Raw genomic sequence first — 72,089 nt, 5'->3', positions numbered from 1 at the left:
TTCTGTGTAAACGAAGAGCACACACATGCTACTGCCCTCCTTACTATTCAACCTTTTGTTCATGCACGACGGCACCACTACACCAAACTTCACTCTTCAATATAAGTGAGTAGCTAACTTAAAGTTCAAATAAAAACAACAGCTGAAATGATGTGGCTCCTTTATATAGAGTGTTTACTGTAGTATAGTCAAGTTTAATACGAGTTGCAAGATGGCGCCTGTGGTCGAAGGGTCTGCACAGCAGCATTGATGTGTAAAAAGTTAGTTTGATAAATATGAGCTACAAAAGCGGTCTTTAGTCCTCCAATTTTTCTAAAGACAGCGCTACCAGGCAGTGCAGTCTCATGGGCCCTTTGCCCATGCATGGGCTTCATGCAGAAACACTGCTGCATGTTCGAGATGAAGCATGACCCTGAATTAATACTTGAGACTTACTTACCTTGGTCATGTTTATGGAGAGCTGTTGGTGAAGGAAATTCAGCAGCAGCTGATAAAGCTTGTGTCCTGTAGGAACCATGAATCGCTACTTTTTCCATCAAAAATGCTTTTGTAAATCCTCTTTCGAACCTGAGAAGATGACAAGCAAAGCAAAAAACTTCCTAGAGAGGTTGTAAAAGGCAGCAAGAAATGAAAAACACCTGTTATTTATAAAGCTCTGCTGCAGCCCCCTTGCATTTCACCTCCTATTGGAATGCAGTCACAGTGGTGATCGAAGCTGCAACCTTGAGTTCAGCAGTGCAATGGAATAGCCACTGGGCTACGGGTTGCAGTTTGAACTCAATTGTCAGAGTAGTTCAAACTGAAGGACAAGGACAAATTTCTTTTTAACTTCAAAGTTCTCTTTCCGAGCCTTCTTTTTTAATTACCTGCATTGCTACATGCTACAAATTAAAGCATGCAGCATCGACTGTGTAGCTTGCTTCAGTTCAGGCTTTTGCTTTTAAGTAGAGCTGTGCGGATAGCAAAATTTTGGGTGCGAAGCGAATTCGGATATTGAAGTGTGAGTGCGAATCGAATCGAATATTTTTCGAATATTTCTGGAATATTTCTAGAATATTTTTCAAATACTTCGAAGTGAAATTGCAGAAAAAAAAGTTAGTGAGGATTCCTAAGCATATTCTTATAAAATAGCAACATGAAAGTGTTTCTTTTCGCTAGGCTGATGAAGCACTGGCGGGGTGGTGTTTCATAGTTGTCTTACCAAGAATGAGGCAATGTAAAGGCCGAATTGTATTTATGTACATGATTTTGTGTAACCAAAGTGTTGCCGACAACACTTAACACGAGATAGGCAAAGATGCCAGTAATGCAACGAAAGGGGCTAGTTGGTTCATGTTGGCTTGGTGATGTGCTTACTGTAGGGAGACGTTACAAAGTACACAGGACACAGTGTTAACAGGACGAGCGCAAACTTCAACTGGTTTTTATTATTCATGCACAGACATATAAATAGAAGTTCACAAAAACCTGTGTACTTTGTAACGTCTCCCTACTGTAAGCGCATCACCAAGGCAAAGATGCCATTTCCTCAGCGTCTCTTCCTCATTGAACTTCTGTGGAAGCCCAACTGATGTGGCGGACAAGGGTATGCTCCCTTCAAGCCCGGAGTTTCGAATCTGCCTCGTAGACGTCGATATATAAGAACATCTGAAATTTTGGATGCTAAAAAGCTTCGGTTTCCTATTTTTTGGACTTCCTGCCCAAATTTCAGGTCCAAAACAGCATTAATTGAGCCCCCACCTCTGCCAGATCTTTCATCTCCATGTTGGAAGCAGCGTTTTCTTTAGTTATATTTGCGACCGTAGTAGAGCTTGAAAGGCAGCTTTGCCGCAATACCAGGGTGTGATGAAGTGAAGCGTATTGAAAATCTAGGGACCACTTCCAATCGGACGTTGACTGTGTCTTGGCAAAGTTCGACAGTAACGGAGCTTGAAACGCAGCTTTGCCGCAATACCGGGGTGTGATGAAGTGAAGCGTATTGAAAATCTAGGGACCACTTCCAATCGGACGTTGACTGTGTCTTGGCAAAGTTCGACAGTAACGGAGCTTGAAACGCAGCTTTGCCGCAGTACCGGGGTGTGACGAGGTGAAGCATATTGAAAATCTAGGGACCACTTTCAATCGGACGTTGACTGTATCTTGGCAAAGTTCGACCGCAACGGAGCTTGAAAGGCAGCTTTGCCGGAATACCGGGGTGTGACGAAGTGAAACATATTGAAAATCTAGGGACCACTTCCAATCGGACGTTGACTGTCTCTTGGTAAAGTTCGACCGTAACGGAGCTTGAAAGGCAACTTCGCCGCAATACCGGGGTGTGAGGAGGTGAGGCATATTGAAAATCTAGGGACCACTTCTAATTTCACGTTGTCTTGGCAAAATTCGACCGTAACGGAGCTTGAAAGGCAGCTTTGCCGCAGTACGAGAGTGTAATAAGGTGAAGCATATTGAAAATCTGAAGGGGTCACTTTCAATTGGGCGTTGACTGTATTTGTTTTACAGCGAAAGCTGTTATGAGATCACAACAAGGGCCGTTTTTTGGCGCCGTAGTTGTCCGCCGCCGCTGCCGCCGCCGCCGGTGTCCGTAACAACTATCGCTCGAAATAAGAAAAAAAAATTAATAAGAAAAAATTTCCAGGATGGAACGAGGTTCGAACCTGGGCCCTCTGCGTGTGAGCCCAGTATTCATAATAAAGTGGCTGACTGAGCTAGTTGGTTGTGCATACTTAGAGTTAACAGCACAATAATAACACACGGCGGACAGGAAAAAAGAGCAGCGCTTGTCTCGTCTTTTTCCTGTCTGCTGTGTGTTATTATTGCGCTGTTAACCCCAGTATTCAACCTCAGCGCCATGCCGGTGCTTGAAACTGCTTTGCAAAATGACCCTATACAGGCTTCATGTCGGGAAGGAACCACATTAACATATGCAATGTAGCGTGGTAGAAGAGTAAAATAACAATTAAGTCTCACACAACGCAAGTTCTGTAAGCAGGCGTCACACAATGTGAATTGCGCAACGAGTTGGTTGTTGAATGCTTCCAACTCATTACAAAGGGTTCTGCCATAATTCTTCATCGTCATCAGCCACAGCATCGACAAAGTGCACATAATGCTTTACAGGTGTTTAGCAGGTACTACGGTTCTGTGTAGAATGAAGAAAAATTGCATAGTGGCTGCTTCCCTACTTCACAAAAATTATGATGATTTATAACGTAGTGGGTTCCTCGCAAGTGCGCTTCTATTGGTTGCCAAGGAAGCCCATAAGGCTCCCATGGTCCATTTGCTCAGGGTCTCAACAAGGTTTTAATTCCCTCTCTCTATCTCTTTCTCACGTTAGCGTATGTTATAAAGCGTGGTGGGAAATGAAATAACGACCGGCATCACATAATGCGAATTACGTAACTAGTGGGTGTTTTAAAGCTTCCAACCCATTACAAAGGGATCAGCCGTAACTGTTCATCGTCATCAACCATCGCACCAACGAAGTGCACATAATGCCTTACAGATGGTACCTCGCTTTCTCTGCAGAATGACGAGTAATGTCGTGGTGGGTGCTTCCCAACTTCACAAAAATTATGATTTGTACGTTCCTAGTGTACTTGTATCAGTGCCACAAGAGTTTATAACGGGCTCTAGAAATGCCGCTCTTCGCGCTTTCGCTGTGACTGTGCTGCGCTTTCCGCGCAGGCCTGGCGTTTTTTTGGGTAGTTCGAATAGTTCGAATAGTAAAATTCCAGTGCGAATCGAATAGAATAGCAAACACTATTCGAAAGATATTCGAAATTTTGAATATTCACACACCCCTACTTTTAGGTGTTTACGTACAGCACAGCACGGTAAACACCTTAAAGGAGAGGGTGCTTCACAGTGAAAGTGGCTCTCTTGGATAATCAAAAGGACCCAATGCCTTGGGGGAAAATATTGCATGAACTAGCAGGCAGTCTTAACGACTAACATCATTAGGCACTGAATATTTTTGGTGTTTATGCAGTAACAGACTCACATGCTAGAAATATATAGTTTTGTTCTGTTGTTAGGCATCATCTAGTCATCTTTGACTCCAAGTGACAACACGTGTAGATAACTAAGACACTAAGACTGATACCTGCTCAGCACTGAGAAGTCAGAGAATGGGGTATGTTGCTTAAGCCAACTCTCTTCGTCGAACTGTTGGATCTAGCAACACCCCTTGTTCGATGAATTTTCATCACCTCAAGCCTCGACCTTTTCCTGAGCTACCATCTTAAATGTATTACTGCCCTGCACTAGTTCCGGCTTGCTACTTATATACAGAATGCTATATAAAATGTGTAAGAACGAAAGAAGGGAATTTCAAGGGCTCGTGTCTTTGTTGATGCAACCTTAATGAAAACCAACAGATAACGAAGCCAAGGAAGGTATAGAGAACATTAATGCGCTATTGAACTGTTTTGTAGCAGTTACAATATAAATGTGAAGAAAGTAAAGTGGACGAAAAGACAACTCACCGCCGGCAGGGACTGAACCTGCAACCTTCGGATAACATGCCCAATGCTCCACCACTTGAGCTATAGCGACAGTCATCCTCTTGTTCATGTTATTAGTATTTACGTGCATGCAAACCTGGGAGTGTTAGCCAGCACCACTCATAGCCATGACGGGAGTTTGGAACACTCTTTTTGCCAGATGGCGTCATGTAGCAGGTGAACCTTTAGTGAACGGACAGCTTACCAGTAAGCCCTCATATACTGCCTCAAGGCATCAAGTCCGCCGGAGAGAGACCCTGGCTATGAATGAATGAAAGAAGGAATTTCAAGGGCTCGTTTCTTTGTTGATGAGTAGTCTTTTAGTTCACTTTACTTTCTTCACATTTATATCGTAACTACTACAACACAGTTAAACAGTACAATTAACGTCCCCTATACTTTCCTTGGCTTCATTATTTGTTGGTTTGCATATAAAGCATGTAGCAGGTTATGCCCAGGTTACATAGCAATACAATAAACTGGTACTATCATTTCTCAGTGCTTGTTTTCCCTTTATTCTGTCATTTGTTTCATCGAACAAGAAGCAATGATGACTTCTGTCCAGTGCATAGCACTGGTACATTTATTGCTGTTGCTATCCATCGCAGAATGTTAACAGCAGGACCTCTTTGTTGCTACTGTAGCCAAAGGAAGCCGATGACCATAGGCTTGCGCACAGGGGGGCAGGGGGGGGGGGGGGGCGGCCACCCCCTCTAATCCCTAAGAGGGGGGTGGTGCAAAATCTGCCCCATACATTGACCCTTCTAGTCACCTAAGAGGGGGCAGGGCGCAAAATCTGCCCTATACATTGACTTAGTAGGGTGGGGGGCGCTGCGATGAACCTTTGCCCCCCCTGATGGGGAACCCTGCGCACACCTATACCGATGACACAGCATTTTGCGATAGCAATTATATGGACACTTTCGACTGATTTTTGCCGTCGCCGTCTGTCGACACCGTCATGTCCCGGATATGTATATGTATGTATATATATAAAAAAAGGCACCAGAAAAATAAAGCAGAAGAAAAAATTCTGAAGTACCCGACCGCGGATTCGAACCAGCAACCCCTTGCACCCCAGCATGCTGCGTTAGAGAACTGAGCCACACGCCATGTATGCGCCGGCGAAATAATGGCGAGCTATTTATATACACCATGTACCGCTGGTAGTAAGCAAATCTCAGAGGAGCGTGAGCATGTTTTCTATCACGCAACGCTCCTAATTTTCTTTCAATTTGAAAACTGCCCTTAAAGGGGTACTGACACAAAATTTCGCGGCCGAGATAGCCTGCTGGATCGATTCCCGTGTACGTGCGTGTACCATCTGCAAAATATTGGCAGCAAATAAAGCTTGGACGGTATTTTATATGAATTTTGAAGTTCACGAGCGCGATCCAGCATTATAGGCCGCACCTAGTGCGTTGACACCCTCGGAGGTGATCCGAGGTGACCCCCCTACTTCCCCTACGTAACCGTTACAGCCGGTACAAGTTACGATGATGTCGTAGCCGCCATTTCTGTTTTGACGCGCTTCCCGACGAATCGCTCCTCGCCAGCGGGTCAAACATGAAGTGATTCACCACGTCGAAAATTCCTTCGATCCCCGCCGCAAGAAAATCGTCGCCATCAGACGACGATGAGCCCGACGACGACAGACCGTGCGGAAATGCGTCACTGTTCTGTGTGCTCACGTGACCGAGCGTTTCACTCACTAGGTGGTGATAGTTGCACACGGCGGCTTGCCGTTTTTGGAGCTCTGTCAAACCGAAACTGAGGCTGTGTCGGTAATGAGGAGCTTGTAATTAATTATCTGTCGCGCGCTGCAGCAAACGATGTGCCGTGTTATGACTAACAAGCCCCCAAACACATTGAAGCAAAAAAACGCGGGGCGAAAATTTTTGTGTCAGGACTCCTTTAAGTCGCGCACGACAAAGTGGCCCTTTTCTGTACCCACTTGTGATGTGGAAGGAAAAAAAAAATCACGCCATATCCACGGAATAAATGATGATAAGTGGGCGAAGCTCGAGAGGGGGAGATAATCGGTAAAACTGTAACCCTCCCGTGAAAGTTCGCCCATTACATCATTAAGAAAGACGTGAGACTGTGTGCGTATATACAAATCAACTTTTATTTTGTTCTTTTATTTGTTCGTCTACTGTCTACAGCCACCTGCTCCATCCGGTGACTCGCTGCGAAAGAAGAAGCGCATCAAGAGCGATTGCCTTTTATTGCTTCAGTCACATGCTCACACTAGCGCCACCTGCTGAGTGAGTCATACAACTAGTGGTTACGAACCGGTCACAGAGGAAGGACAGACCCATGACGTAGTAAGAAGAAAGAACACCACACAGGCGAACACACACGGAGTGTCACTCGTCAATGTCGTCTTCTTCTTCTACTGCATACCAGAACGCACGCAGTAAAGAAGAAAGAATGCCACACAGGCGAACACGCACAAGAGTCACTTGTCAATGTCGTCTTCTTCTGCTACTGCATACCAGAACTGCATACTAGCTCGTGAGAAGCGCACGTTCTGGTATGCAGTAGAAGAAGATGACGTTGACGAGTGGTTACAAACCGGTCACAGAGGAAGGACAGACCCACGGCTTAAGGCTTCGCCCCTAAAAAAACACCAGGAACACCTTGCATCAGACGGCCCGTGTGCTGGAGACGCAGGGGTAACTCCGCGTGCCACAGTTTAAAAGAAAAGAAATATCTAAGAGCGTCTCATTTTCCATTTCGACACTTGCAGACGCAGCGCTCCTAATTTCTTTCATTTCGAATACTGCCTTGAGATGTTGCACGACAATCTGGCCATTTTCTGTACTCAGCTCGGGATGTGAAAGGAAAAAAAAGACAAAACACCGGGCACATCTTGCATCCACGCCCCCTGTGGTAGGAGACGTAGAGATCATTCTACGCGCCGCAGTTTAAAGAAGAAATTCTAAGAGCGTCTAAATTCTAAATTTCCCCACTGATATTAACCGCCGGTTTCATGGCCAATCCCCCGTAGCGGTAGAGCCAAGAATTAAGGGTCAAGCGAGCAAACAAACAAGCGTCTGATTCTCCATTGTCGACACTTGCCGCGTGTTGCTCAAGCCATAGGCGTAACAACTGTGACAGTTGTTAGTTCAACGCTTGCCCTTGCATGCCTGTGCGTTCATTTAGGGCATCCTTCTTTATGCTTCAGCGGCACATGCAAGTATCGAGCTGCTTCTGGTTCTTTGTGTTGACATTTCGATTTCTTGCTATCGCATTCATTGCTTTGCCCTTGTGGCGAAACTGTGACTTTATTTTGGGCATAAGCACTGTTTTTTTGGTGTGCCGTGGTGTGCTAACTAAAATTATTTCAAATGACTGACAATTAAGAAGCACAAGCAAAGCACAAAGCTACCCAGTTAGGTTGACTTAGAGCAGTGACACGGTGCAGTTGATTCCTGCAGCAAGTCAACTTCTCTTACGTGTTATGCAGAAGTTTCATGACCAATAAAGTACTCAAGAACTACGCTTACATTCATAACACCACATATCACTCTTAATATGCTCATTTTGATTCCTACAAATTCTGATTAAGCATAATGAAATGTATTACAAAGTCTATACCTAAGGCTTTTTTTGTTGGATAACCTAGTACAGTAAAAGCTCGTTAATTCGACTCTCGTTAATTCGGAAAATCGGTTAATTCGGACACGTCATCTGGTCCCTGTAAATATACGCATCACTCTATGAGACTGGGCGCTCGTTATTTCGGACAGATCTGACCGCAAATCGGATAATTCGGCGACTTTCGGGCCGCTGGTGAGGCTCGAAAACGAAAAAAGAACAATTCGGAACAAAAAATGAAGCTCCAACGCAGCATGCCATGGACATCAATTATCGACTTGGCTTGGTTGAGACTGGTTGAACGCCTTTTTTTCGCGTGTGGGTTTTGTTTGCTTTGTTTCCCTTGGTGTGCTCATCGTTGATCGCCGATTTATCGAGGAACGTTTCGTACGGCTTCCTTAGCTTGATCGTTGCTGGTGCTTTTGTGCTGGACTCCTTCTCGTGCGGACCCACTCGCTCTCGCGATGGCAACGCCGGCGAAGCGGCCCAGGAGTACGAGGCCAAGGACTTCACTACCAAAGTAGAAATTTTGCGTGCTCTGAATAACGGGCTCTCCACACGAAGTGATGAAGAGTGATGGAAGGGATCCTGAATCGGCGGCAAGAAGCAAGGAACGAGTAACCGTACTTTATCCCCACGTGACGGGAACAGAGCGCTTGCCGCTTCTCGTTATCGGAAGTTCAAAAGCCACGCTGCTCTAAGAGCATCAACAATCTTCCCGTGGATTACATTGCCAACCGAAACGCGTGATGATTGGTGAAAACTTTTGCGGTACTGCAGACATCATGCGAGCTGCTGAGCACCTTGAAGGGTCAGAAAAAATTGTGTCCGCGCGAATTTCTGCTCGAAAACAGACAAGCATCGCGATTACTTTTGTTAAGTAAGGTGTTGAAAAAAACGTGCATTTATTGTGTTTATTTCGACCATTCGATAATTCGGACATTCGGTTAATTCGGGCATTTTTTCCGGTCCCTAGAAATCCGAATTAACGAGCTTTTACTGTATATGAGTCTTCACTCATGAGTCGTTTACACAACTAATGATCAATTAATTGCTATATTAATTTACTAACACAATTAACACCTCATTGTTATTGCACAAATGTAGAAATAAAGTGTTTATAATGACGAATCATATTTGTTGCATCTTTCCTTGACGTGCAATGGTGTTTGAATGTTCAGGGTTAGATGGTATTTCAGATGCCAGGAAATATTAAGTGCTGTCTTCCCAAGAAAATTTGTCAACTACCAGCTGGCATAATGTTTACAAGAGCGCTGAATGCTACTATTACCAGCATGCTTAATTTATTGCATAGTTGTAGGATTGTTTTTCTCTGACTCAGCACAAGAATTATACTGAAAACAGCAGAGGAACATAGCAGAGCGGAAGAAACATTACATTTTGCTCACTACTTTGACAGCTCTGGGCACAATTGACATCAAGAGTGACCCACCTCAGGTGTGCATGCTTGCTTCCTTATGTCAGCGAGCCAGCTATCCTTATCTTCGGCATGCAAAGCACATGCAGTATGTGACCTGAACAGAAGGAAAAGCAAGATACTTATATTAGAAAGAAAGCAGAAAACACTTTAAAGGGCCCCTCGCCAGCTTTGGGCATTGAAAAAAGCATGATGCATGTATCACTTGGTAGCGATCATGTCTGCAAATATGAAGCGGCGTGAAAATGGTCAAAACTTGAAATACAACACCACAAACCCTTCTTTTCATGCATCAAGAGAGACTGATAGCTAACATGCATTTATTTACATTAGCCACACTTGCTGGATAGTTTGTCGGAGTCATGAATAAATTCGACCAGATTGGTTGTGAACGTTACTAGGACATCACTTCATCCAATGCGAAGCGTGCTGCAACTGTGATGAGAAGCAAAATAGAAAGAGAAGGGAAAAAAGACGAAGACAACGATGGGGTTGCCACGTCAACATGCAATTGCTTCATCATCTCAGGTAGTTGGAAGTGTGCAGCGCATGTGAACGCTAGCTGAAGCAAAAGGAGAAAGCGTTCATTTGGCAGCATAGATTACGTATTAGAGGCATGGTAACCGACAGCTCAATCCTTCTAACATGTCGATTAATGTACCAATCTGAAAAATTCTTCTTGTAAAAAGCTCCCCAAATGGCTGCTTATAATTTTCAGTGATCAAACAAAGCTTGCAATGGGGTCTGGCCCTTTAAGGGAGCAAGAAAGACATAGGTAAGGAGAAAAATTGTCACGGTGCTGTTTTTTTGGTAATTGTATACAAAGAGTAGATGTTTTTGATATCTCAAACACCCCTTTTCCATTCATTATTAGAGAGATTTACAACAGACAAAAAAATTACACAACATAGTTTAACCCTTTCAGGGTCAATGACGTACATGTATGTCATCGCTTGTACGTTAATAAAGCATGCCTGTTCGATCATTATCTTACTTGGCATGTGCTGCCACTTACGGGAATACATGAATCTTTTTCTTGTACAGATGACTCTCCGTTCTAATTTATGCTTACTACAGTGGTGCGCCGGCTAGCTTCGGTTTCGTCCTTTGGGTCATTCCCGTTTCTCATGCCTGCAAAATTGATGGCTGTCTGGTTTAGAATCTCTCAAAGGTGACCATATTGTTACTCTCTTATTTATGCTCACCGGGGCACAATTTCGCCTGTTTCCGTGCAGGCACTGACTGACACACAGATGCGACTGTGGTTGAGATTCTGTTTTGGTGAGTCGCAAAAAATGCTTCTGTCTCATGGCAACAAGGCAAAGGATTATTATAGGTTTCTGACTTGTTCTTGCTTTCCAGACAAGCGCAAAACCATGCAATTTTCTTCAGTGCACTCACCACCGCGCAGCTCGCTTGCGCTATGGAAGTGCGCCGGTTTCTCCGCTGCGAGTGCGTCTAGCGGCGATTCCCTTGAATCGCCGCTCGACTGCCAAATGTAACTCCCCGTCATACGAGGAGTTACTAATGAGTTCAGACTGAAATGTTGATGAGCTAGCAACATCTCAAAAACATGCACGGCGAGAAGATGCTGACTTGATCAAAGGTGGCTTTTTCTTCCTCTGTGTTTCCACTTTGACGGCACTCGTGCACTTATTTTTGTGCACTGTGAATACACAGAACGTTATTGCAACGGTGAAGTTTTTTAAGGTCATATAAGCTTTTTTAGAATTTATTTTGCTGTTACTCATTGATAAACCATGTTTATGTGACAACACAAATGATTCTTTTTTGTCATTTTATGGTCACCCTAAAAAAATTACAATTCTTTTCTGAAATCGATTCACCTGAAGAATTTAAATCAGCAATGAAAAAAACAAACAAATGCGACCCTCGCCAGGGTCACATTCATCAAAAAAATTCAGCCCTCAAAGGGTTAAGCAGTACCACCTGGCTTAAGGCACATATTTTAAAACTGAGCCAAAATGACTACATTTGTGAACAAGTGCACATACCTGAATACAATGACTAATACAATGCGTATAGGGCATTAAAATAAGCTTGGTCTTTAGTCTCATATGGTGATAAAACTACTGAAAAGGCAGGCTTTTTGATGAGATGAGTGAAAGAGATTAACTGATTTGTGGTGTTTAGTGTTCCAAAGCAATGCAAGAGGAAAGTCCAAGGGAATTGGTCTCAATTCATTTTGATCTCCTGGGATTATCGGTTGAAAATCGAACTTGACACCTTCTGCTCAGCATTAGGATGCCATGGTCACTGAGCCACCATGGCAGATGAGAGCATGAGTATATAAACTGACAAGGCAGTAATACAACTGTGCACTAAACTATGCAGGATGATTTAGCATTGGTACACAAGTGTTGCATGGCACAGTAAGCAGAAGTGGCCACTGAGTGGTATTAGTGTAGAATTTGAACACACGCAAAGCTAACAGCCAAAAGACATTTCAATCACATCCACAAAACACGATAGTCAATTTCTGCACAAAGCGTTTCACCACAAAGAGGCACACGTACTCTGCTAGCTGTGACTAGAAGCACAGAGTTTTCTAGAAAAACCAACCCACTAAATTGTGAAGGCTGCATTTGCAGCTTATTGTGTGTGTTACACCATTCTCGGCAGCCAGTGCCTGTTCCATGTCAAACAGCAGTATGGTATGAGATTGTTTAACGCTGAGCGGTTTATCCAGAATTTTGATTTGGGGGGGGGGGGGGGGGTTGCATTACCAGGACGCAGCTGGGGTGGGGAAGAGGAATGCGTGCCTGTCTGCACAAGGAGAGGGAGGATGGGTTGGCCTGGAATAATATCCTCCTGGGGGGGGGGGGGGGGGGGGCGGCCTGTTAGGAGGATTTTGAGGTGTATGTGTATAAATACTAGAATATACCTGACAATTTATTTCACTGCAATTATGATTTTTTTATAGCTCAAAATTACCAGTTTTTAAGTGCTACCAATTCCACACTTGATGCCTGCACCGACAAGGGCTGCGATTCAATGCGGGAAGCGCCAGTTAATAACTTATGTGAAGGAACGTGCAATCATATGGCTATCTAAGTACAGACAAAGGGAGAGAGGTACAGCAGAATTCTGGATGATATGATCCCGGTTCGTACCTATTTCAGGGTGATACAATTTTTTCTGTCGTCCCGGCCAAGGCTAATTAGCAGGGGTGTGCGAATATTCGAAATTTAGAATATTTTTCTAATAGTGTTTGCTATTCGATTCGATTCGCACTGGAATTTTACTATTCGAACTATTCGAACTTCCCAAAGACAAAAAAATTCAGCAGATCTCACGTACCGTGGGAGTCGTTGTTATGCGAAGCATGCGGCGGGAAGGTGACTATGGCGTAATTTTTTTTACTGAGCGATACGTTACAAAATGACGCTAAGGATTTCTATAAATTTTATACGCACAAATATATGTTGAAGAGCTGCATATGTGTTATATAACCAGTTGTTTACAGTTGGGTTACGCAGCCACGGTAAACGAGGCTATTACCAACACCAGAAGCGGTAAGCTGAAGTGCTTATACTTGTCCCTTATGATGGAGAATGCACGCACGTTTCACGAAACCCGGGTGCATGTGTGGAATAGGTTCTTGACAGTTCTTGAACAAGGTCATCATCATCGTGATCAGTGAGCACCACCAGCTGGTCATGACAATTGTTATCGGATCTGGTCGTGATCGCGGCGACGAGGGGTCCATGTGCAGTGATGTATGAGGTATAGTACAGCTGTTGGAATTCGTGGATGCCTCGGTCATTTCTTCGACAAATGTCTGTCGATCGAGCCAGCGACATGTCGGAACCTGAAGTCACCCTTCGCGTTGGTGAGGTATAGGCTGTCGAGGCGATAGGCGTGGATAGTGCTACGTTGGACCAACATCAGTGGATAGTGCTTGTCGTATTCGTAGACTACCTGGGCATATGTGGCCTACGTAGCCAAGTCTACAATGCGGCTGTCAATCAATCTGTCATCATTCTCGGTCAGCATGAGGCAATCGCCCAGCCTCGTAAGAAATGAAGAGGACAATGCATCGTTCTGGCGGACTAAGTGCACTTTACGATGTGATCATGTGAATATCACACGTAACTTTCGTTAATATATTCCTCCGGGGTCGAGTAATGCTTCAATATAGCTTTCTGAATCATCGGAATACAAATGTAATGTGTATTAGACTGCTGTAAATGTGGAGCCAACCCTAGAACCACATACGTTAATCTGATATGACACCTGTATCGTAGGAGTACATATGTAGTGTTTATTGCTTTTGTATAAAATTAGATAGTCAGCGCCACAACCACAATTGACGTTGCACTGGCATTACATATGCACAGGCTGTTTATAGCCAGTTTATAGCCAAACCAGTTTACAGACCTGGCGTGGCTCTGTGGTAGAATACCTGGTTGCTACGCAGAATGCTTGGGTTCAATTCCTGCTGAGATCCTAATATTCATTATTTCTGTTTTCTTAACGCTCTCGCATTTAAATGACCAATGTCTGTTCTCGCCGTTCCTGGGTAGATGTAAACTGTTAAATCACCTGTAACGCATACCCGTACACCCTTACCCGTGCTAAATGGGTATGTGCCACATGTGTCTGGAGGAAAGGGTTTGACGACGTACGCGACAGGACGTTCACGTTATTCATGTCATGACCCAACAGTAACATTCGTCAAATCCTCTTACCCTCCCATGCCAATTTTGGTCTACACAAAGTTAAGGAGGTGCTCATGAGAACACCATGACGTAGGCGGGCGGGCGGGCGGGCGGGCGGGCGGGAGGACGGACGGACGGACGGACGGACAGACGGACGGACGGACGGACGGACGGACGGATAGATAGATAGATAGATAGATAGATAGATAGATAGATAGATAGTGTCCGTCCGGACGGACGGACGGACGGACGGACGGACGGATGGATAGATAGATAGATAGATAGATAGATAGATAGATAGATAGATAGATAGATAGATAGATAGATAGATAGATAGATACGTAGATAGAAACGCTCAAAGTGCCAAAGGTTCGCTAAGAAATCCTTTGCATTTAATACAGTCAACGTCCGATTGAAAATGACCCCTTCAGATTTTTAATATGCTTCATCTCATTACACTCTCGTATTGCGGCAAAACTGCCTTTCAGGCTCCGTTACGGTCGAACAGAGCAAAGGCACAGTCAACGTCCGATTAGAAATGGTCCCTAGAGTTTCAATATGCTTCACCTCATTACACCTCGGTATTGCGGCAAAGCTGTCTTTCAAGCTCCGTTACGGTCGAACTTTGCCAAGACACTCAATGTTCGATTGAAAGTGGTCCCTAGATTTTCAATACGCTTCACCTCATCACATTCTCGCACTGCGGCAAAGCTGCCTTTCAAGCTCCGCTACGGTCGCAAGTGTATTAACAAAGAAAACGCTGGTTCCAACATGGAGATGAAAGATGTGGCAGAGGTGGGGCTCAATTAATGCTGTTTGGGATCTGAAATTTGGGCAGGAAGTCCAAAAAAAGCTTCCACAGAAGTTGAAAGAGGAGGAGAGGCTGAGGAAATGGCATCTTTGCCTACCACGTGTAAAGTGTTGTCGGCAACACTTTGGTTGTACCAAATTGTGTACACAAATACAATTCGGCCTCTACATTGCATTTCAACCTAGTGAAAAGGTACACTTTCGTGTTGCTATCTCATAACAATATGCTTAGGAACCCTCTCCAACTTTTTTTTCTGCAATTTCACTTCGAATTATTCGAAAAATATTCCAGAAATATTCGAGAAATATTTGAAAAATATTCGATACTCACACTTCAATATTCGAATTCGCTTCGCACCCAAAATTTTGCTATTCGCACAGCTCTACTAATTAGCCTACAATGCGCTAAAGTATGGTAGCTGCAAAGTGATTTTCACCCCGCAACATTCGATACAAACATATGCTGCTCCACAGATATGAAGAGGTGCTGCCCCCATGGCCAAAGAAGTTGTGGCAATCACATGCAGGCGTGATAGATTCTACTGCAGGCATGCGTGCTACGCCGCTGGCTGGTTGTTAGCATCGTCAACCTGTGTGTCGTAACCTCAGAGATGGTGCGCGCTAATCTTGGAGGCACTTATGCACCTTTGTGTGCCTTTGCTTTTAGATTACAGATTGTGCTGACTTCCCTTTTTCTCTTCTTTTAATTCTTTTCGGCAAGGCATCTGTGTATGTTGTTGTGCGCAAGGCCACATTGTTGCTGCGTATTTACACCCTGATTGTCACTTCAAAGCAGGCCATGTCTCACAATTTGGATGTCCTGCAAAAGGTGGTCAGGGACCCAGAGGGGAAGCAGACGAACTTGGCAAAGGAGCCAGACCTCGCAGCGTCAACATGAATGATTATTGGGGAGACGCATACCAATTTGCTCGGGAGAATCCCAAATTTTGAGCAATCCTCTAAGTTTTATAGGCTTGGTCATAAATCTCCCAAAAGACAGCCTAAACCCCACCACGAAAAGAAAATAACAAGGAAAAGACAGCAGTTGTAAAATTTCCTGGCTTTGATCTATTGTGCAGAAAGCTTAAGTCATTTTCGCCACAGTACACTGCTGTCATGCAGAAAACCAGAGTAGAATTGGGAAGGGGCCACGAGATGTCACGGGACACAGCACATTTTGTACCATAAATACACACACACGTTCCCGCCGTATAATTACAATTACCACTGCCAGTATGATTGCTGACATCTAAAAACTTAACTGGTAATCATTCAGAACTGTCTATGACGTTGCTGTGGCTCTGAGAAACAAACAAAAGCATACGCCGTCTTCTTTTTTTTTTGGTCACATCTTTAGCATACTAGCACACTGATTTGGCATACTAGTTTTCCATGTTTTTCTGTAATACAAATTTCAACTGATATGAATATCATTTTGTAAAACTGCGAGGTTCGTACCCCGAAGATTCCGCTGCACACAGGACACCCATTTATCTATCTGTAGCGACATGATGACAATGGACAAACATGAATTAAAACTGGGAAGCGGGCTAGTTGGACTGCATTCATGGTTGTCAACTTGGCATCCAGAGAAAGGATGAGCAAAGAAGTACACAACACAGAACTTGTGTCATGCACCATGTTTTTCCTGCCCCTCATCTGAGCACCGACTTTTGTTTGTAACCACGAGAAGTTAAAATGCAGACTAACTGGGTCACAGAAACCAATGCACATGAAGCAACACATTGGCAAGCTTTTTCAGCCACTTGGAGAATAAAGTCACAGATATTTTGGTGAATCTAACACTTCAGTCCTTTAATTACTAGGATATTTCAAAAAGTTAGCGATCAATGATTATGTTTGCTGCCACAAAGTTCAACTGCGCCCTGGAATGTAATAGTTCCCTGAAACATTCACCTGAAACAGAGAGCCGGTGATGTGCTCGTAGAAAGGCGTCTTGGTAAAGGTTCCGTTTCTCTGAATCCAATGCTAGGAACCAGTCCTCCTGAGACAGGGCACATGGAGGATGTGCACTATAAGCACGCAGTAGCAAGTATGCAGCCCAGCACTGTGCCTCTTGCCAGTCGCAGCTCACCTACAGATTCAACCAAACACAGAGAGGTGTGTCTACATCATGCATTTCCAATTCGTGCACAAATGTTACCAGCTATTTATGAAATGGTGCTCACAAGTGGACTGGCCACTGCACTTGAGAATGCTTCGCATAACATCGATTCCCATGGTACGTGGGATCTGCTGAATTTTTTATGAAAATAGTGCTCACAAGCGGACTGGCCACTGTACTTGAGAAATACCAGAAGAGACACTTTGCATGTATATAGATTACAAACATGGATTATCCTCTTTGTACACAGGAGTAATAGCATCAGTTGAGTGGGGAGGCCCCCACATCTCAGGTTTTATATTTCACAGTTCTACGAGCACTGGAGTCAATCCAGGCTTGGTTTTCATGCAAAAACAAAAACCTGAACGAATCCAAAGACAGGCTATCCGGTTTGTTTACAACAAATTTTCTACATTGGACCATGCAATATGAATGAATGATGTCTAATAACTTTCGACACACGAACTGCGTCGAAAAAAATTACGGCTAGAATTTTCGTTTCAGTTACTTAATAACGAACTAGCACTCAAAACCTGGTAATGTATGTAAGCCCACTAATGATGAGATTTACCCGCTAACATCACAAAAAAAATGCTGTTTGTTTTCAGCAGTGCACATGCAACTGCACATACACAACAGGCACACTGTATGACTGTATAACCAAGTGCTTTGTGTATCCCATACCCACTTTCTTTGTCCATGTCACCTAGCACGAAACTTTTCTGCTCTGCATAGATTCTTCACCCCGGGCCCAGCAAAGTAAATGATTATTGATGCTGATTGAAGGTGCAGTAGCCAACCAAAGACTAAGTAAAAGTACAACGAAGGCAACTTCTGACCGTCAGGCAATGCAATATATTCTTCACACCACTCTCTCTGTTGTTGCTATCACTATCTTTCAGTAAGAAAACCAGAGCCATGTAGCTACATGAGTGGCTAAGCTTCAACATTATCAGAATGGATGCATGCGCATATGCCGAAAGTTGTACTATAGTTTCTAAGGTTGCCTTGTGATAATAGACGGCGCTCCAAGCAAAAAGTTTGGAAACAGCTGGTTTATATACCAGAAACAACTATGGTAATCGACAAGCTTAACACACTACATTGACCAATGATGCCACAAAAACACTGCTGCAGGTTTAGGCTTTATGCAATAATATTACAGGTAGGCTCTCGATAGTTCAAACTCGAGGGGACCACAGGATTTTGTTTGAACTATCAGAAGTTTTCAGCGTGGCAAGTTATCATAAATATGACCCGGGCAACATACCAAGGTGTGTTGTAATGAAACATTCACAAATACCTATTGCGAGTATACTGTGTGTGTGTGTGTGTGTGTGTGTGTGTGTGTGTGTGTCACTACCTTAGACATTATTAGCACATATTTCTTGCTCTTCAGCAATACAGAGGAAGATGCTTGCATTAAAAACAATCAAGAACAGCAACAAATGTGCAGCAATATGCATAAGCAAAATATATCATGCCTCTGATTATGTACACACAATCATGATGCCAACTCTTAAGTAGCCCGTGAAATACAAAACCTCTATAAAGCATTTTATAGAGATTTTAAATGTTGTAAAGACATTTTATAGAGGTTTCGTGTTTCGTGGGAGGTAGTTTTTTTTAGGTCCACACAAGCAACAAGCAGCACTCTGCAATCAGCTGCCTTTTATAAAATAGCATACTCGGGGCACTGATATATGAATCACACGACTGACCGACTTCTGCTGCACACTGTCAACCAGGGTGTCGGAACGGAACGAAAACCGAAAACGAAAAACGAAAAAAAACGATATTTTGGGCCGGAACGAAAACGTAACCGAAACTTTATCTATTATTTCGTTCCGGAGTGAAAACGAAATTTTTTCAATCGTTTTTCGGTTCACGAGAAAACTTCGCAATCCGGAGCAGCTGAGCTCGTGCAATGTGAGCATATCTCAGGGTACGGTATTAGCGCGTACCTCAGGCAGGAATTCCAAAGCAAAGATATGTTGAAATTGTGCAAAAAACGAAAACAGTGGCAACCAGAGATATTTATATTAACGCAAGTGGATTTTTGCGCGCCTGTCACGCAGGCCAGCGCAGAGAGGGCATTGTCGGTGCTGAAGTTTGTTACAGCGAAAGCTGATATGAGATCACAACGGCTGATTTTGGCGCCATAGTTGTCCGCCGCCGCCGGTGTCCGTGACCGCTATCGCGTGATATAAAAAAAAATAAATGAGAAACAAATTTCTAGAATCGGATGGCATTTCAACCCGCGCCCTCTGCGTGGCAGTCGGGTCTTCCACCACAGTGCCACGCTAGTGCTTCTATGCTTGCGAGGAGCGCTTGACAAGCGTGAGTGCTGACGAGCAATGCGGCCCAGTGTTCCGTATTCGATATAAAGGCACAAGGTGCCCGAGCGGTGTACTGTTCGAACTAATACCAGCAGATCTAGAGGGTCTTATTCCTCATTAACCAAATCTTATTTTTCTCCATATTCATAACCGCTCCAGACGCGTGGCAAAGCTGCTTAGTCTTCTTGAATACTACTTTTGTCAGCATAAAAATACGCTACGTTGTCATTTTAGCATTAACACATTTAAGCATAAACAATATTAAAACACCACCATTCGTTCAAACATGCTGACCATGCAAATACTATAGGTAGCGGGATAACTGCCCCTATGGGAATTAGTAGGCTGGTTGTTCTGCACAAGATATGTAACCAAGCTACTATCCCTCGACCTTGGTAACCTGTTTTGCGTACTCTTTCAGTTCTTAATGCATCTGATGACATCAGCTTTATGGGGCGTTCATTCTTAACTCAATAAAACTATTAAGATGCCTTTCTTACGTGGCGGAATTACATTGATGGAATTGAACTGCCCGGCCATTCCCGGAGTGCGAATGGGCTAAGTTTTCTCATTCCGAGGAATTGAAAGGAATGGAATTGCGGCAAGTTCTAATTCCCCGCAATGGAATTGAAATGGAATGGAGGCGCCCATTCCGTCACACTGCTTCCCACGCGCTGCAAAGTGCTCAGCCATAATTCTTTATCATCATCAGTCACAGCACAAAGTGCACATAATGTCTTACAGATGTGTCGCGTGTACCACGAGACTCCGAAGAATGACGAAAAATGGCATAGTGGGAACTCCTCTACTTCAGAAGAATTGGGATGATTTATGGCGTAATGGGTACCTTGCATGTGTACTTGTATTGATGCCCCAGGAGACTCCCCAGCGGGCTCTACAAAGTCCGCTCTTCCAGCTTTCGTTGTGACTGTACTGCGTGTGTCGCGCAGGCCTGGCGATCTCTTTATCAGAACAGCGGTCTCGCACATCAGAGAGTACACTCAATGGCGTGCTGCTTCTGAGATCGTGCTCACTCCCTTGACACAAAGCATTGAGCCCACTAAAAAATTCGTATTTGTCTTTTGAGAAAATAAATACTATGACTTTGAAATTAATACTGGTTTGTACTAGTTGGTAGAAATTCGTGGTACAGTTACTTCCGCTCCTCTGAAGAACGTATTTTACCCTTGTTCCACTTTCCTAAGAGCAGGGCAAGTAACTACATCACAAATCCAATGTTCGTTATGATTACCTTAACTTCAAATTTTTCCATTAAAAATACCGTTACGAACCGTTACGGAACATTTTTTTTTTCGTTCCGGAACAGAAACGGAACGGAACTTTTTGCGGTGGAACGAAACTAAAACCGAAATGAAAAACATTTCGTTCCGACACCCTGCTGTCAACCAAATGGCATTCACACATTCCAGGAGACATGTCCTTATATTCTCTCTAATACAGTGTCTGTATGCACATATCATGCGTTTTCACATCAATATATGTGCTTTAGATATAAAGTGCCTAGAAAGGCTGGCAGAGCATCCATTTCCAAATGTGACTGTAGACTGATGTCAGCAGTGATTCTAGAGAAGTGGTAGATCACAATATGCCAAGTTAACTGATCAGATCCATATAAATCGTGTCCCTGCTGGAACTGAAGTGACAAAAGTTGGCTGAAACAGGTATTTTATGTTAGACTGTTCAGTCGAAGACAAAAAAGACAAAAGAGCAAAGGATGAGAGTGCACCTTCACAGGCATCTTCAGCACTAGGGTGGCTACGTGGAGGTAGAGCTGGGCAGTAACATGCTGCAGCACGAAGTTCCAGGCACTGCTTGAAAAGTGCTGATTGTGCATCTCCTTGAGTAGAATGTCCAAGCTAGCAGTCAGAAGAAATTTCAACAGCGACTTTTACTTGCATGAGACATCAGGATAACAACGTATGAAAAGATTTTTAGTAGCAATCAACTTCACACAGCTTTCTAGAAAGACAAAAAAGAAAAAAATTCCTAAATTTGTTCTTTGCTAACTTTTGTCATAACACTATGACACGTGTGTTAAATATCTACCATCGTAATTCACTATAGAGCAAGCTAGCATTTACCAAGCCTAAAAAAAATAATAATAAAAAAATTGGCTGCTAAACTACACGGTTATGAAACCTGTATAAGGCATTCAGTCATCTGTTGTCTTTCACCACCAAGACAATTAGTGTACACAAATATCTTGACTAATTGGGAAATAAATACGTAAAAGTTAAATCACAACTAGGCTAATGTCAATTGGAGCACCCTATATATATATATAGAGTCGATAGAAGTAAATGCGAAGCTACAATTTCGTGGTCTGACAAAATTTTAGATTATCGCTGCACGGCCATAAGGCTGCCACGTATCACAGCACCTGATGAAACATGTGGTCATCATCAGTGCAACTTGCATGTCCCTGCTGTTAGAACAAACCATGGAACTCTCTGCCTCAGAACATAAGCAGACAATTTTTCATTTCTTTAAATCAGAATTAGGAGAGCACCTTGCAGTCTTTCAGCACCTTTCGGCTACCCTATTACCAATTAATTTTGTATTTGTTTAATCTGTACATTGAAGTTGAAATAACAAAACATATTGCTACGTGGCGCCACAGATAACTCGAAACTCGATAGGGAAGAAGACGATGTCTGAGCTCTCGTGCAGACTAGGTTCCATCTTGTATGCCTGCCTGTTTGATCGATAGTAAACATATTTCTCAGACGCCTTTTCCCCGTAACATTTTGGTGGAGAGTGCGGGTCCTCCCAGAATCAACATCCACGACGATTCTACGCAGCGGACGTTCCTTGGCTGCCTCTACGATGGCTGATCACGACGAGAACGAGGATTCGTCGGTACCTTCCCCAAGCGTGCCTCGTCCAACCGCGCAGCGTCCGACAGCGTCGCATCCAGCCGTCACGAACCGCACCGTCGTTCTGACGACGCCACATGACCCAGGCATTTTTTCCGGCAACGACGACAAAGATGTCGAAAAATGGCTTCAGCTATACGAACGGGTGAGCGCACTATACAACTGGGACCCGACGCTCATGTTGGCCAATATTCTGTTTTACCTTGAGGGCACGGCCAAAGTCTGGTTTTCCAACCACGAGGAAGAAATCACGAGTTGGGATATTTGCAAACACAAACTCATCGACCTCTTTCGCAAGCCCATTGGACGTCGTCGTTCGGCACAGAAAGAACTCGCGTGCCGACTGCAGTCCTGCACCGAGTCATATGTGACATACATTCAGGATGTGCTCGCCCTCTGCCGCACGGTTGACGACAAAATGCCAGAATCCAAAAAGGACGCGCACATCCTCAAAGAAATCGCGGATGATGCCTTCACTCTCCTCGTGTTCCGCAACTCTTCGACAGTGGACGACGTCATTAACGAATGCCGACGCTTTGAAGCGAAAAGTCGTCGTATTACTCCCCAATTTTCGCGTCTTCCCAACACGGCTGCCACATCTACCTGCGAAGACGCCCGTCTCCCTTCAGCCACTGCTACTTCTGACAATATTGTGCGCATCGTCCGCCGTGAAATCGAGGCAGCATCTCCTATTGTTGATCATGCCCGTGCCACTGACGATTCTCGTGCAACGATTTCTTTAATACAGACCGTTGTGCGCCCGGAACTGGCCAACGCCGGACTACAGACGCTCTGACCAATTAACAGACCCGACCAATTACCCAGTGTACCTGATATGTCCGGCGGTCCGTACAACCGTCCACGTTACCGGAACTCGGCTGAATGGCGAACCTCCGATGACAGACCTATCTGCTTCTGCTGCGAACGAGTCGGCCACATTTCACGTCATTGCCGTAATTCCTGGAATTGGCAGCCATGGCCGCACTACGCCAACACCCGGCGACCACCTAATGGTTCCCGCATGCCAATACACGTTGACCACGACAATGCTTCGCTACCCATGCCCGCTCGACCAAACTGCTCGCCGTCGCCATCCGGACGCCTGCCCCGCTCACCTAACCGTCGCCACTCTCCCTCTCCCTCCTACCACCACCAGTCCTCGGAAAACTAATGGGCGCAGCTCCTAGAGGTGAGCCTGCCTTGACGACCCGACCCGAAATTCCTCTGCGCACGCTACCCGGACACAAGAACTTGATCAACGTAAATGTAGACAGCACACCTGCAATAGCACTCATTGACACTGGCGCTCACATATCAGTAATGAACTCTAGTCTTCGTGCTCGTCTAAAGAAAGTGCTTACACCTGCTCCTATCACTGTGGTCCGAGTAGCCGATGGAGCAACATCAGCTGTCACTGGGATGTGTGCCGCCCACGTCACTGTGGCTGGATGTCATACTTCTGTTCTGCTTTACGTCCTGGACCACTGCCCACATGACATCATTCTGGGATTAGATTTTCTGTCGGTATTTATAGAACTTCTCTTGCTGCAATAACAATGTGCCCTACATTTCACTTCCCTTCATACTGTTTTTTTTGTGTATTAATTACTATACGAGTCCCTCTCATGGCTCTTCAATGCAGTGAGTATTTACTTGCATTAAACATGTAACATTCCATTTGTATGCACCAAGTACACTGACTGTGATTAATTATAGAGTTGTTTTTATGTATCACTACCATTAACGTCTCTGCCACATGGTTTGTTCATGTCATTGTTGGTCAATCTGTTGAGCCAAATTTTCTTTGAAACCTGGCAACCTGCCTTGCTATGGCACGCTTCTCGATAACATCAACAAATCATAAGTGGTCATCCCTACATGATGGCTTCTTCAACAGTCACGCTGGAGCAGTAAGTATGCCAAAACCCTCGCACAGGCTCAGCCAAGTTCTATTTTCTTGTACGTGCTTCGTCACAGAAGCAAAATTCTATATAATTTTCATTCGAATGAGGCCTCCAATTGTCAGCCTTGAAAAATTTGTTCCATCAACTACATCCTAAAATGATAATGACACACCCTGACCACTGCCCTTCTCTGCCTAAGCTATAAAAAAGAAAATTAACTACTAGACGTGTACAACTTTAGTAGGTGGCGGCATTTCCATGTCAAAAGCCTGCACCAATGGGTGCACGCTCTAGACTGACAGTATAAGCCGGACGAACGATGACCCCGTGGTCAGAGACCATTGCCAAGTACAGGACTATTTCTTTAGTCGCAAAGGCAAATGGCTACTGTGCTTCGGTCATCTAGGGGGGCCTCTCTTGCCTTAAGTTGTATCTGACTAAACAGCAGTATTCTTAAAGCACCCTTTAACAATGTCAAAAAAGAAAGGGGGGGGGGCACTCCTACCATAGGAGACTTAATAAGCCATAAAACATGCAAAAATGAAATTATGGTTGCGCTGCTGCATCGTAGCTTCAGTACCGACTTGCCGTGGCATTGCAATCTGTTACGGCACCTCCTTAGACTTTGCGAATTTTCTATCCTTGAAGATATGGCCTACACTGTATCCTAAATTATTCAAAGGCAGGTATTGGCAATTTTCAAGAACATTTACCACCCCAGCATGGTCCCAAATACAGGAAAGTTCACATAAATCCATGGCATCACGCTGCCATATTGACCCAGAAATGTTATACAAAATAATAATTTAAAAAATGGACACTTGAATTTTATTTTATAGTAATCAAGCAAACTCCTACGGCACAAGTGATAAAAATAAGAGTTCTAAAAGGTTACCTTATCAGTCTTAACTGATTCGGTGTTGCTCTTTAGCATCCCCTAAAGCCCTTATTACAATCACGAGTTGAGAAAACCATTTGATCATTTGAAAAAGTCAAGTAGCACCACTGCATGCCTCAATGGCACAAAATCTTTGAGATGTCACAAATGCCCAGCATATTTCCACTAGAATACCCAATTTCGCACTAATATTTTACAACCTTAGCCACCTAAAGGGGTGATGCCACCAAATTTTTTGTGGCTTGCGCGTTCTTTGCTGTAAGCGTTTCCTATATCTCCAAGAAGCATGATGCGCACACCAAGATTCATGTATTCTCGCTAAATAATTTAATATCGCCTTTTGATGGGAACAACTTTCGGTCTCGGTTTCTGGGCGCTGAGGTTGGGCAGTGACGTAGAATTGTAGGGGGCTTGGTCACGTGACCACACAAAACTGTGACGCACTTAGCCAGAAAGCGATCGAAACTCGGCGAGTGATGTAGCAACTGTTACGACCGTCCCCAGCAATGGGGTTCTTTCAACGTTTGCGAACCCGTCAAGGAGATCGTCGACGCATTCCAGGGGCAGCATGCACTTGAGACGACCTCGCAGGCAAGCGAGAACAAAGGTCAACATACCGGTCTTGAGCCCAGAGGACCGAGTAGTCGTCGACCCCTCCCCATCTCCCCATTCAGGCTCTTCCCCCTCGCCGGGAGAATTCTGGAATCTGCCGCGTGCAAGGTCTTGGTGTTGTGAGCTCGTGACCATATTTGGGCATCGTTTGAGGTTTTGTGACCATATTTGAGCATCGTGTTAGTTTGTGCCCTCTCCATGTGTGGTGCCTTTCCCCTCCCTCGTGGGCAAGGCGCCGAGACGACCGTATTGGCTGAAGACGCGGACAATGCGCCCAGGGTTGGCAACGCGGCGCTATAAAAGGCCGAAGACGTTCTGTATGTGTCCCTTGTTACCCTTGTTACTTGCATCTTGCCACTGGTCACTTGTCGCTTGTCGCTTGATCACTTGATCATTTTACCATGTAAATAAATCTCTTTCGTTCGTACGAGCGCCTCTTCTCTCAGAATTGGCGGGACGAAGGGTCCGATGACGGGGGGCCAGCTACCAATGATGAGACCCGCAGGACCCGGAGTCCCAACACAACCGATGCTTTGCCGGTACTATAGTGAACTAGAATATATTCTAGTTCACTACAGCCGGTACGTATGTTGCGGAGGTGGCGGAGGTCTGGAGGTCACTCACGTCACTACAGCAGGTCTGGTGTGACGTCACTACAACTTTCGTTGCCCATCCTACAGATCTACGTCAGTGTTGGCGCGCTAGCGATGGGTTTTGATCGGGAGAATGGGCATTTAGGTACACTTTGGAAGTGAATTAAAATATATTCTAAACGTCTGCTGTCAGTGGCGTAGCCAGGAATTTTGTTCGGGGGGGGGGGCTCACTTTGCAGCACGACCTCCTCATTGAATTTTTCAAACGACTAAGTATATGAATAACATGTATTACCGGTGACAATTTGTATTAGATGCTGCAAATCACTTCTTGAATGCTGCACACTATAAAAAACGAGTAAGAAATGTGTTTTTTCATAAAAATATTATGTAACCATGCCCGCAAATTTTTTTCAGGAATAACTGTTGTCAATCTTTTCAAATTTTAAATTTTTTTGTGTGTAAGAGGTACAGGAAATATCACGTAAACTTTGGAACTGCATCATTTGTAAACTAAAGAAGCACCTGATAACAAGAAAATGAAGTCCACAAAATAACCAGGACGAGATCAAATATTTTAATGCAGATTGTTTACGCAAAATGTTCATTTTTTTGGCACAAATGACGCAGCCAGGGAAAAACAAGAATGGGAAAGTACACCTCGAATACGGGCAAAACATAAGTCACCGGAAACTGTGCACAGTATGCTTACACAAAACATCACAAATGTACATTTAAATATGCAATCAATATACTACAGAACTGAGCAATGATCACTATGCATAATGCCCAAAATAAGGCAAAAGAACATGCTACACAATCACAGAAACTGATATGTCCTTGGGCCAAGCTGCTCTCTCGGACGCACCATGTGGAGAGACCTATTATGGAAGAGCGCAGAAATAACGAAAGAAACTATTTCAAAACTGTTTTAAAAGTGCGAACCACTATTGTGCACTCAATATAAAAGGAGGGTTGTCGCTTCTAGTTCAAAAAGTAATAAAGAACAAAACCGACAAATGAAAGTAACAAACAATGCCGCTAGTACGGCTTCCAAATAGCCGAATTTGTTTGGTAACGCCGCGTATGCCGACCTCTCAGTGAACAAGGTGAAGCTGTCGATTCGCTGTTAATGTCCACCTGATGCCCGTATTCGTATGCTTATATTAGGTCACGGTGTTAACTGCTAAAAGGTACAAAATCCTCACTGCTTTAAAAGATGGTGACATTGACCTGAACTCCGGAACAGCAGTGTCTTTTCCTTTCATTTGCGCTGATTTTTGTCCTGCTCGCTATCAAAGGGCAAAATTGACCCGGCGAGGAAGCTTAGCGAAGCGGTCAAAACTTCCGACAGGCTATGTCGACGTTTCTGTGGGCGTACAGAAGTGCCAGGTCAACCATGCGTTCCTCAGACATCTCGGAGAGTAAGTAGTTCTTAAGTAACCTCATGCTTGAAAACGTTCTCTCTGCGCTGGCAGTGGTCACTGGAAGGGTGACTAGAATCTGGAGTAGCTTGTACACATTCGGATAGGACCTGCTGTCGCAATGAGAGAGGGCACCGGTTCCTGTATTGGGGCACTGGTTTGCTGCTTTGTTCGCCAACTTTGTCCACTATAGTCGCAGTTCTCCCAAAGCAGCCCTCGTTTTGACGTCATGCGCAAAAACGGTCATGAGATTTTGTGCTCCTTTCTCCCGATCATCTTGCATTGGTGGTATTGCGGATGGTACAATTACTGAAAAGTCCTTTAGAAGTGCCCTGTGCTTTTCGTACCGCTAGTTTAAGTGGGGTAGTACGTGGTCCATGAACGGAATGAACAGGGTTCTGCGAAAATATTCTTCCGCGCTTTGGAATGCATTGCTCCCAAGGTTTTGCTTCCGGACACCGGCTTGACGGCTGGTGATCTCCACATTCAGTTTTTCTGCCAATACCTGCACTTGTGCAAATATTTTTGAGAAAGAAGCATTCGCGTTCTTGCGGTCATTTTCAATTGACTGCTGTACCGCTTCTATGTCATCAGTGGCAGCGCTCATGTCGATGCTCCTCGTATGCAGCTTCTTTGACAGTGGCAAAGTCAGTGCTAACACGTGCTCCGCGACACGCAGGCTTACAAGGAGCGCTGGTGACAAGAGTGCCAACATTAGACTGTTTGCCTGCACTGGACTTTCGCCATTTCTGTTAAACTTAATCTCCTCTAGTGCTGCGATCAACGGCTCAAAGATGCTCACAAATGAAAGCACTGCATCGTGCTTCTCGACCCAGCGCGCTTCGCATAGTCCCAAAAGGCGCTGCCTTGTAGACTCAGGACACCTCAAACTTATCATTTTTCGCAAAACGTGTGAGTGGCTAGAAGATTTACGGAAAAAGGCTGACGTCGCCTTTAGAGTCCCAAAACAGTTTCGGATGTCTGTGATGGAGCATGACGCACACAGAACTAGATTAAGGGGGTGACTGGCGCAGTGAGTGTAGAGTGCGGCTGGATATTTCTCCCGAACAGCAGCTTGAACACCATTCGTTTTGCAGGCCATCGAGATTGCACCATCGTAGCCTTGACCACGGAGATGCTGCATGTTAATTCTAATGTCTGTGAAAACCTTATGATGGTGTCGGTGAGGGCCTGCGGTCACTTTGGTCGTGAATTGGCACAAAGCCTAAAAACACCTCTTCGATTTCGTTCGCATCCGAATTAAGGTACCTTGCACAAACAGTAAGCTGCTCGATACCCGCAACATCCGTCGTTTCATCAGCAAGTACGGAGAAGCAGCCTGCAGCGTTTACTTTTGCGACTAGGCTTTCCTTGATGATTGCAGCAGAGATTTCTATAATATGGTTTTGTACATATAAACTAAAATATGAGGCCTTATTTGGGCAACTTTCCAAATGCTTTTTTTGATCTGTGTCGCCACAATCCGTGCGCATGCGAAGCAGCGCTCTGAAGTTGTCTGTATTTGTAGAGGAGGCTGTGCTTGAATCCATGGGACCACTGTCTCTATGTCCACGGAGAGCCACACCTTGCCACCCGCAAAAGAGAACTGTCTCAACAATAGGCTGTAACTTCCTTCGGATCTCTCTTATTTGAATTTGCCTGCCATGGTCCAGCTGATCAACAACACTGGGCACACATCCTGAGAAGGTTTGAAGAAAATTATCGGCTACCAGCTGAGCGTCAGTGTGATATTTAGTGGCATCACGTGCACCGAAGACTTCGAGGGCGTGCTTACACTTTTGAAATGGCTTGGATACGAGGGCCCCGGTGCGCACATGTTGGCCCTTGCCAACCTCACTTCTGCTAAAAAGGACACACACTTGGCAAAACGCACCCTCTTGAAGCGCTGAGTAGCTAAGAAATCGGTACCTGTCCAGCCAAGCCACCTGAAACCTTCATTTCTGCTTCAAATCGTTCACAGACTTAAACATGTAGCCTGGCGGAGGAATTCAAAGAGAAGTTAGCAGTTGATGTTTTGTCTGATCATCCACTTTTGAGTCATCTGTGTAGCGCCCGAGATCAAACTTGCTTTGGCTAATATTTTGAGGGTCTGAAAAAGATAAATAATTAAATAAATAATAATAAGGCTGAAGCCCAATAAATCCCACCCCCGGGTGACGCCCCTGGTCGATGGTGTATGAGAGCACGAAAAATTTCGGGGGGAGGGGGGGGGGCTGAAGCCCCATAAGCCCCCCCCTGGCTACGCCCCTGTTTGCTGTGTCCGACCCTTTGTGTGGAGTGTCCTTGCATATAGAGGAAACCCACAACAGGCTTGTTATAGGCTCGAAATTTGATGGCACCACCCCTTTAAAAACTCTCTATAATATGAGTGACCTAATTCAATAGGTTAAAATAGAACAGTACAAGCCAATCAGATCTACCAGTACCTACAGCCTGATGTACGCATGATAGGATCAGAAAAACAATGCGAGTGCAAACAAAACAATACCCCTGAATCGCATATTATGGCGAAGGGCACCTAAACAGACTACCTAAGCTGCAAAACAGAGCTATATGACATGTAATGCAGCATGAGTAGTAAGGAGGACAGCTGGGCAAGTTGGTTCATGTTCCAATTGCAAACGTCCTTTGCAATTTGAACTGTTTCAAATATGAACAGTGCAAGTGTTTCTGAACAGGCCACTCACGATCCAATGGCACTGATAGCGTCCTCCAGTGCGGATTTCTCCCCCTGCTTGTTTGGCTCTGTGCCTCTAGAACCAGACAGAGCACACAGTGATGAACTGTTTGGGTTGTGCAGCGTCAGAGTGGCCAGCTGGTCCAATCTCAGCAAATACGTGGTCAGGAAGAACTCATCTACTCTCAGCTTGTTCTCAGCTCGATCTCGGTAGCATACCTGCACAAAAGACAGCATCAATGTTTCACTGAATTGTACAGGGCAAAAACTAAGTACGTGTTCTTTAGAAGGAGGAGAATATCTCAGCAACCTACAATTTGCAGATGACATATAGCACTTTTCAGCAATGATGGCAACGAATTGCAAAAGATGATGAGAAAGAATTACAGGACTAAAAATTAATATAATGAACACAAAAAAATAGTGCACAATAACCTGGCAAAAGAGAGAGTTCACAAATGGGAAACAACCATTGGAGTGTGTACAAGAACACGTATAGTACCTAGGTCAATTACTAAGAATCTAATCACAAAAAGGAAATTTGCCAAATGAGGATGGGCTGTAGCACATGTAGCAAGCACACTCAAATAATGACAGGCAACCTGCCATTGTCCTTAATGTGAAAAGTATACTATCACTGCATACTGCAAGTTCTAACATCTGGGGCTGAAATATGTAGGATTAAAAAAAAGAAAGAATGAAAAAAAAAAAGAAGTTAAGGGCCACACAGTGTGCAATGAAATGGAAAATGGTAGGAGTAACGTTAAGAGAAGGGGTAGCAGATATGCTAGTTGACATCAAGTGAAAGAAAAGGACCTGGGCCAGCCACATAATGCATAGGGCAGACAACAGGTGGACAGTTAAAGTAACAGAATGGTTAACCAAGGGATAGGAAACGCAGTCGAGGAAGGCAGAGAGTTAGATGGGGTGACTCTATATGAAATCCAAATCTGTAGGCTTAACCCTTTCAGGTCCAAAGCTTTTAGCCACTTTCTGTCCCCTCCATTCCAAAACTATTTTGCCAGTTTCTGGTGCCACAAATAAAAACACAAACGCTGCAAGAAAAACGCAGAATATTTATTTTTCCTGTCACACTCTATACCTAACTCTTTTAGCTATATTTGAGAAGCGTGTGCAACCACTCGAAGCCTTCTTCTGGCAGGCCTGGGTTATTACCGAAAATTTTGTAGAAAAACAGTTTCTCTCATGCCTCCTTTTGTTTATCAATGACTACAAACAGCACGATCCTTACTGGCTCGGTCTCGGATCTTGTAAATGAGATGGTTCTTCCCACCTTGCCTTTCCTTGCACTTGATACATGCAGGCAGGCCCCACTTTTTGACACAAGCCCTCACCTCGCCCACCAGCTGTTGGATGAGGCTCCAGCGGTACTACAGGTGTCACAACTCTTTTTCGCCAAAGTTCAGCCGTTGCATTCGCTTCAAAATGAAACTATTCACAATTGAAGCTTCGAGAAGCCAACAAAAATGCTTTCACCACCATTCCAATGACTTGCAAGAAAATGCGCAGCCCGCACAGTAGTGACCCGTACGGTCAACCGCAGTACAGTTGTGGTCTTCTTCTCTTGCTTCTGTCGAATCACTGTCATCACATTTGAAGGCACATAATTCCCTTCCTCACTAAAGTCATCATCGCTTTTGCTAAATGCTTCATTATACTGCCGTAAAAGGCAGGCGGTGGAAAAGCGGCCATGCTTCACAGTGAACAACACACCAGTGAGAACAATCCAGAAGGTCTGAGCTGAGTATTGTGCTGCACCATGTATTGTCCGATAAAAGTAAACATCGACAAAATTGAGTTCGCATATTCCTTAACAGGTGGAGCATCATGTATGCGGAGAATGCGCATGAATCACAGTAAGAAAACCCGCGAAATTGAACCCAAAACACCCTCTTCAGACAGTGGCCAACTGCAGACCGCTACAGCCTTGTTGCGTGGTCAGACGGGGCCGACAACAGACCGTAAAGTGTTAAAAGCCTCACGTGACATATACCTTGGTGTTCAAATGCCCCAATGACCATTATGAGTCATGCCGTCATCATATGTTTTCAGATGCAGATGACTAGCCAAGTTTCACTTCGCAGTCATTAAAATATCTTCTATTCTGAAATAGCATGACACGACAGACAGTTCACAACAACCAAGAATTTCTGTGTAACGAAAATATTGAGCCTTGAAAAGCAAAAGTACTGCAATCAGTAAAAGTGCAATAAGAAAACACGATGTGTTAAGCATATGCAAGGATAATGTAACTGCAGTCACTTTCTGCAAGTTTTGTACTGCCCCTTGTTTAGGCAGTTTCCTATCTATACTGAAGATTACCAGACAGAAATTTAAATTATTCACATCATACCTTGATGACATTGGTCACACAGCGTTGCCACAGAAGCGAGTATGTAGTCACAGCATTGAATTGTGGGTCCCCCTCTGCTTGAAGGGCGTGCATGTAGGCATCCCGCACACGCCCAGTTTCCAGTAGCAGCTCGAGGAGCTTGACTCTTAATTCCACGTCCAGTGGACTTTCCATCTGCACATCATGCATGCACAAAGAATTCAAGAACAGCTGCAAAACTAAGACAGAATCCTACCACTTTCCTTCATGTTAACATCATCAATGAGAGAACCCTTTACCATTGAATACAATCTATGTATAAAACATGTATAAACAAAACTTCTAGCAGTTACAAAGTGCAGTAAAAAAGCAGTAAGACAGAACCTTTTCATATTTCATTGAGCACGTGAGCTCGCATGTGCTTGGACAGGTCACCCAGAATCGTTACTGGAAGCATGTCATGTCTGACGAATCCCACTTGCTTCTAGACATTGCTCTTATTTCACTGCCATAGCAATTATACAAGCCAGGGGTGTAGCCAAGGGGGGGGAGGTTGAGGGGGGGGGGGTCAAACCCTCCCCGAAATTTTTCAATTTTGCATATGTATATATGCACGCACACATACAAAACGCACGTACAAACATACATAAAGTATGGTTGAATGACCCCCGAAAAAAATTTCTGGCTACGCCCCTGATACAAGCCACACTTGCAGTGTATGCATCACATCTCACCTGTATTCATGCGTAAAAACGTAAAAAGGTTTGGTTATAGTAAAATGCATATTCTGATTATTAAAGAACGAACAGAAGTGAGCCCTTGATCAATGTATTTACTTGTGTCCCATGTTTCCCCATTACAGACACCCATGTACAGTCACAAGCAAAAGTTAAGGAACGAACTGGTTCCACAAGTAACTTTTTTTTTCTCTGCAGGCTGTGTATGTTGGTTGAAATTGAGTGGTGCAGCCTAAGTGCACATGTTTTGCCAAAATGCATTGAAAGCAATCCTACGCTGTGGAGCTGCGCTTGGAGAGAGAGAGAAACAACTTTATTCATGGCACAACGTGGTTATTGAACTTAGCTTGCCGGTGGTTCGAAAGGTGGTGGCCAGTAGCTAACCACGACCGTTACGGCCCAGTTAATCACGTCTGCCTGAATGCGGTAGTTAGTTGCCGACAAGAGTGACTCCCACGCCTCGAGGGCGGAAGCTGGCAGTATTGTCTTACGAGGTGGCTTCGCCTCGCATTCACAAAGAACGTGATTCTGGGTAGCCTTCATGCAGTTGCAATGTCGGAAGTTTGGTTGAATTTCCGGTGGGTAAATTTCTGACAGCCAATCAGGGCTGGGAAAAGAATCCGTTTGCATTTGCCTCCAGATCGTAGCCTGTTCCCTTGTTAGGTCGTTATGCGGGGCCGCATATGTTTTGTGATTCTCTCTATAATAAGCAGTAATTTCATTATATGTGGTGATCCCTTCCTGCAGGAAGTCCAGGGTTGAAGGGTCCACCTCCCAGTTGATTAAACCTCGGGCTACACGATGGGCAGCCTCATTCCCCAGATTCCCCGCGTGAGCGGACACCCATACAAGTTGTGGCCTATTACAATGTTTGTTATTTTTGAGGATGTTGGCCCTGATCGGCTTGGAGAAATCTTGCTGGTGCCGTGGTCCCTAAACTTTTGCTTGCGACTGTACCTGCAAATTTCGTCCATGTAAGAGAAGTTGAGGCTAGCACAAGCTTCAGCTTGGCTGTTAAAAAGCTGCGGAGGCAACTACAATAGAATATTGAATATATTCCCCAACTTCCTTCACTCTGGAAAAGCCAGATGTGGAAAGGAGTGAAAAAGAAGAGGCAAGAGAGACATTCTAGGTGAATACATCAAGCACCCGGATATGTTGATGCAAGCATTGAACTCACTAAGAGAGCTGAGAGGAGTGTGCATATTCGGTGTTTCTCAGGCACCGCACCAGCTAGCACTGCATCAACTGGTGTAAACGTGGAGCGAAACGATACACTGAAATGCTGAAGGCGGGTATGCCAGATATCAGCAATAGTATTTCTACTGGTATCAGCTGGTGTTGTGCTATTTGGTATCGCTCAGCATTGTTTCGTACAACCGAGCTTGGCGTCAAGTCCATTTGGGCAAAATATAACTTTAGTCAATGCTGACAGAAATGATGGCACTAAGGCTTGGCATGTTGCGCCCCGATCAGCTTATGTTGTCAATTTGCTTTGCACCAACACTGAACACACAAAGAACCAATCACTGGCTGCAAACAACCGTGCCCTATCAACCACAGTCATCAAGAGTTGTGGCCTTGTGTAGCTAAGTGCAAAGTTGCAAGCTCGATTCTTGGGCACCACAGCTGCATTTCAGTGGATATGCAAAAACACTCCTGCACTCATGTACACTCATGTGCACGTTTAAGAATCCCAACTCGTCAAAATTAATCCAGAGTTTCCTACTATGAGCACACCACAAATTATACTGTGGTTTTGGCACTTGAAGCTCCATATTTGAATATTTAAATCTTGACAACCATTCCCAATGGTTTCTACACAATTTATAGCTTCTTTTGAGGGACAATGAAATATGAGTTTTTTTTAAGTGATATACTACAAAAAACACGCTTCCACACTAGAGCTTTGAAAATAATTAAGATTATGTCACCTGAAAGGCCAAAAGTGTAAGCCATGTGCAACATAACTCCATATTTGGCATCAAATGAAGGGTCTAAAGCCTGCAAAGTGGCACCTTTGTGACAAGAACAGATGGGAACATTTTGAAATAGACTGATCAAGCACACATTTCATGCAATGCACCAAACTGTGGCATCAATAGCAAAGCCAGATGTTTTTTTTTTTGGGGGGGGGGGGCGGTTCAATCATACTTTATGTATGTTTGTGTGTGCATTTGTATGTGTGAGTGCATATGTACTAATGGGGGGGGGGTTAAACCCCCCCCCCCCTAACCCTTCCCTGGCTACGCCACTGTGTGGCATGTATGCAAGATATGCCCCACCAATACGATCAAATCCTACAGATGTGCAAGTATCATTTCAACGTTCCTTCAATTTGAAGTTCGATGAACAAATGAACACAGTCCAATTAATAACACAGAGAATATTTTTTTAAGAACTGCCGTTGATTACTCACAATTTCTGATGTGATCAGATCCTCCTTGTCCTTCACATCAGGCATACCTTGGGCTCTTGTCAAAATTTCCTGCATATAGGTGCCAGCTGTTTTGTTGATGAATTCAACACATGGATCTTCATCATAATTTTTTTTTACTAGTCTTTACACACACGTCTGAAATGCAACTTCATCTTCATTTAGCAACTTTTTGTAACTTCAACTTCATGAGCTGATAATGTTTTAACATCTAAACATAATGCAATTATTCTGCACTAATTGTGGACAACCTATCTAGAGTCAGTTTATGCCCATCTGTACACATTAACAAACAGTTTCCCTTTATCAAATCATACAGCAGCAACAAGTACTCGCCACCTTGGTAGCTGCCCTATGCAAGCTGTACTCTTACCATAAGCAAGATTAAATGCTGCAATGAGCAAAATAAGGAGGAATATTTAAACATGCCTTCCAGTTCATTATGCACCATTTATATATTGCACCACAGAAAAAACAGATTAAAATTTCATGTTATTCACAGTGAACGAATGGTGGCCATTCTAACCTAAGACATCACCAGCCTTAAAAGCAAAGTGTAATGAAATTTTGGACTATGTAAGAAGTCTATAGCTTTAAATGGTTTAGATATAGAGCAGCCTCCTAGCAAAACATTACGTTTCAAACGCGAGCAGTGTGAGCGGATGCTTCACAAAAAAAAATAGCATATATAAAATTTAGACAAGAGCACTTTCAACATTTTAAAAGCATAAAGTTGTACAAGTGACCCAAGTCACTCGTGCTTATTCAGTAATGCTATGTACATGCTTTTTTTCCCTTTTGACTGAGAGCGAAATCTGCAAAAAATTATCATCCGATAAAATTGGCCCATGTTGGATCTACACATAAGCAGTCTGCATGAACAAATGAACAATACGGAGGCAAGAAAAGAAAAAAATCTCAGTGGGTTTACCTTACAAATAACATAACATGCTTATACTACAATACAAGTGAATTACACTCACCTTGAGTTTAACCACAATGCTATGACCAGGAAAGTGGTCTTCAGCTTGTTCCAGCCAATACTGAAAATAAGAAAAAGCCTTAATGTGTCCAAAAGCAAGAAAGCATCCCAGCGATACCAATTATTTAAAGCCCTGTGCATCGATGTCATGACTAATAACCTACTTTTCAAATGATCTACAAAATAAATAATCACTTCGTAATTTATTTAGTCATACCTGAATCGTTTGTCGGTCAGCAGGTAAGTCAGCATAGATTTTGCAAACTGAAAAGAAAGAAGGAAAGCATGGTAACCATTTTAATGACTACTCTAGTCGAAAACAAACCCGCCGGCTCAATTGTGACATGCACGAATATAGCACATTTCTTACTTTTTAACAAAACATCCTTCTGGCTTTCATCCAGGTCCAAGCAACTAACACAGAAAAATAAAGAACTATTAAGAAATATACTCCTAGGCATCACAGCAGAGTCTGAAACACAAGTCCAAATAACACATTGAAATTGATATCATAATGCACTATATTAACATCGTTATTTTCTACACCGTTAGCCTCCCACTCATTATTTCACTGGGTAATATTAAATGGCAGCAAAACTCTTAAAGAGCCGCAAAACTCTTATTCGCATTCTCTAAGACTCACACTCTAAATGGTCAACGAATATACAATCCACATGATTTGTGCGAACAAGACCTTAATTAAGGCAATGTTTTCCTAACACATTCATTCTATGTGTGACAAGGCAACCTCATTGCAGTGAAAGAAAAGATGAAGCCTTCTGTCACGATGGAAATTGCTACTGAAATCTGTGCAGATGATACAGACTGTACGTGCATTGTGATACGGCATCACACTTTAAATGAGAAACTTGAGTGGTCAGACACAGGAGCGAGCACTGATATAAACTTTTTCTAATTGCACAATTAGAAACAACTTGTGTCAAAAAAAGCTTTGTCATCTGTCCCCAAGTACAGAGTGTATGCTTAGACTACCGGCACCCATATGCCAAAGTCTGCAGCTACTGCAAAAATTGCACAAGTGGCAAAATGTACGAAAGCTAATCATGCACAAAAACTGCACTTCCTCTAATGTAAAGACAGAGTCCAAAGATGGGCACCTATGAGCCCATTCTCACCACTTATAAGATCTAATGGCTTCATATGGGCGTTCAATGGCCTCCTGAATCTGTCCCATCAGCTTGTGTGCGGCTGCATAATCCCCACACACAGTCAAGTAGGCAGCAAGGTATCTGCGTAAATCACAGAGATGACGCAATCTGTGACAAATTATTAATATGTTAGCCTCCCTCTAATCAAAGAAAAGTTAAGCTTTAGAACGATTATCCCTGTGCAGATGTTTTAAATATCTACTAATAAGTGCCGACTGCCATTAAGTTGCCTGAATGACGTTTCAGTTATGTGAGTAACAGCCAACTGTACAGCCCCAAGTGTCCTATATGCCATAAAACATGGCATGCTCAGCGTCTAGAACAATCATATACAAAGCTCTCTCTGCTGCATGCAGTCATAACAATGTTGCAGAGCAGTGAAAGACACACTGACGTGAACACAATCATACAAAGCTGTCTTTGCTGTAATCATAACAATATTGCAGAGCAGCAATACAATAATCAAACATACACATGAATCTAAAGCTTTCGTAAGCAACTGCATGGTGAATATTTTCAAAGCTACTCTGATTTAGAAGTTTCAGACAGCACCAGCTATGTTTGCAAAACTGCAAAAACATGCTGTAGCATAATGGTGCACATGACAACACATTCCTGACACCACTATCCTGTCCCACGTGTTCTACACCTCTCTCCACTCAATGCTCCATTTCAACACAAGAAAGTTGATGGCAGTACTGCGCCTCAGCAGGAGTGGTCACTCTATATGAGCAACAATCAGAAGAAATTTTTAAGAAGCACAGAGTCATTTTCAGTTTACTGGCAGTGCTGAACTCAACTTGGTTGCGTGAAGGACAAACTTAAGAGTCGAGGCTTGTTTGAGAATACAGGGGTGTGTCGTGCATACTATAGACATCCAACACATGCTAGTGAGTGCACAACACAGCCTAAGCAAGTGTGGTCAGCTTCAGGTATACATTAGGGTGACCACACATCTTGCGGCTTGTGGGACTGCCCTGCTTTGAGGGCTGTTGTCCCATGTCCTGCAAGAGATACGAAAATTTTCAAAAATTTACTGCATTTCACACTTTATTATTATTGTATGGCAGTGCCTTGAGTTCAGCTGCATCTAGCCAGCCTGTTTGAGGATGTGTTAGCTGCAAGTACTCCAAGGTCCTGAAAAATTCAGTTAGCCATGTGGTGACAAATGCTTTTGGCACCAGTAGTGCGCACCATCCCACTGTTTCCTCCGATGTGGGTGGTGGGCCTTCTGACCGGTCAAGCACGCAAGTGCCATTGCGTCTTACCACTGGTTGGCAATGGCAGACAAATCACACCAAGCCATTTTAGAGGCGGTTCGATCTGACAAGAAATATGACTTCCAGAAAGTGAAACAAACGGTGTCAAGTACTTCCCAGACTCTTAATCAGCAACACGTGGAAACTAAGCCACAGCTGTTCTGATGTGATTATTTTTTTAATTGTCGTATTTTTATGTTTATATTAATAATATTGCTTCATGTCAGCGCATGTTACAGTCATAAACAAAAATAGTAGTTTACACAGATATATCAGTTACCCTATTCCCCATTTCAGAGATGACAAAATGTCATGTCGCAAGAGAAAATTTCTCGCAAAAAGAAAAACAAAGTATTGTAGCTCATCACACTGCGTGATCAATTCCACATACATACTCAGTTATCCTTGATATGAAAACCAAGTGATGAAAGTTGGTGGTGTAAAACAATAATAGTACACTGTACATTGCAGGCACTGGTGGTTTCCTGCAACTACGTGCAATTTTTTGCTACACGTATAGGCACCAGATTAATGTGCAGAAATACAAAAATAGCTTTAACGTTGCACTCACACTTTCAATCACTGATAAGAAAATTATGCTAGGTACAGCAAAACTGTCCTCCGAGAGCAAGACATGCATATACTTACTTTCTGGCAGACTCATAGTCCTTTATTTCAATGTAGTGCTTGGCAAACTTAAAACCCTGTATCTTTTTCTGAAATCAGAAGAAAAAGTAAGTCTATTACTCAAGAAAAGTTTACTGAGAACAAACACGAGGTCAAAACAGGGGTGCAAGAATGTATGCAATGGTATGCAGAGGGCACATACCAGTAGCAGAGCAGTAGCATATACCAGGAGCAGAGACAACCAATTTAATCGTGTGAGAAATAAATATGTACAGTACTCATGGATTGAAACAGAACAATTTAGGGTTAGGTAACACACATACTTTCATTTCCACCATCTTCAGTTCGGGTCAGATCACTGTAATTTCGACTCGAGCGCGTATATCAGAGCCCCCATTATCTTTAGAGACCAGATTCGTCGTGACATCGTATGGTTATCTTGAGTAAATGCGCATACCATTCATTATACTAAAATTTTTGATGTCGCGTTTCGAGATGCTCGATTTTTCAGGTATGTGACAAAATACACTAGTATTTCAGTATTTTTGTGCTGCAATGCATATAAGGTTGTCACCTGTCAGGCCAGTCCAGTTGTTTAGATAGTGGGCCAGTTGCCGATCTGCGCCTAAGACCAGCCATCAGTGACTGATTTTTTGGGCCATGTTATTGCAATTATTATATTTGGCACTTTATAAGTGCCAATTGAACAACTACGATGAAAATATTTGTCGTCAATCACCAAAACCACATTTTATTTTGTGCCCATAAGAAATCAAAGCAAGGTCCTGTCAAGTATACCGATCATTCGAATCGAACATATTATTGTATATATAGAACATATTATTGTATATATAGCATGTTATTATGCATGTGTATATACCGGGTGTCCCAGCTATCTTTAGCCAAGGGTTAAAAAATACAACATTAGAGGCAGGCGAGTGAAATCAGTTGCAAATTGCTGAGAGCCACCTTGCGCGCTACAGACAATTTTTTGTTTTGTAATTAACTAATTTGTTAATTAGGGCGATTTAACTAATTTGCTAAATATTGACTTTAGGCAAGAAATGCTGCTTGTAAAGTTCGAGAGCGTCCTCAGAAACCCCAATCGCATCATTTGCGATAAAGAAAGTCTCACGTATACCATTTTTTCCAAGCTTCAAAGAAAGCCCGCGAAATACAAAAAGAACCACGTGACTAGCGCGCTCGCGCGCCGCGAGGATGCTGCCCTCAGCCGAGGTTTGAACGAACGAACATCACCTGCGGCCGGGACTCGCCGGCTCCGTTCCAGCGGTAGGCCTATAAGTGGGCGGTGGTTTCTTGGCCCGTTGCCAGCCAGCTGCGCGCGTGACGGTGCAAGTTGTAGCGAGCGCGAGCCAAGAAACCACCTTTAACTTATCGGCCTACCGCTGCAACGGAGACGCCGAGTCGCGGCCGCAGCTGATTTCGTTCGCTCAAACCACGGCTGAGGGCAGCATTCTTGCGGCGCGCGAGCGCGCTAGTCACGTGGTTCTTTTTGTATTTCGCGGGCTTTCTTTCAAGCTTGGAAAAAATGGTATACGTGAGACTTTCTTTATCGCAAATGATGCGATTGGGGTTTTTGAGGACGCTCTCGAACTTTGCAAGCAGCATTTCTTGCCTAAAGTCAAAATTTAGCAGTTTAGTTAAATCGACCTAATTAACAAATTAGTTAATTACAAAACAAAAAATTGTCTGTAGTGCGCAAGATGGCTGCCAGCAATTTGCAGGTCATTTCACTCGCCTGCCTCTAATATTGTATTTTTTAATCCTTGGCTAAAGATAGCTGGGACACCCTGTATATGAACATGCGGTACATTGTGGCTTATAGCATTGTATGGTTTATAACATTTTTGTGTATATGATATGTCACTGGTCTGGTGCATTCAGACCTGTGCAAATCACTTTTTATGGACTAAATATGCGGGGTTACTTTTCAGTGCAGCACATTCAGAGCAATAACAAAAAACCTCAGTCATGTTTACTACAGATGTTATTCCATTCATTGCTATTTTTATGCCAAGTGGTAGACTAGTTGGTTAGCTCAGTGTTGTGTTTTTGTGTACATGTACATTATGTTGATTTCGCTCCAGGAAACCAATGTTAGAATAAATGGCATTGCACGTCAAATACTTAAAATGGCATCTGTTCAACGTATATTGAACCACCTGTATAAACACATCTCCCCTTCCTGATGGGCCGGGGTTTCTTTTTTTCGGAGAAAAGTGGCAACCCTCAATGCATAAAATGCAGGGGGCAGGGGGGGCGCAAAGTCAGCCCCACACATTGACATAATAGGGAGGGGGGGGGCACAATGTCAGCGCCATACATTGACATAATTGGGAGGGGGGCGCTGCGACGAACCTTCGCCCCCCCTGAAGGGGACCCCTGCGCAAGCCTATGAATGTAGCAATAATGCATGGATTTGAATGCAGCAGGATTTGATGGCACATACCTCAAAACTGCATGTCATCCCAGAAATTGTTCCAAGTTTCTAAGCCCTGCGACACCACCAGTTGCAATTCATAAATTTTTGCTGTAAGGTCAAGCTAATGAACAGCACACTTTTGTTAGTATATTATGCAGTTTAATTTTTTTATGCAAGTACTGTCCGCCTCTTGGGGTAAACCAGAACAAGGACTAGAAGTAATGCCTAATGCACGGGCAGGTTTTTTTACAGCGAAAGCTGTTATGAGATCATTTCACCGGCCGTTTTTGGCGCCGTAGTTGTCCGCCGCCGCCGCCGCCGCCGCCGCCGCCGCCGCTGCCGCCGCCGCCGCCGCCGCCGCCGCCGGTGTCCGTAACCAGTATCGCTCGAAATAAGAAAAAAAACGAAATAAGAAAAAAACTCCAGGATGGAACGAGGTTCGAACCTGGGCCCTCTGCGTGGGAGCCCAGTATTCAACCTCTGAGCCATTCCGGTGCTTGGAACTGCTATGCAAAAAGGTCCTATACAGACTTCATGTCGGGAAGGAACCACCTTAGCATATGCAATATAGCGTGGTAGAGAGTAAAATAAGCACCAAGCGTCGCGCAACGCGTCGCACAACGCGAATTCTGTAACCAGGCGTCACACAATGCTAATTGCGCAATGAGTTGGGTGTTGAATGCTTCCAACCCATTACAAAGGACTCTGCCATAATTCTTCATCGTCGTCAGGCACAGCATCAACAAAGTGCGCATAATGCCTTACATGCGTTTAGCAGGTACCACGGCTCTTCGTAGAATGACGAAAAATGGCCCAGTGCCAGCTGCCCTACTTCTAAAACATTACAATGATTTATAGCGTAGTGGGTTTCTCGCAAGTGCACTTGTAGTGGTTGCCAAGGAATCACATAAGCGCATGATCCATTTCCTCGGGGTCATTGGACCTCAATAAAGTTCTTTCATCCATCCATCCATCAGATAAATTAGAGTGATTTAGAGCGTAGTGGGTTTCTCGCAAGTGCACTTGTATTGGTTGCCAAGGAAGCCCATAAGCGGATGTTCCATTTCCTCGGGGTCTCAGTAAAATTACAATGATTTAGAGCGTAGTGGGTTCCTCGCAAGTGCACTTGTATTGGTTGCCAATGAAGCCCATCAGGGCATGATCCATTTCCTCGGGGTCTCAGTAAAATTACAATGATTTAGAGCGTAGTGGGTTCCTCGCAAGTGCATTTGTATTGGTTGCCCAAGAATCTCATAAGCGCATGATCCATTTACTTGGGGTCTCAGTAAAGTTCTTCACCCCACCCTGTCTCTCTCCCACGGCAACGTATGTTATACAGCATGACGGGAGAGGGAAATAGCAACCGGGCGTCACCCACTGCAAATTACATAACTGCTGGGCCGTTTAACGATTCCAACCCATTACAAAGGGCTGAGCCATAATTCTTCATCGTCATCAGTCGTCGCGTCAACAAAGTGCACATAATGCCTTCCAGACGTGCGGCTGGTGCCTCGCTTCTCCGCAGAATGACGAATAATGGCTTAGTAGGTGCTTCGCAACTTCACAAAAATTGTGATTTATTGCGTAGTGGGTACCTTTCTAGTGTACTTGTATTGTAGCCCCAAGTGAGCTAGCTTACAACGGGCTCTAGAAACGCCGCTCTTCCAGCTTTCGCTGTGACTGTGCTGCGGTTTCAGCGCAGGCCTGGCGTTTTTTCTGTTGGTGGTCTTTACAAAAAAATACAGCACACGAATGTATTCTGTTCAAGCCGGTCAGATATAACTGCAATAAGACAAAATTTCCAGCTTATTCAAGAGACCATAAAACCAGTGGCACGCCATAGGCATGCATTTTAGGTGTCATGTAGACTACACCAATGAAGGTGATGCTGGTGATTTGTTCCTGTGCTTCGCATATGCACAACAGTGAATACTGCGCAGTTGTGGGAGAGCACAATTGTGCAGTAAAAGACAAATGAAGAATCCAATGAAATCTCAGTAGCAACTATAGTGCATGCATATGTCAGCAGAACCTCGTGGTTTGGTTGACATTATATTATTGTGGCAGAAAGAGTGATGCCGGAAAATCGCAGAACCTTCTCCTCCTCCTCACCCCTTCTTCCGAAAAAAAACAACAAACAAACAAGATATTCTTCGCTTATATGGCACCACTGGCGTAGCCAGGAGCATAGCTAGGTGCGCACAAAGGGGGGGGGGGGGCAGGGTGGCGGCCGCCCCCCTATAATCACCTAAGAGCTAGGGGGGGGGGGCAAAGTATGTCCCATACATTGACTTAGTAGGGCGGGGGGGGGGCGCTGCGGTGAACCCCCCCCCCCTTGATGAGGAACCCTGCGCTCGCAGAGGGAGGGGGGTTTCAATCTCCCGAAAATTTTCAGTTGTGCATGTGCACATGTGCCTAGGCTAGAGTTACTGTATATGCTACCTTTTATATACAGTAACTCTATAACTCTAGCCTAGGCGTGCGCTGGGTTCCCCTTCAGGGGAGGCGAAGGTTCATCGCAGCGCCCCCCAACCCCCTATTAAGTCCATGTACGGGGCACACTTTGTGCCCCCCCCCCCCGCCTCCCCCCCTCCCCCGTGCGCACGCCTATGCACATGTGTATATACAAGCACACATACAAGTTCACACGAACATACAAAAAAGATGGTTGAACCCCCCTCCCCGACAAAAAAAAAATTCTGTCTACGCAACTGTCTGGCACATATCACTTTCGGTGCCTTGATGCCCACTAGAATACACTTCTTGAGGGACTACACATTTTGTGTACCTTAAATTAGGTCGGTTTACGACTATTATATAGCGCACACACATCACAGCTGCAACACGCCGTGCCGCTCAGTGAAGAGCGCCAAACGCCTCCTCGTATGTGCGCACTTCGCATAGCACATTGCACAAAAACGCGCAACACTAAACCACCCTGCCATGAACCACACCACAAATGCTTCTAGTAAAGCTTCCTGTACTTCTAGGGCGTCAACTTGTCGCTGCATGTGGTCTCCAAGACGGCAGCTGCGGAGCGTGTCAAGTTGCGACGAGTTGAACCACGTGCAAGGGAACAGTCGCGAAATCTGCCACACACCTCCAGCAGCGTCACACGTGAGATCGTTATAGAACGGAGAGTGCAAATACGTCGAAAAAGAGAAGGACTAGCGCGCACATGTACTTTCAAGCCACTGCGCGCGCATATGAACCGCACGAGCGTTTGGCAGCGCTAGAGTTACTCAGGCAGCGCAATGTTCAAGAGACACTTCTCGGAACTTATCGGCCGCACGAACGCGCGCACTTTCGGCAATGTATACTTTCACTTTCGCGAGGTTAGCGCCGGGTGCGTCCGCGACTACGAACGATGACACTTCTGTTTCTGATTCGTCGTCTTATAACAGTTGGCACGGTGCCAGCTAGGACGCGATGTGCGTCCGCGCAACGCTGGCGCGCGAGCGCCACTCCTGCTGTATCACGCCAGTCGACGCGAAAACGACACGATCGACGTTCCACGTACTACGTTCATCCGCCCGAGACAAAGGCGCCAGCCGCCAGCGTCACCGAGAAGTAGGGTGAGGGGCTGCAACAGGCGCACGCAGCCGCAAGCTTCAACTCCCCCCCCCCCCCCCCCACACACACACAAACACGATTCATTCTTGAGCTCATGCACTCAAGGATGTATGAAGGGTGAAAGTACACAAAAACACAATCAGAACACGTGGCGCTACAATACACAGCCTAGAAAGTAGGAACAGCGAAATCGGGCCCGGTAGCGCATTTTTGGAGGGGCACGCACATTTACAACTGCCCAGAGTTCTTTTTCCAGTCACTCTAATCCAGAGGGAATTACGGCGCCACCCAGGCCGAAGGTGCATAGACGGGAGACACTTGAGCGGTTTATCTGGCGGCCGATGCCGGCGATACTGAATCGGCAAATGAGAGCTACATCTCGCCCTTTCGACCTTGAGTTCCACATTTATGTATCCCCCGACAAAAATTCCTCGTTGAGGCGATCTAGCGGCCAGATGAGACGAAAAAATTCAGCCAGTTCTACGCCGTGCAAAACGTCGGACAGAGGAGCTGTAAGCGCACGAGTGTTTGCTTGCTTGCTTGTTCCTTGCATTTGGCTCACACCCACAACGGGGGATTGGCCAAGAAGCCGGCGGTTACAGTCAATTGGAACATTGGGTTAAAAAAAAATCAGGGAAAGGGAAAAGTGGCTTTTTAAATGCGAAGCATTTCTTAGCGAACTTCTGCGACTTTGAGCGTATCTATCTATCTATCTATCTATCTATCTATCTATCTATCTATCTATCTATCTATCTATCTATCTATCTATCTATCTATCTATCTATCTATCTATCTATCTATCTATCTATCTATCTATCTATCTATCTATCTATCTATCTATCTATCTATCTATCTAGCCGCCTACGACTTTATTCTGCTGGTCTCCTGGTTAATCGAATGTACACCAAAATTGGTATGGCGGAACATGACTGTATGAAGAACATAAAAGACAAGTCATAACATGAAAATCATGACACGCATGCCATGTACAGCATGATTTACATGCCACGCTCATGGTGCGCTGGTGGGCGTTCCGCTAGCTTTATATACACCAAAATTGGTATCTTGCGACGTGACTGTGTGACAAACATAAATAACACGAGTTAACATGAAAGTCATGACACACATGTGATGGACAGCATGACTTACGCACCACGCTCATGGTGCGCTGGCGGCCGTTCTAGCTTGATCTACCCGGAAGTTGGCATTGCACGACGTTAGTGCTTCACGAACATGAATAATAGGAGTTAACATGAAAACGATGACACGCATTTTCCTTAGTGACGTACAAGACGATGTATGCAGCTCTTTGCTGGCTGCTTCGCATTACATCGATTCCCACAATGCGTGGGATCTGCCGGCTTTTTCAAGTAAAATAAGGCGATTCTCGTGATACGAGAAAAGGAAATAAAGAAATAAATAAGATTTTGTTTTGGGGGAGGGGGATGAGAAACAAGAAATTGATAAACAATGGATTAGCAAGGTAATCTCATTGTGTCAATCAGGAATTCGCAGAGGGCCCCGCAGACGTTCCTTTTACTGTATTCCAATGAAGCAGCCCCAAAGGAGAGGATATTTAGAGTAGAGCACTGCACCGTCTGCACGGGCCGAGATTCTCAGCCCGGGCCCGGGCCCAGGACTCGTTCAAAATTACCCGCCCGAGCCCGGCCCGGCGACTCAAAGCGAGACCCGGGCCCGGCCCGAACCCGAGCAAAAATTTCGCCTACCCGGCCCGGCCCGACCACAGATCGGGCCCGATAGGGGCCCGAGCCACTAATCTAGGTGGTGTTGCCCGAGCATAGAATCGACCGCAAGGCATTTTAAGTGGAAAAGATCTACGCATGCTTGGCGCATGCTTCGCTAGCAAGTATACTTTAACCTAGGGTACTTTCTTGTAAAAAGGGGCTGGCTCGCCGTGGAAACAGTTGAGCGGACATGCTGGGTACGATGAACGTTCGTTCGGCAGTGGTATACTGTACCTAATTTTCTAGGAATACAATCGGGATCATCAAGAGCGTTTTGTAGAAGATATTGCTGGAAGAAGAGTGATTTGCAGGATGAGTCCGGTTTCGCTAAGGAGCGCAATAGAAACAGAGGGGACAGACACCAGAACGCTCTCTTCACTTTGTGATTATTGCACTCTCCATTGAAATTTCAATGGACACGAAAGTGAAACAATGAGTCAGCTTAGGTTGATAAATTGTACTCTGAGAAATCTAATGTCGATAATTCCACCAATACAGATGCATTAATAAAAGATAAAATTAAGGTCAAGGTTTCATTTTTAAATTTCGCGCCATAATCTCCAGGCGCGACAACACGAATTTTAAAGCGTATTTTTGGTATTTTGACTGGTCGAAATTTCCTGAAGCTTCGTATGTTAAGTCTATGCCCCCCCCCCCCCCCTCGGAAAACAATGCACTTCATTTTTACCGATTAAGAACTGCGTATAACCTTGCAGACGCCATGACGCGTTTGATGTGGGAATTTCAAGGTGGCGTTACCAGCCGTAATTTCTTTTCACGCGTTTTCTCGCTTCCCATGAGTCTTCTCGCGGCGGCCGCTGTGGGGATTTTGGAATTGGGAATGAGTAATTCACTAATAATACGAAAATCGTTTTCCCCTTTAGTGTCCCTTTAAAGCGTGCTGTAAGACAAAGTCAATTGTGCACCCTTCTGGATATGTAGCACATATATCTTCATCTCCACATCAAGAGAAATAGAGGGAAAAAGCCAGATTTATTACATTTGTTGTAATTACACTAACCTAGATAAAAATTAAAACGAACCGCGCGCACCGCATGCACTTTGGAAATAGGTATAAGAAGCGGAATGGCAAAAAAGAAACTATTTGTCATAGCATTCTTTTCATATACCACACCACTGCTATTATATACAGTCTATAAGTTTTTGTGGCATAGTTTATAGTTTATTTGCTCGCATGTTATTGTACAACAAAAATCAAATTATAAAAAGATTCCGCTATAAGAACACCATGCGCCGTTGCATCACATGTCCTGCCACGCTAAAGTTTCCTGCTTGCGCTAGTCCCAGGGGCGCACATCTGCCTTGCGAAATGTGAAGGCGTCGGCAGTCGTCGTTCTTAACTTCCACCACTGGAGAAAATTTAGGAGGTCTTCTTGGACCTCTGCAGAATGACAATAGCTGTCAAGCTGATCCATTCATTTCTCTCGTTCCCGAACGTTGTGTCACTCTTCAATATAATCTATAAATGCCTCTGAGAGCTTGTTCTTGCAGTTTTCAGCAGTCTTTGTTATGCACGGCTTGCACAGGACTCTGTTTTTTTTTTTTAAATATAATGGTGTATGCCTTCCTAACGATGTTGTACAGGTAGAACGTGGCCTACGCTGGTGGGCATAGGACTGGCAGTAGGTGGACGAAGTGATTGCGATCTATTTTCGGGGTTCATTCCAGTTTGGTAATTAAGGTGCTAATAACCTTCTCCACGCTTACTCATTGGATGTATATGATTAGAGGTAAGGGGACCATCACCCTGCATGGAATTCGTCATTCTTATTTTAAGGCAGATACTTCGTCAAGCTAATATACTTTGCCTTTATACATGAATATACATGTTTAATGGACTTGTGCTGTTCCTGCACATTCCAACGCTGTTGGGGCACTATCATGTAGCTCTCGCACTATATAGTGCAGCGGTCTCAAACACGGGGCCCGCGGACCTCTTGCTAGCGGCCTGCGACCCGCACATGACTGTGTTCGTCCCACTTTTTTATTTATTTATAAGTACGTTTTTGAGCTACACAATCATAACAGGTCTAAAGCATTTGTTTTTCGTGAGGTACCGCCTGCAGCCACCATGTGTTGATGCATAACCGTGAAACAAAACACTATATTGCAGAATTGGCGTCCAGATTTTAGTCATTTTAAAGATGGTATCGATATGTTGGTGGAAACTTGCCACCAAATATGCCCTTTAGATGTGACCCATATATGATATATTAAATAGGTCTTTCAAATGGCAACGTTATCTGACATCTGGTACAACCAGGCCCGTAGCCGGGAATTTTTTTCGGGGGGGGGGGGGGGGGGCACTTGCTGAAAACCTTGACTATTTGAGAAAAACACCTATATTCATCATTTAGTTTTTGGTAAAAACACCTACTTCACCAAAATTTTTTCTGGAGGGAGGGGGGCCAAGGACCGGCCCCCTCCTGGCTACGGGACTGGGTACAGCCTATTCCTTTCTCCCCCCCCCCCCCCCCCCCCCCTCGACTCCTACCTTCGTCACCGTCCTGGCCCTTGCGGAAGTAAATTTTCGTGCATGCGACCCGTTAGCTGAGGCGGCTTTGAGACCCCTGATATAGAGCGGAACAAGACGAACGCTCACATTTCAACAGCAGGCTGTGCATATCCATCTCGTGTCACATGACCTCTGGGAACCTAGACGAAGCCGCGGAAAAACAATGTCTTTGTAGGGATTTTACGCAACGAGACTCCGCGCAGTCTTTTCGTTTTAGTGGAGGGCTGGAACATTCAAGAACGTTTCCTCGCCTGGTAGCTCCGTAAACGCACTTGCGATGATAAGTTATAGGTATAAATTTATTATATTACATTTATTACGGCGATTACAGAATAACATTCGGGATATAAAATAGTAACGAATGCAAATAAAGCACGGAATAACGAGATGTTAATTATATTTGCGCCAGGTGTATTTACTTTTAGCTCGCCCGTTTCAGATAAATCAAGTAGCCCCATACGCAAGAGGCAAAAGAAGATCAGTACTTGTCACTTATAAAACTTGTCCAAATAGCTTGCCCCAGATAAAAAGTACCATTTTATCGAGATAAAATCTAAAGCGTATATGTACGTGCAACGCATGAGGAACACACTTGAAGGGACGCTAAAGAAAAAAAGGATTCTTCTATTATCAGTAAATTACTCTTAAAATACAATATTGACTACGCTCGCTGCGACAAGAGTCTTCGTAAGCGAGAAAACGCGCAAAAAGAAAATGCGGGTGCTGACGCCGTCTTGATTATCGTGCAACAAACACCGTGACGTCATAGATTTTGACGGCATCTACTGGGGTCTACGTAGTTCCTAATCGGTAAAAATTAAGTACATTGACCTCTGAGAGGGCCATAGACTTTAACATACGAACTTTCAAGAAGTTTCGTTGACCCAATGTCCCCAGAATACGACAAATACAGTTTGAAATCCTTGACGTCACGCGCGGAGATTTCGGTGCAAAATTTAAAAATGAAACTTTGCCCTTGATTTTCTCCTCATGATGGTTAAACCAGTTACATTCGTGTTTTCACTTTATCAGTCTTAACCGATTCATTGAATCGCTTTAGAGTCCCTTTAAGAACTGTGCAAAGTCCAAGCCCGGCCCGACCCGAGCCCGCCACCTCAAACCCGGGCCCGGCCCTAAGCCCGGAGCTTCAAACCCGAGCCCGGCCCGGGCCCGCCGTGAAAACTACTTTACCCGGCCCGGCCCGGCCCACGGGCTCGGGTTTTCGGGTAGGCCCGAGCCCGTGCAGTGCTCTAATTTAGAGTGCTTAGTGGTATTCCTAATTTTTTTAAATAAAATTTTAAAGCATTTTTTCCTTTGGTTGGCTAGCGAGATTGGCGAGATCACGTGCATCATTATCATTTCGTTTTCTTTATTTATATTCACGTCCCTCTGGTCACGTGACCTGCGTGACGTATCCTCCTCCTCCTCCTCCTCCTACTACTACTATAATAATAATAATAATATAATAATAATAATAATAATAATAATAATAATAATAATAATAATAATAATAATAATAATAATAAAAACTACGGCGACGACGGCTCCGCTCTAAAAATGTTGCCCTCGTAATTAAGCAACTCAAGTAGGGACAGGGGAAAGAGGCTCCCCCTGAACTCAAGATAGCTGGCACAACGTGCAGTCGAAGTGCACAGCGCTGATGTAGCCAGGAGGGGGGGGTGCACCCCCCCCCCCCCCAACATTTTTCTGTTTTGCGAACTGAAGGACGCACGAACGTAAGAATTCAGAGTCCCTTCTGCACCCACCTAAGACGACTGAAAGGCGAAAGCCATCTTTTTCTTGTCAGTCGATTGCATTGATCCTGCTTCGCCACCCTCCGAAAGCTTTCCGCACCTAACGTGGCTTTCCGCTGCCTCCAGGATCGGAGGCACCTTACATGGTTTTGCACGGCCTCAGTGATCGGCGCACCTTTGACCACGCTACGATGTCACGTGACGCCACAAATTTTGGCGATCTGTGAAGTCATGATGACGTCATCACGTGATGATTTTTTGCATCACTCGTGTTGACGCCGCCGACGCAGGAGGCCGGTCAATTTTCGCGTTTGATGAGGCGTGTAAGGCTTTCGCCTTAATAAATATAATTGAAGCTACTGGCATACAACAGCAAGTGCTCAGCATAGGCGTGCGCAGAGTAGAGGCAGGAGGGCCACCCCCCCCCCCTAGTCACCTAAGAAGAGTGGGGCGCAGGGTCTGCCCCATACATTGACTTAATAGGGAGGGGGGAGGCGCCGCGATGAACCTTCGCTCACCCTGAAGGGGAACCCTGCGCACGCCCATGGTGCTCAGGGTCTGTCAAAGAACGCACATGCGAATGATACCTTGCCGAGCGTGTGAGGAATAGAGCGCCGCGCAGCCGTCCTTGACAGCGGACACAGCAGATGCTTGAGAAAGGAAATTATCGCGGCACCGGCTTTGTTTCATGAGGAGATTAGGATTTGTAGTACGCTTGAGCTCAGGCGTCCGAGCGCGGCGCGACAATGAAGAGTATGAGGAGCCAAGAGCAGCGGCGCGCCAGCCGCGCGGTGAAGGGGAGTCAAGAAGTGGGCACGTCGTTACGTCAACCATAGGCGTGCGCAGAGGGGGGGGGGTAGGCAGGGGGGCGGCTGCCCCCCTAGTCACCTAAGAAGAGGGGGCCCAAAGTCTGCCCCATACATTGACTTAGGCGCCGCGATGAACCTTCGCCCCCCCTCCCCTGAAGGGGAACCCTGCGCACGCCTATGACGTCGACGCTTTGGAGGAGGGTAACCGCCTGCAGCAAATAACGCCTCGCGTGGTGCAGCCAATCAGAGTATGCGCTCGGCCAAAGTTGCGGATTGCGGTCAATCGGGGGGCGGCGGTGCGTTTTTCGTTTGACAGGTCCACTGTGGAGCAAAGCGGTGAATCGGGCTAATTGGTGGTTCATGATTTCTTGCTGCGCTTCGGATTACGAAACGAGGACGAGACAGGGACTACAGGAGCACCATCCGGCATATAGTACCACGGCCGCTGGATCAGCGGCCGTGATCGTACTATGAACGCGTTCGGTATTTCATCAATACCAGGCGATTTCTTGATGTCTAAATTCAGAAGCAGGGCCAGGACACCCTCCTCGCTAACGCATATATCACCTATCCGACATTTGTCATCAGTGATGCATTTCACACTTGACAAATTTGCACCCAGTTTCGCATGCTCTGAGACGCGGATCGCACTTTCACGGGGAACCGTATTCCTTTGTAATTCAAAAGTTGACACGATATTCACAAATAGTTGGCTTCAATCTCTCAATTACGAGGAACCTCCCAGACTCATCAGCTTAATCAGAAGATATTTCATAATCACGAACTAATTTATTTGTGTCAACTGCGCGTCACGTGGCTGCCACCACTGACGGTACTTCCGACAGAACCGCGGCCTTTAATTTCAAATTGGCTATTATTATTCAACATATTACTTGGTCATTGCAGAAAAACAAGGTATATACGGCTGCATTCTTTTCTTCCTTTTTTGTGCTCATTTAATCTACACTGACCTTTTTTTATTATTATTGATGTGTGCTGTACTTCGCTCGGTGCACATGTCGTAAGACCACCGCTAAAGTTAATCATTTCCTTTTGACAAGGAAGCATCGCGGAACGATTCAGCAAACAACCTACGATGCTCGAATTGGGTACTGTTGTGGAAGCCTGCTCTTACGAGACTGCTTCTTTGAGGCAACCAAAATTTGATCAAAATTTGCAGATAAATAAGATGAATGACAGCACCATGAAAGGAGCAGGATTCAGATTTACGGCCTGGAAAATTCAACATTCCTCGAACACTACGTAAAAGAAACCTGAAGCATATGAAACGCACAAATGTGTAAGTCACACACACACACACACACACACACACACACACACACACACACACACACACACACACACACACACACACACACACACACACACACACACACACACACACACACACACACACACACACACACACACACACACACACACACACACACACACACCTACGTTCGTGCGTGTTTTTGTATGTGTGTGTATAGTGATGTGACCGAGGAGGGGTTGAGGCTGGCACCCAGGTTCCGGCGACGAAGGACTCTTGCGGCGCTTCACACGTACAAGGAAACCTGTTTATTTACATATTTACAGGAGGTTTAACAACCAAGGCGTAGAGACGCGCCTTTACATCATAAGGGCCCAGAGCGAGACGAGAGGGCGAGCGAAGGCCAGTGAGTCCCCCCGCGCACACCCGACGCGCTCCTTTTATCTCGGTCCGAGCACGCGCTAGACGTTGGCTAGACGCTGACTGCGTATAACAGGCCCGCCGATGCGCGTTCCTCGCAGCGCACCAGGTGATTTCCCGCGTTCCTGTGGAACGCGGACAGCGTATGGCAGGTACGCTGATGAGCGTCCCTTGCAGGCCGGTTCCTTGTATTGCCGGTTACAACAGCTCGTCCGCCGCCCGAAGAGGTCACGTAAGGGCTGCAGTGGCGCTGCTCCCTGAAGTGACCGTTGTACGTGTCCGTAGGCATCACAGTGGTTGTCCACCACAACAGAGACGCACACCACACAGAAGGTTGCACATTAGGCACACATTGGCGTCGCCCCGATCCACAGCACACAAACACACGCTCGGTCCCAACATGGGGCCGTCCACAGCTGCAGACGCCCGGTCGCCCTTGCCTGGTCGTCCACCGGACGACGATGATACGAAGCGCAGCGGAAAGGTGGCTAGTGGCTTGTTCGTCGTGTCCTTCGTGCTCCACTGTGGGACCCTGCAGTAGGCGTAGCTGGACGTCTGCCTGGCTTGAACAGTACACACATGCCCAATACCAGCGCTGAGAGCTCCCAGCTTTCCCGAGATCCACCAGGTTTACGTTACTGCGAGGCTCCTATCTTAATTTGTTGTACAGCAGAAACCTACCCTAGGGTGGTGACCAAGTGAATTTGAACAAAAAAAGTAATAAATGTACACACACAAAGCTAAATAGCAGCACTTTAATCAGACAAAGGTCTCGAAAAGAATTTCGCAGTGCTGCGTTTCCTTTAGCTATTCAGCGACGGAAAGCCTCGACTAAGGCCGTCGGCGTTTGCGTTGCTTTCGCTTCAGCTCAATGGCCGGTGCCACGAGTTCTCCAAAGCTAAGACCCTTTTCTTTTAACTGAAAGTCGGACTTGTTGGAGAACAGGTAATGGTATTGCTTCGGCAGATTCGGAGATACTGCCGCCTCAGTCTCTAGCACCCCAAACGGTCCTTTGATCTTTACCCTTGCGATTGGCAGGCACACGCTGTTCTTTTCTACCACTTGCTTTATCCACGCGCACTTACCCGTGAAGTCTCTAGCTTCTACGCAATCGGCGTGGACAATGTCGATAGTGGCTGCGGTGTCACGAAGGGCTTTGCATTTCTTTCCGTTTACAACTACGTCTCGTAGGTAAGGCTTTAAGAGTTGCATATTTTCGTCGTCAGCGCCTGTGATGGCGAACACTACCTTGGGGTTCCGACAGCCAGCCGCTATGTGCCCTGGCTCTTGGCACCGGAAACACAGCAGTGGCTTTCTTGCCTCAAAACTATCGTCTTTCCCCGTCTTTCCCATCGCTCCGCTCTCGGGCGCATTCTTTACAACTCTGTCGCCTTTACTGGGTGGTTCCATTCGGTACTCTTCCTTATAACTGTGAGGAAGAAGATCGGCAAGCATGAAGGCCCATCGCCATCGGCTGGCACACACCGACAATTCGCTCTCTGGCTACGCCCTGCGCGCTGCTGCTACGATCGTCGCTCTCGCAGAATCCTGAATAAACCCCCCGTAACAAGTGGTGGAGCTGCGGGGTAAGCAAATCTGGAACTACGCAACGGGAAACTCAAGCCCGCCTCTACAATGACGGAAGGGGGACCAATGCAGCAACAACAACCCGGTGCCACGGTGACTACCGTGCTCTGCCCTGGCCCGTTCCCTCAACGCGACCCACCAATCTTCAGCGGTGCGGAAGAGCAAGATGTGGAAGACTGGCTCGCTGAATACGAACGAGTGAGCGTGATAAACCGCTGGGACGACGCAGGAAAGCTCAACTACCTTTCATTTTACTTGAGCGGTGTCGCCAGCGTGTGGCATCGAAACCATCAACGTGACCTCCCGACATGGGCTGCCTTCAAAACTCACGTGACGGAGGTATTCGGGCGCCCCGCCGTTCGCAAGCTTCGAGCTGAGCAACGTTTGCGTGCTCGTGCGCAGCAGAGCGGTGAGAATTTCACAAGCTACATAGAAGACGTTCTTGACCTATGTAACCGCGTTGATGCAGCAATGACCGATGCCGAGAAGATTAGGCATATATTGAAAGGAATCGAAGACGATGCCTTTCAGATGCTACTGGCGAGGAACCCATCAACAGTCTCTGACCTAGTCAGCCTTTGCCAAAGCTTTGATGAACTGCGCAAACAACGTGCAGCCACCCGCCAATCTCTACCACCCGCGACTTCAATGTCCGGCTTGGCTGTAGCTCCCGATCACACATCCCTGCTGCAACAGATTAAGGATTTCGTTCGAGAAGAAGTCGCTCGTCAGCTTTCGCTGATGCCGCTTATTCACGGCCAGTCGAGTCCTCCATTGGCGCCCGCTCTCCAGAACATCATCAGGGATCAGGTAGCCGATCAAGTTCCACCTTCTCTCCTTCAGGCTCCAACTGCTGCTCCTCTGACGTACGCTGAAGTCGCTTCGAGGCCTGTGCTACAAAGTTACGGCCCACGTCGACCACATATGCGCCCGCCAGTATCTCCACCCGCCCGACCAGCAGTACAGTACGCACGAGCTGAAGATCCTTGGCGCACAGAAGACAACCGTCCTATCTGTTTTCATTGTGGTCTTCCTGGACATGTGGCACGTTACTGTCGCTTTCGTGTACCGAACGTCTCCAACGATATGCGTCCACCATGGGTCACGTATGCGCCACGTCAGCCCCGCCGTAGTTATTCGGACGACCGCGAATCTGCTCCTGTCGCTGAGGCACCATTCTCCTCCCGCCGTTCGCCTTCTCTCACCGCCGTTCCCTTTCACCCATGCAACGACGGCGGAGCCCTCTGCGCCAGGAAAACTAACTAGCGCAGTTCAGGAGGCAAGAACTGCGGTGCCAGCGAAATGTCTAAGGCCTCAAATTTCTCCGAAGAACGTTATTGATGTCGCCATAGAAGGAATACGGACGCTAGCCCTCGTCGACACTGGCGCTGCTCTTTCAGCAATTGATGCCCGCATTTGCCGCCGAATCGGAAAAGTGAACGACGCCACTTTCTGGACTATCCCTTCGTACCGCCAACGCACAGCACGTCGAGCCGTCCGGCGCCTGCACAGCCGTGTCGTCATTCAGAATGTCGTCTATGTCATCGAATTCATCGTGTTGCCATCATGTTCTCACGACGTGATATTAGGCTGGGATTTTCTCTCTACGCACCATGCGATCATCAATTGCGCCCGCGCCGAAATCGAGTTGTTTCCGTTTTCACCAGATATTATCAATGACCACACAGACTCTTGCAAAATCGCAGTTTCTGAAGACACCGTTATACCGGCCTGGTCTACTGCTGTTGTCAGCATCTCTTGTATTTCTATCACCGACGGCACCTTGCTTTTCGCACCCTCTGACCTTCTACTTCGCCGTCGATCACTACCACTGCCGTTTGCCGTCCTTCAGTTCAATTCTGGCACCTCTGTGATGTACGTGTCAAACCCAACGGCCGCACCAGTCACCCTGCGCCACCGTGAAAGCCTAGGGAGAGCCGAACCACTGCCATCTTCTTCAATTTTCGACATCATGGAAGACTCCGCTGACCTGGCCGCCCTTGAGACCTCGCCTCCTCAGTCACTGCCGCGGTCTTTCACACCAACTATTGCAAGCGACCTTACGACGACGCAGCGCGACCAGCTTCTTCGCTTGCTCGAAGGTTTCTCATCCTCGTTTGACTCCCACGCAACGTCGCTTGGCCGCACGACGGCTGTGTCGCACACCATCGATACTGGAAGCCATGCGCCCATTCGACAGCGTCCTTACCGAGTATCGGTGAGCGAAAGGCACGTTATCGATGAGCAGGTGAAAGACATGCTCCAACGGGGTGTCATTCAACCTTCCAACAGTCCCTGGGCCTCGCCAGTCGTCCTGGTTCGGAAAAAAGACGGTACCATACGATTTTGCGTCGATTATCGACGGCTTAACAAGATTACCCGAAAGGACGTGTATCCGTTACCCCGTATCGATGACGCCCTGGACTGTTTGCAGGGTGCGGAGTTCTTTTCTTCCTTGGATCTCCGCTCTGGATACTGGCAAGTGCCAATGGCTGACGCTGACTGTTCGAAAACGGCGTTCGTAACACCAGACGGATTGTACGAATTCACTGTAATGCCGTTCGGTCTCTGCAACGCGCCCGCGACCTTTGAACGCATGATGGACGGCATCCTGCGCGGCCTGAAGTGGCGCACTTGTCTCTGCTATCTTGACGACATTGTCGTCTTTTCCCCAGATTTTTCGACTCATCTGCACCGTTTACATCAAGTTTTGACCTGTCTCCAGAATGCTGGCCTCCAGCTTAACTTGAAAAAGTGCCAGTTTGCGGCTCGAAAACTGACTATATTAGGCCACGTTGTCTCCAAAGAAGGCATTCTCCCCGATCCTGCTAAACTCCGGGCCGTATCCGATTTCCCAAAGCCCACTACCCTGAAAGCACTACGTAGCTTTATTGGCCTATGCTCATATTTTCGGCGCTTCGTTCGCAATTTTGCTAATGTCATCGCACCCCTGAATGCACTTCTCCACGGCGACAATGAACTGTCTACCTGGTCGGAAGCCTGTGATCACGCGTTTACGACTCTTCGCCACCTGCTTACATCTCCGCCAATCTTGCGCCACTTCGATCCCGGCGCACGGACAGAAGTTCACACTGATGCCAGTGGTGTTGGCCTTGGTGCTGTGCTCGCACAACGTAAGGACGCCAACACCGAATATGTGGTCGCCTATGCCAGTCGTGCGCTCACGAAACCTGAGACCAATTACTCCGTCACAGAAAAAGAGTGCTTGGCTATCATATGGGCTCTTCAGAATTTCGCCCCTATCTTTACGGTCGTCCTTTTGACGTCGTAACGGACCACCACGCTCTTTGCTGGTTGTCGAACCTGAAGGACCCGTCAGGCCGCCTCGCTCGTTGGGCTCTCCGAATCCAGGACTACGACATCCGCGTCGTCTATCGCTCTGGCCGCCGACACTCTGACGCTGACGCCCTTTCTCGTTTTCCCCTCATATCAGACGACAGCACTTCTACTCGCGATCAAGATATGTCGCCGCTTGACATCCTGGACATGGCCTCAGAACAACGAAACGACCCATGGATCGCCACCATTTTGAACTTTTTGTCAAGCCCTCCGACAGCGTCGGCACCTCGATCACTGCGACGCCAGGCACAGCATTTCGCTATCCGCGACGGACTTTTATACCGCCGCAACTACCACAACGACGGCCGCACATGGTTACTAGTCGTACCCCGTAATCTTCGTAAAGAATTGTGCTCCGCTTTCCACAATGACCCACAGTGTGGTCACGGTGGAGTGTCTAAGACGTACATGCGGCTCAGTCGACGATATTTTTGGCGGGGCATGTACAACTTCGTCTGCAAGTACGTCCGCTCTTGCATCCCCTGCCAACGACGCAAACCAGTCTCGCACCTCTCCACAGCACCTCTCCAGCCACTCCCATGCCCACCCCTCCCTTTTGACCGCGTCGGCATCGATTTATACGGGCCCCTTCCATGCACTGGTGCTGGAAACCGATGGATTGTCGTTGCCGTAGATCATTTGACAAGGTATGCTGAAACCGCCGCCTTGCCTGCTTCAACAGCAAAAGACGTTGCATCGTTTATTCTACACAACTTCATTCTTCGCCATGGCGCACCTCGTGAACTCCTGAGTGATCGGGGACGTGTATTCCTCTCGGACGTGCTGCAATCCCTCCTATCTGAATGCCAAATTATTCACCGCACTACTAGCGCTTATCACCCACAGACCAATGGCTTAACTGAACGATTTAACCGGACCCTTGGTGACATGTTGTCTATGTACGTTGCCTCAGACCACTGCAATTGGGATGTTGTACTTCCGTTTGTCACATACGCATACAACACCGCCTGCCAAGCCACTACCGGATTCTCACCATTCTTCTTGCTTTATGGCCGCGAGCCCTCCAGCACGATTGATACAATTCTCCCGTATCACCCAGATCCTGCCGACTGCCAACCTGTGTCTGAGCTCGCCCAGCACGCTGAGAGATGCCGACAACTTGCCCGATCTTTCACTTATGATGAACAGTGTCGCCAAAAACAGCGCCATGACTCCAAGCCTCCTCCGGACCCTTTTCCTATCGACTCCCTCGTGTGGCTTTGGGTGCCTCCAGTTGCTGCTCCCGGCCTTTCATCTAAGCTCCTTCCAAAGTACCACGGACCCTACCGCGTGGTTGCGCAAACCTCCCCTGTCAATTACGTGGTCGAACCCGTTACGCCATCTTCCGATCTCCGTCGTCGCGGGCGAGAGACAGTCCACATTGACCGCCTTAAGGCATATTATGATCCTCTGACCTCTATCTAGATCGCCAGGATGGCTACCTCTCCATACCGGGGGTGATTGTGAGGAAGAAGATCGGCAAGCATGAAGGCCCATCGCCATCGGCTGGCACACACCGACAATTCGCTCTCTGGCTACGCCCTGCGCGCTGCTGCTACGATCGTCGCTCTCGCAGAATCCTGAATAAACCCCCCGTAACATAACAAACGCCTTTACGTTCAGGGCAATCACTGCGCTGCACTTTGCTGAACGGACGAACGCGTGCTTTCTCTGACATGCGACGGACGCTGTACTCATCAGCTAGCTCAGCCGCGCGTTCAATGTTCCTCTCGCCCGGTCTGTCCTGAATCCATAGGCGCGTTTCCTCATCCAAGCACCCGTAAAATTGCTCAAGGCAGAACAAGTCCACTACCTTGTCACGATCGTCATATGCACCTTCTCCCTTTAACCACTCCACCAAATCGGCCTTCATGTTGAATGCGAACTCCTGGAATGTCTCGCCAGTTTTCTTTTGTGCGTCCCTAAACCGGCGGCGAAACGCTTCTGCTGAAAGCCGGAATTTCTTTAGAAGCGCAGCCTTCACTTTGTTGTAATCATCCGCGTCTACTGCTGGCAAACGCGCAAGCGTGTCCGCTGCTTCGCAGGGCAATACCATTAGTAGCTTTTGAGGCCACGTGGCACGATCAAACCCCATCCTCTCACAAGTTCTTTCAAAATTTATAAGGAACAACGCAATGTCCTCGCTCATTTTGTAAGGCTGCAAGAGGTCCCTCATGCTCAATCGTGCGCCTGCCTGAATCTCTACATTTTCTGTTCCCTGACCGCTAGAACCTTTTGCCTCTGCAATCTTAAGCTGAAGCCGCAAGCGCTCAAGCTCCCTTTCTTGGCTTTCCGCTTCTTCTTTACGCCTGACGGTCTCTCGCTCTTCGTCTTCTTGTGCCCTTTTTATCCTCTCCTGAATTAGCTCCCAGCACTCGGCAAGCTCCTCTTCATCCGCGCCAGAATCCTTAACTGCCTGTATTAAATGTGGCTTTCTATGTATAGTCGCCACCTCAATCCCCAGCTCCTCGCACAAGAGCACTAAATCCGGTTTTCTCAATTTGTTCAAATCCATGGCCACCCCGTGCAGGCTTCCGTTGCTCAAACTGCCGTGAAGGTACCTCTAATAAACCCAATCCTTCACAAAGCAGCAACTCATCTACCCCTTTGGATAAACATCACCATCTATCCAAAACACCTGGTAGAATCTCTACGGAAAGTGAGCACTCACCAGCATCGGTACCAGGAAAGAACGCGAACCGATCCCGCCGCTGCCAACCAGTTGATGTGACCGAGGAGGGGTTGAGGCTGGCACCCAGGTTCCGGCGACGAAGGACTCTTGCGGCGCTTCACACGTACAAGGAAACCTGTTTATTTACATATTTACAGGAGGTTTAACAACCAAGGCGTAGAGACGCGCCTTTACATCATAAGGGCCCAGAGCGAGACGAGAGGGCGAGCGAAGGCCAGTGAGTCCCCCCGCGCACACCCGACGCGCTCCTTTTATCTCGGTCCGAGCACGCGCTAGACGTTGGCTAGACGCTGACTGCGTATAACAGGCCCGCCGATGCGCGTTCCTCGCAGCGCACCAGGTGATTTCCCGCGTTCCTGTGGAACGCGGACAGCGTATGGCAGGTACGCTGATGAGCGTCCCTTGCAGGCCGGTTCCTTGTATTGCCGGTATGTATGTGTATAGACACATACAAAATTGAAGAATTTCGGGGGTGGGGGCAAATGTGAAACCCCCCTTCCCACCTGGCAAAGCCAATGATATGTATATAGAATATACAGCTAACGTGTGTTTGTTGAATGTCTACGAAGTTGAAGTAGTCCTACAAATTATACTGATAGATTCAAGCACGGCAGTTGGACGGAAACGCACACGCTTGGATCCAGTGGCCGTGATTACAGAGCGGTGTGCATTAACATATTTGTCACCATTCAGTGCATTAGTAAATCTAGTTTACATTACTGCGCTATCGTTCTTCAATTCTCTTGTATTGCTTTGTAAAATCTATAGTTTCGTTTCTGAAATTTCACTATTTCGAACAATATTTAAAAAAGACGTCTTTCCTGTAAACGTTTAAATCGTAAATTCCATGACTTTGTGTTCCGAAAATACCTACGAATAAAGCTGTTCAATGAGCCAGAAGTGCTTAGATTATCACTGCCTACGTTTACCGAAACTAAAAAAAAAAAAAAAAGCTAATAGCCAAGTAACCTAGCTATAACGCTGATCATCGACACGATATGGAACACCGCAAAACAATTATTTAAATGAGGCAAAACGGCTTTCGTGTATGGGAAGAAACAGAAAACAAAATGAAGGGAGCGGATGACAAAGTTTCGAAATCGAGAGGCACGCTCCCGTATGTGCACGATGCAGGGTGAGATTGCTACACTGACAAATGTTGTGAAGTTTACAGGTATACACTCAATAATATTTACATTTATGTCAGAACGTACGACTCGCGATTTCATATTATTTTTTCGAACGTGCGAGAATCATACATTTTACCTCGTGTTCGTCTCGGCATCTTTCCAAAATGCCAGCGACGTGTCTCTCAACCTCCCTCTTCGAGCGAAGCATCGTCGACCTGTTCGGTGGCTTCACGGAGACCAAAACTTTCAGACTACACGATTGCTTCCGAAGGACCTCCGCCGCGAGCAACTGGCGCGACTGAATCGTGGAGCGACCGCGACCGCAATGCCGCAAGCACCGCAAGTGCCGCAAGTGCGATAACGACCCTAGGGATTGTTTATCCCTAGATCTAGGTTTTTTTTTGTATCGTTCAGGGACATCGCGTGGTTTATGTTAAATCTAAGGAATTCTGTGAAGCACCGACTACACGGTGATGACAGACCGAGAAGATTCTAAAGAACAATAATTTTCGCCTATTTGTCGTTTTTCATCGAGACAACGTTGATGTTCTGCTGGGCCCAGTGAGGACTGAGGGTGATAGCATTTCTGCAACGCTAGTTTATCGTTTGCTGCACACTGATGAGTAAAAAATCGTCAGGCCTGCGCGGAACACGCAACAGTTTCGAGGGCCCGTTGTAAACTCTCTTGGGGCAACTAATACGAGCACACTTGCAAGGTACACACATCGAACATTAGTGCGCAGCCGCACGAAGCACAATGGAACGGCAGGTGTGAACCCACACCATTCTTAATTGATAATATATTAACACAGCGGCCTGTTTGGCCTACGTACGACTTGCCACACAGCTCAACGGAATTTCAAAAACAACGTCCCGCCTGTCGCCTTATGGAGCATATATTATCAATTAACTTTCCATTGTGTTTCGTGCGGCTGCGCACCAATGTTCGGAGAAACTCGTGTGATAGAGAGAGAGAGATGTTTATTGGCAGAAAGGCAGAGAGGTCGGCTTGAGCGATAGTATGCTCTAGCCTGCTACTCTACACGGGGGGAGGGGAAAGGGGAGGAAAAAGACTGATGAATGACGCGGTGTGGCCCACCGTACTTGGGAAGAAATTTAGAAGAGCGCCCTTGTGTCCGATGCGGCACTGACAGCCACACAAGGGCACCCGGGAGAAAAGCGGTAGTCGAGTCCAGGGCATCGTGGATGGCTTTTTGGCGGTTCCGGTCATCGGAGGTAAAGTGGCGGGCCAGCTGGCGACATTCTTCTGCGTGTCTGGCGGCTTCCAAGATCGGCGGGCACTCGGACCAAGGTTTAAACTAGTTGAAAATACACTAGTTAAAATACACTAGTTTAACTAGTTAAAATAAACTAGTTGAAAGTCTGGCGCCCCATCCTGTCTTCTCTTGTTTTCTTGCTTGCCTCAGTTGCGCCACAAACATTTTATTAACCTATTTTTATTTTCGGTAAAACACCCCTCTTCATCAGAATTTCGGCGGGGGAGGGGGGGGGGGGGGGGGCTAGGGCACCTCCTTTGTCTACGGGCCTGCGTGAAATTATTAAAATGTCTACGAATGCGCAGCAAACGTCCAACGCACAAATTAGCGGTATAAGAGTGGCGTGTGTTACATGTTCGTCCGTTTTAAAGGCCTTATAAGGTGCAGTTTACGGAGCTGCGATATCCTTTTCCATTGGGCCGGGTAGTATGTTGAAAAATTCAGTTGAGTTTTTGAAATTTCGTCCCTTTGATCATTTATTTTTAAAATCGCGGCATACGTGAAAAGGTCTCCTTCATCAGCTTTCCTAGAGGCAATAACCGCATTACCACATAATTTATTTCAGGAGAGGAGGAGGGGAAGTCCGACCCACCATGTATGTATGTTCGTGCATGCGTATGTACGTGGGCGCGTGTATATTACATAAACGCACAAAATGTAAAAAAAATTTCAGGCGTGGGGGTGGGGAGGGCTGAACCCTTTAAACCTCCTTCTGGCTACGCAATGCCAAGGTGTAAAACATACGGGGCAACATTTCTGTAACATGATTTCTACGGCCGCTTGCAGAAATGTTCATCTTAGCAAACCTGATAAAAATTTTTGAAAAAGTTGAGCAACTAACTTCTACGCATAGATTACAATGTGTATAACAGACCATAGTTTCGCGTTGTTTGTTCTTGATCCGCATGAAGCTCTCCATGGACGTTCCCAGGGGCCACCCGCTCATAATTGAGATTATAATTTATACGTGATCTGATGACGTCAGTCGTCGATTGCCTCGTTCTGATTGGCTTTAATACTTCGAAGCACCCATTTCAAGTTCTTTCCGAAACGCAACTGCTACAATCGGCACTCGCTAAAAGGGCCAAGTTTCTGAAAATTTGCGCGAGTCTATAAATCACCTGGCACTATGCGCATGCGTCACAGATCATGATATTGAGCTTGTAGCACATCGCGCTCAGTGGAAGCTGCAACACGGTGCACGTGGTCGAAGGGGTTTCAAGCCTGCTCGGCGTTTTCGGCAAACGTTAAATTAGATTACAAGATTCAAGTAATCGAGACTGCGTTTTAGTTCACAATTTTTTTTTCTTGTCTCGGCACCGCCAAGTAGAGATGATAGCACTTCCGACAGCGCGCATCGTGTTGCGGCTCATCTTGAGCGCTGTTGTTATAGCGAAGAACCTTTTGTAAAACGCCAAATTTGGACAGGCGCTGATTTTTCAGACATTCGTATAGGATGCAGGATGTGTGATCCGAATCACATGACGTCAGTCAGCACATGTGCTCTTCAGAGACGTTAGAACGCCATAAACGCTTCCAAGATGAATAAACAATGAACAGATAAGGTCTCCAGGGGCTAGATATATGCGCGTCATATCAGACAATCGGCCAAGGTGGCAGAACGGTCGAGCTCGATATCTGCGCGAAAGTAACCCTCGTACCCACACGCACGCACTCAAAAAGCCCTCAATGTTCAAAGGAAGCCTTATGCAGACGGCATGAGCGGTCGTGCATGTCTTTGAGGCGCAAGATATGCCTCATAGCGAGCGCGTAGCCTGCATGAGTAGTTGGTTCCGAAACTGCGTAAAATAAAAACAGTGCAAGCTAGGTCTCAGGTGGCAATGAAAGCAGCAATCTGTGAGAGGAAACAAAAATCCAAAGATGACTGCACTTTCTTTCTTTCTTTCTTTCTTTCTTTCTTTCTTTCTTTCTTTCTTTCTTTCTTTCTTTCTTTCTTTCTTTCTTTCTTTCTTTCTTTCTTTCTTTCTTTCTTTCTTTCTTTCTTTCTTTCTTTCTTTCTTTCTTTCTTTCTTTGCTAAAGTAAACAAAGACTGGGTGCAGCCACGGAAGATAGCGTGGAGGTGGAGTGCGTAGTAGAGCTGTGCACGGGCCGTATTTCCGAGCCCGAGCCCGGCCAGGGCCCGCTGACATTGTCGAAGGCCCGCCCGAGCCCGACGGCAAAGGGCTGCCAGCCCACCAGGCCCGGCCCGACGTGCGAAAACACAATCCCGGGCCCGGCCCGGCCCGGCTTTTTGAAGGTTCGCTGCGAAAATAAAACATCGTTTTCCGGTAATTTGGCATTTTATTGAGCATATCGAATATGATCAAACGACACACGACTCTAATAGAGACTGTTCGCGGCACTTTTGCTATACAAGTCCAAAGATGACTGCACTTTCTTTCTTTCTTTCTTTCTTTCTTTCTTTCTTTCTTTCTTTCTTTCTTTCTTTCTTTCTTTCTTTCTTTCTTTCTTTCTTTCTTTCTTTCTTTCTTTCTTTCTTTCTTTCTTTCTTTCTTTCTTTCTTTCTTTCTTTCTTTCTTTCCACCGATTTGAATCTCGCCAAGGTTAAACGGCAAGCAGTGCGGATGTGTGGTGATCTGAACTTGACCAAGCTGGCCAAGGAAGTGAAAAAGTGCAAGGGTACTAGTTTAGCGGTGTTTTTTGCCGTTAAGACCCATAAATTAGAAATGCCCTTCCGTTCCATTGTGAGCGAACGCGGCACGTGGCAACACTGCAGCTCAGCAAATTTCTCCTGTCACAACTTAATGGGCTTCAAATTGATGACCCATTTTCCGTTAAGAACTCGCTAGATGTGATTGCCTTTCTGGGAGAAAATTCCCCTGTACGGCATGGTTTTTCCATTGATGTTGTCGACCTGTTTTATTCGGTATCACATTCTGAACTGCTTCCTTGCGTCAGGAGTTGCATTGAGAAGAACGGAGTGGTGTCGTTTCAGAATGTTTGGGGAATTTCTGTAGAAGATTTTATGTCACTTTTGGAATTTTATCTTAATAGTACCGTGGTTTCTTATAATGACAAGCTTTTTGTACAGAGGAAAGGCATATGCATCGGCTCGTGTGTGGCGCCGGTGCTGTGCAACATTTTCTTGTCGTCCATTGACTCAGTTTTGAATGAAGCTATTGACTCTAAAGATTTTAAGACATTTCGATACGTCGATGACTTCCTGGTGATTTTGAACTCTACTAACCAATTGAGTTACAGTACTGCCTTGGACAAAGTCTTAACCGCTTTTAAATCCCATGGAAGGAGCCTGACTTTTACTTACGAGGAATCCAATAATAAGAAACTGCAATTCCTAGATATCAGAATAAGCTTTAACGATAACTTCACGTGCTGGTCATACCGTCCTCGTGCTAAAAAGGAGTTGCTTAATTTTCAATCGGCGCACTCTAAAAATGTTCAGAGAGGCATAGCGACAATGTGCCTGCATTCCGCGCTAAGCAGATCTTGCGAACACATGATGGTCCACAGTTTTGATTATCAGGTGTCGCGTCTGCAATCAGCTGGTTTTCCGTCCTCAGTCATAACTAGTGTTTCGGAGAGCTTGCTCAAGAAATTGAAAGGCATGCGAAAAGGGCGGAACCCAATCAGCATAAGAAAAGGCCGGAAATTATACCCTATATTCATAAGGTCGCCCACAACCTGAAGTCGAAACCAGGTGGCCAGAGAATTGTTGGAGGCTTTTTGCATAAATAAGAAGGGTGCCCAATGTGTTAGTGTGCCTTCCTTGAATTTATATCGCAACGAATTGCACTTTTTAGACAAGTTTTGATAACTCAAAGTAGGTTGTCATTCTGTTACTGTGATTGTCAATGTGACTCGCGCATGCGCGTGAAGCTACCTGGAATGCAATGTTCTTTCCAATAAAACAGTTTTAGTTTGACACCAGTCCTGTCATTTCTTGTCCTTGTTCCTTTGTGCCTCCAAATTTTTGTCAGGCTATACAAGTAGACAGCCTCATGCCAGCAACAATGGAGTTCGCTCGCCAAAGCCGTCACGTGTATGGGGTATGCCAATGCAAGCGTCCGCTTGCACGAAGGCGATCTACGTCGGGTCGCTCGTCGCTGTCGCGTGCATTTTCACTCATATGGGATTTGGCCTTAAACCTAACGCGGAACAGTCGCGTGGCGCCGTCACTAGCTCAGGTGGTGTTACTTCTCTGTTTGTCGGAGTGCAACAGAGGCAGTGCTTTACCTGCTCCCTCTTGTTTAAAGTAGCGAATGGAAAGGAAAAGCGGTAGAGGGCGGTCGCGGAAAAGGCGCTGTATGCGTGCTGGAAAACAATTCCCGCTCATTCTCTATATTTCGGGCTTCAGTCGGGCTTTGCGCCGGGCCCGATAAAGCTCCAAGTAGCCCGAGCCCGGCCCGGGCCCGAGGTGAAAGGACGTCGGCCCGCCCGAGCCCGGCCCGCGGGCCGGGTCGGGCTCGGGCTTTCGGGCTACCCGGAGCCCGTGCACACCTCTAATGCGTAGGCACATCGGTTACACGGCTCCGTAGGAGTAACTAGCCAGAGTTTTCTCTTTTCTTTGCAAGGCGATAGCCTTACGCTCGTCATCCACCACGCGTACATTCCTCGCGTAATCACCGCGGTCCCCGCACATCCCGGTCACGAACGGCGCGCGCGTTATCAGCGTGACATAGCATTCTTGATAGGAAATTTAGTCACGAGAGCCGGGTTTTCAAGAAAGGAAACGCAAGCAAGCCAGATGACGATTATTGTTGTGTGGCAGATATACTCCCCAAATACTCAATTTTTTCTTAGAGCGTAGATGCCTCATGAAACACGAAGATTGACCGTCGGCGTTGGTGGCGTCAACACGCGTGATGCAAAAAATCATCACTTGATGACGTCATCAAGACGGCACAGATCGGCAAAATTTGTGACGTCATCATGACGTCACTATGATGTAATCATAAGGTCATCACATGACACTGCCTCTTAACGAAAGAGTGGGCCGGTCACGGAGGCAGTGTAAAACGGTGCAGAAAGATTTCAGAGGGGGACGGGGGAGGATCAACACATCGACCGAGAAGAAAAAGAAGATGGCTTTCGCCTTGGAGTCGTCTTAGGCGAATGCATAAAATATCCTGCGAGTTTTTTTGTTTCTTTTTTCAGGCGAAGGTGTCAATCCCCCCTTTAGGTATGTTCGTGTGTGTCTTTGTATGTTTACGTGTATATTGTTACGAATATATTTAACTTATTTACAATATGGAATAGTCCAGCAGTCAAGATGGCGGTTGTGTATTCTCAGAACACCGACACGTCGCCTGCCTCTTCTTCGCACACCTCCCCACAGTCATAGCTGCAACCCCGCTACATCGACCTCCGGCGGCGAAAGCGCCGACTCGGCGCTTGTTAGCAGGTGGTGGGCGAAAGGTACGGCTTCAGGCGAACGACGTGGACGACGTTGGAAGACGTAGAGGGCGCCGTGTGGTCCAGAGGGGCGATGTCATAGGTGACCTCAGTCACCTGGCGTAGCACACGGTAAGGGCCGGAGTACTTGGGCAGAAGTTTTTCGGCCAGGCCAACATGCCGAGACGGAGACCACAGGAGAACGAGGTCATCCGGATTGAAGCGAACGTTCCGGTGGCAGCTGTCGTATGTATGTTTCTGGCGGAGTGTGCGATTCCGAAAGGCGTCGATGGGCGATCTGACGGGCCTTTTCGGCTGTGCTAATAGCGTGGCGAGCATATTCGGTGGACAGGTGGGCAGGGGTGGGTACGAGCGTGTCGAACGGCAAGGTCGGTTCTCGTCCATACAAAAGGTAAAAGGGAGAATATCCAGCAGTGGTCGTGGCGCGAGCTGTTGTAAGCAAAAGTGACAAAGGGTAGCGCAATGTCCCAGTCGCGATGATCGGTCGAGACATACATGGCGAGCATGTCAGTGAGCGTGCGATTCAACGTTCTGTGAGTCCGTTCGTTTGGGGATGATAGGCCGTCGTAAGCTGTGCTTGGTTGCACAAGACCGAAGTAGGTGCTCGATTACTTGGATAAAAAGTAACGACCTCGGTCCGTGATGAGTTGACGAGGAGCGCCGTGATGTAAGATGACGTCTTGGATCAAAAACTCGGCGACGTCTGTAGCGCAGCTGCTCGGGAGAGGTCTCGTAATGGCAAAACGGGTCGAATAATCCGTAGCGACGGCGACCCATCTGTTACCGTTGTTAGAAAGTGGAAAGGTCCCAAAAGGTCGAGGGCCGACACGAAAAAAAGGCTCAGCAGGTACGTCGATAGGTTAGGAGCCCGGCAGGGTGCACAGCTGGCTTTTTTCCGGCGTTGGCACGACTCGCAAGTAGCGACATAACGATGTACGGAACGGTAGAGGCCGGGCCAGAAAAGCGTCGGCGGACACGGTCGTACGTTCTAACAACACCAAGATGGCCGGCCGTTGGTACATCATGTAGTTGCTGAAGTACGGTCGAGCGAAGATGAGTGGGTACTACAACTAGTAGTTCTTGTCCCACTGGGCGCATGTTCCGGCGGTATAAAATGCCGTCGATGATGACGAACATGCGAAGCGAACTGTCCGTCGAGTCAGTATTCAGGCGGGTGATTAGATCTCGTAGGGACGCGTCACGCTGTTGCTCGTCACCGATGTTGCCGAAGCGGAGAGCGAGGAAATACAGATGGACGTGTCATCCGTTACGAGGTCTGGATCGTCGACGGGGTACCGAGGAAAGGCAGTCGGCGTCCTGGTGTAGACGGCCGGACTTGTAGACCACCGTGTACGTGAATTCCTGGAGGCGCAGAGCCCAACGAGCTAGGCGCCCTGTTGGATCTTTGAGTGCTGAAAGCCAGCATAGAGCGTGGTGGTCTGTGGTAACGGTGAAAGGGCGACCATATAAATAGGGGCGGAATTTACCAACTGCCCATACAAGCGCCAGGCACTCGCGTCCAGTAATAGAGTAATTGCGTTCGGCAGGAGAAAGGAGCCGGCTGGCATACGCAAAGAACTCTATCATGACCGGATTGACGCTGGGCTAACAACAGCGCCAATGCCGTAACCACTAGCGTCGGTGCGGACCTCGGTTGGAGCGGACGCGTCGAAGTGGGCCGAGGATCGGCGGTGTGGTGAGCAGCGTAATGAGGCGGGAAAAAGCACTGGCTTGGTCAGGACCCCAGCCAAATGGCACATCCTTCTTGAGAAGGTCAGTGAGAGGGCGCGCAATATCTGCGAAGTTTCTGACGAATCGTCGGAAATATGAGCATAGGCCCACAAACTTCGAACGTCTTTGGCACAAGTTGGTACGGGAAAATCGAGGACAGCGCGAACTTTGTCGGGATCGGGTCGGATGCCAGATGAGTCGACGAGATGCCCTAGAATAGCAACTTGGCGATGGCCAAAGTGGCACTTCGATGAATTAAGTTGTAGCCCAGCCGC

General features: G+C 46.2%; 1 protein-coding gene across 1 annotated transcript; it reads right to left on the bottom strand.

The window, feature by feature from the left end:
- Positions 1-30,531: 30,531 nt before the first annotated feature.
- LOC119387178 (uncharacterized) lies at positions 30,532-38,655 on the bottom strand. Its single transcript, XM_037654491.2, has 7 exons — positions 38,171-38,655; positions 37,405-37,448; positions 37,252-37,298; positions 37,036-37,095; positions 36,035-36,103; positions 32,900-33,073; positions 30,532-30,744 (listed from the first exon to the last, which is right to left on the bottom strand). Exons 1-7 carry the CDS (start codon positions 38,227-38,229, stop codon positions 30,532-30,534), a joined length of 666 nt encoding a protein of 221 aa, XP_037510419.2. The 5' UTR covers positions 38,230-38,655.
- Between the last annotated feature and the right edge of the window lie 33,434 nt (positions 38,656-72,089).

This window comes from Rhipicephalus sanguineus, chromosome 3 (genome assembly GCF_013339695.2).
Source record: "Rhipicephalus sanguineus isolate Rsan-2018 chromosome 3, BIME_Rsan_1.4, whole genome shotgun sequence".
Classification (NCBI taxonomy): domain Eukaryota; kingdom Metazoa; phylum Arthropoda; class Arachnida; order Ixodida; family Ixodidae; genus Rhipicephalus; species Rhipicephalus sanguineus.
The sequence above is the reverse complement of the archived record's forward strand: the minus strand, read 5'-3'. Positions and strand labels throughout refer to the sequence as shown.

Bases quoted from the DNA above. Each gene is read 5' to 3' on its own strand.
- LOC119387178 (XM_037654491.2), bottom strand. From the start codon at position 38,229: ATGGGACAGATTCAGGAGGCCATTGAACGCCCATATGAAGCCATTAGA. The intron at 37,299-37,404 runs GTAAGAAATGTG...CTTTCTTTTCAG, and splicing joins GAAGGATGTTTTGTTAAAAA to TTTGCAAAATCTATGCTGAC. The intron at 30,745-32,899 runs GTATGATGTGAA...TCTTTTGTGCAG, and splicing joins GTGTGACCAATGTCATCAAG to GTATGCTACCGAGATCGAGC.